General features: G+C 41.0%; 1 protein-coding gene, 2 long non-coding RNA genes and 1 pseudogene across 7 annotated transcripts; 2 read left to right on the top strand and 2 right to left on the bottom strand.

The window, feature by feature from the left end:
- The first annotated feature begins 2,169 nt into the window (after positions 1 to 2,169).
- atf7ip (activating transcription factor 7 interacting protein) lies at positions 2,170 to 36,634 on the top strand. 5 transcript variants are annotated; one of them, XM_034081951.1, is made up of 15 exons: positions 2,170 to 2,665; positions 21,264 to 21,317; positions 22,235 to 22,744; positions 22,893 to 23,430; positions 23,789 to 23,967; positions 24,093 to 24,230; positions 24,348 to 24,419; positions 25,214 to 25,335; positions 25,906 to 26,445; positions 27,593 to 27,654; positions 31,872 to 32,495; positions 33,200 to 33,301; positions 33,435 to 33,512; positions 33,699 to 33,763; positions 35,746 to 36,634. In XM_034081951.1, exons 3-15 carry the CDS (start codon positions 22,241 to 22,243, stop codon positions 36,202 to 36,204), a joined length of 3,483 nt encoding a protein of 1,160 aa, XP_033937842.1. In that variant the 5' UTR covers positions 2,170 to 2,665; positions 21,264 to 21,317; positions 22,235 to 22,240; the 3' UTR covers positions 36,205 to 36,634. The 5 variants fall into 5 exon arrangements, with proteins under 5 accessions (XP_033937842.1, XP_033937817.1, XP_033937860.1 ...); XM_034081926.1 differs by having other exon boundaries at positions 31,842 to 32,495; XM_034081934.2 differs by lacking the exon at positions 2,170 to 2,665 and adding an exon at positions 17,856 to 17,906 and having other exon boundaries at positions 31,842 to 32,495.
- A 1,675-nt stretch (positions 36,635 to 38,309) lies between these two features.
- LOC139434650 (uncharacterized) lies at positions 38,310 to 40,089 on the bottom strand. The gene is made up of 3 exons (XR_011643989.1): positions 39,739 to 40,089; positions 39,294 to 39,385; positions 38,310 to 38,912 (listed from the first exon to the last, which is right to left on the bottom strand). It is a non-coding gene; the product is annotated as an uncharacterized lncRNA (long non-coding RNA).
- Positions 40,090 to 48,932: 8,843 nt separating this feature from the next.
- Positions 48,933 to 50,915, top strand: LOC117455042 (putative nuclease HARBI1; annotated as a pseudogene).
- A 929-nt stretch (positions 50,916 to 51,844) lies between these two features.
- Positions 51,845 to 52,321, bottom strand: LOC117445538 (uncharacterized). The gene is made up of 3 exons (XR_004552026.2): positions 52,155 to 52,321; positions 51,959 to 52,046; positions 51,845 to 51,874 (listed from the first exon to the last, which is right to left on the bottom strand). It is a non-coding gene; the product is annotated as an uncharacterized lncRNA (long non-coding RNA).
- Positions 52,322 to 62,598: the final 10,277 nt, after the last annotated feature.

Genomic DNA, 62,598 nt, shown 5'->3' with positions numbered 1-62,598 from the left:
AGTGTTTTTGAGTAAAGACTAGTTCTATTAATTGTACAGGAGCACTAAACCTCCCTAATGTGGAGAAATCAAAACTACTGTTATACCATGGTATGCTCTTTATTAAAATGGCAAAAAAATAAATTAAATAAAAGATATAGGCTACGTACACATATGTTAGCAGGCAGAGCTAATGTCACTTTCGTTTGTTGTAATATGACTGTATAATATAACATATATTTTATTTAGGCAGTCGATGTGGAAGCTGACCCTACTTGAAATGAATCATGCGACATTCAAAGAAACATTTCTCTTAAGGGTGGGGTATGTAATTTTGGAGAAACCAGCTCGAGTGCGCTAGAATTTGAAAATACACAACCGGAAAAAATCTGCCACTTCCTTACAGAGCCCCTCCTCCAACACACACGAACGCGCACATGACCAATGAGGGCACGAGATAAGTTTGTGCACAGATGGAAGGCTGACAGGCAGGTAGGCCATCCAGTTATTTTAGCCGGGCCGGCTAAAATGATTGGTCGTGCTTTTTACAGTGCTACGGCTTCCACAGATATATATTTTTTTTAATTAATGTATTTATTGTCAAAGCATTTAATATATTCATTGTCACGGTTCATATTTTTGTCAAATGTATTTATTTTAAATATTGCGCCCTCAGCTGCCCTGATTTGGAACTTTTTGTTTTTGTTGCTTTTACTGACATTCGAGATCGAGAAAGAAAGAGAAGCCCTGTCTGTCATTCCTTACTGGTGGCTGCTTTTAGCCGATTCATCTTGTTGGGGTTATACGAAACCTAGCCTAGCAGGGTTTAAGGGCAGTCGACCTTCATTATTCACTTTTGCTTTCTTGACCAACACCAAAAAGATTGCTACTGAAAGCATAAAAGTGACATTGCTTATTCAAACCGTTGCGATGTCTGTGTTTTTTTTGTAATCATTGTTACCTGCCAAGTATACACACACATGCCGTTAGTTATGGCAGTTTCAGTCGTGATTATAGATCCTTTTATGTAATCTTGCTTTGTGTGCCGCATAATGGAGCCTGCAATATGCATACAGTGTTTCCTATAAAGAGTTGTGTCATATTGAAAAATGTAAATGAATTTCACACTACCATGACATTGTGTAGCCTAGCTGGATTTGTGCACACGTGTAGAGGACAAAAGAGAGTTGTGCAACCTTAATGCCCCTTTCTTTCAAACTACACTGGAGAACTTTTTTCTGAAGTGCAAGTGACAGCAAAGGGTTAGGCAGAACACAGCTAACATCCCCTACTCCACAACAAGGACTTTGGACAAGGGACATACAACCTGTGAGAGGACTAGCTAAGACACAGACTAAAATAGGAGTAAGGGTATATCAGTGAGGACAGGAACATCTCAACGCTTATGGTTACATCACCACGACTCACCCTCTGTTGGCCTCCTGGGGAACTACAAGTCTGATACACACAAGTGAGTCAACAAAATGGCTGACCATACTGTGAAATGTCAGAAGAGGACTAACCATATTGTTAATATAATGGATTGGACTATACAAATATACTGTATGTCATGCCTTCCTGTCTTATTGTAAGAATCAATACAATCATAGAGCAAACATTAAAGCTTTTTTATTTGAAACCCTGACTAAAAGAAGAACTGTACAATCACTAGTTGGTTTACAAATATCCATATAACATTGGGTAGGACTCTTTTCAGAATCATAATCAAAATTGGTTTTATTGATAAGTAGGTTTATACATAAAAGTAATTTGGTGTAAATGGTGCATACAAAGACACAGAAAGACGAATACGTTATTTTTTTAGAGAAAGGAGCAAAAAATAAAACTATCATAGCTATTTTAAATACAATTATTATATAGAATAATTGTAACAAATCATGATTGTCTTTTGTTCATTTTCTAACATAAAACAAAAATTACCATTGAAGCTAAACTCACTCAAGGTCACGTGTCAGGAGATATGACACATACAGTACCAAAATAAAATGCACCCATACACTTCTATAATATATAAATTACAGTGACACTTTTGTCTTTGACTTTAGTTTAAGGCAACCGACATGTTTTTTCAGACTTTTGTCTAACAGACTCCTCCTCCATTATTTAATCCCTCCCCTCTCTTTCTCTCTTTCGCGCAGAAATCACAAACCCCTCCCTCCCATGCTCTGCTCCCTGTTGTCCGACTCCCTTCTTCCCACCAACGGCTCAGTCTGTGAGCCTGTGTGAACGCCACTGCAGTTACTCCAAGCAGAGACTGAAATCACCGCCAAACAAACCCTCACATCCTGGAGCTGTTCATACCTACCTCACCGGCTTCAGCTACCGACTTCAACACCGCCGCAAATAGAGCGACTGAAAAAAAAGAAGCAAGCAACGATCACACCGCGACGGTTGGTCAAGTGCCGACCAATGGCGGATTTGTTGTACTCAATAAGAGGCGGAGTCTATTTGTAAGCGACACGGGAGAGACTCGGTTGTTGTGGCACGGATCACTAGTTGTTCCCGGTGTATGCTGAAACCGATGGATTGATAACAAAATCCTGGCTGCAAAGGGTTGTTACTTTACACAACAAGGTCCGGAAGAGTTCAGCTGCAGGAGGAGGAGTAGACCGAGTGCTACTCACTGACCAGAAAATCGCGGGAACATCGGTGACGCGAATAGTCGGTGAGTCATGGTACTGCAACTAGCATGCTACCCAAGCTACTCCCATTAGTGTTTTATATTTAACACTAAATGGATAATATGGATTTATGAATGTAAACATTAAGTCTTGAATTACATTAAATAAAGTTAACTTTTGTTTTTGAATAGCATATTGCACAGCAAGCCAGGTATCTTGGATTGTAGCATTGGTCAGTTAGCGGCCGCTAATGTATTATTTTCATTGATAATTCATTACATTAATGGCATTTTAATTACTTTTTACGTTTTTATGACAACTTCAACACATTTTTTTTTAAAGTTTAAATGTATTGTTAAAAGTCTCTTTTCAAATGACAAGATTTTTTTCTTCTTTTTGTTAAAGCCAGCCTAGCGAGTATTGCAATCGCATTAATGCTAATTTGAAATAATTTAACACTGATTAAATGCATTTCAATTATATTACATTAAGCAAACTATTTTAGTTATGTGTCCTGTTTTGTTATATCAAAAAGATAAACCATATTTTAAACATTGCTGCTCTTAACCTGTTTAGCGGGAAGTAGTGTAACACACTTGTTTGAAAAATGCTTGTATACAAATGCACACTAACATATAAACACCGTGACCTTTATTGGGTCTAGGATGTGACACCTTCACAACACTCATATTTGCCTGTGTCTGATACAAGTAATCAAAAAACGTTTTAATGTAATTCAGTTACATCTCCGATTTCCAATGGTACATTGGACTTACTTAAGAACTGTGATCTATCTGTACTAATGTCTTACACCAAGTCCAAGTTAGTCAAGGCACTGTTGCTAAAAATGAGCATCAAGCAGCATACTGCAGTGAGGACTGTATAAAGGAGCGATAAAGAAGAGATATTTTTGATGTGATTATGCCTGCACTTAGATAATGAATATTTTGTGGGTGTTTGAAAAATAAAAACTTTGCCTTTTTAACTATTCCCTTTTGTAGAGCTTTAACAACACATGTGTGGCCCCTTTAAACAAAAGCTCCTATCATTTAATGCAAATTATGATATACTTTCCGCTGATTGAATATCAACACTTAATGGAGGTCTTACTAGCACATCATTGAAAAATTGCCTAAAGTGAAGAAGAAACTGCTGCATTGCCAACAGTGTGCAGTTAAATCCCCCTCTTGGTCTAAAGTGGTACAGTCCAGTAATTTTCCATGCGCCACACTGTCCCACTGTGGGTGTGGCTTAATGTCTGGTAATACAAGACTTTAGCAGTTTTCCTTCTTGCCCTGTTCTATGGGTGATCAAAAGAGAGAAAAAAATATCCACAACTGAATTTTTGCTCCTTGACCCTGAAACCATAAGTCAGCCAGAGTTTGGGGAATTTAGCTGTTTTTTTCTTTTTGTGTTTTTTTTGTCCATACAAATTGACCTGTTTCAGGTTTTCTACACCTTTTGAGAAAATGGTCGATCCCTGTCTTTAGTTTTACCTCCCCCAGTACACCCAGTGGCAGTGCTCACATGGTGCACTTTCATTACACAGTGCTTTTTGTGCTGAAGAGGAAGCCACCTCTGAAGACTCCTCCTACATTTTTCAAACGCTTTACTCTGGATGTTAGAAGGCTACATTTGTTTACCAACCACTCTGATTAGATCTTACTATTCATCGCACAATTACAACAATTTGCAGGGCTAGCTACATTCAAATGTATACTTAATGATAAATGTAAGAAAAACACGAGGTTCTGCTTGGCTTTAGTTTTGAATTGCAAACTCCAAATGTCCTTCATGTGGAGAAAAAGAGAAGGTGATGTGGCTTGCAGTGACTCCTTTTTGAGTCCTGGTTTAAATACAGGTTTGTGGCCAAAAGTGTGCCAGTGTTGTGAAGCTGTTGGCTCATGAGCTATCAAAAGTCCACAGAAACCCTGGCCATATGAGTGTTTTACCTCTGAATAATCTACATGTATTTAATGTCAAACAATTCAACTCAATCCTTATTTTATAAATGTGTGCATTTTAGCTAAATGTACAATAAGAATGTATTATTTTGCATTTAATGTTAAAACAGACTGCACTCTTTGTTTCCCATCTAAAATAAACGTAAAAAGAATACGTTTATTTTTGAATTTCAGCAAAAAAAAATGTAATATGAAACATGTTTTTCAATTTGGGAGTGATATCCCAATCATGAGTTTTTACTAACATTATTCTTTTATTTTTTTATTAAACCTAAACAAGTCTAAACCAGTTTCAACCAGTTCCTGCTGGTTTCTTTGCTTCAGGGTGTAAAGATGAGAGTGATATACAGTCATGGTCACCATATATATCTTGCTATGCTGATACTTTTAACTAGTATTTTTCATTTCACATATAGGCTTAATGCCTACAAGTTTGCATTAGTCATCACTACAAACGTGTGTCTATTTTAGCAGTGACTTATTACAAATGCTATCCTTGTATGTGAGTTTAATTTAAAGGGCCCATGTCATGACCATTTCTACTGATCATATTTCCATTGTTGAGGTCTACAAGAATTTAAATTGTGCAATTTTTTGTTGTTGTAAAGAGCAGTGTACGAAATGTTGTGTAGCGTCTCTTTATTTCCAGTTACACGTTTCCATCAGATAACGTTTATCCTCCCAGATTTGACCAGGGCCTGATAATAAAGCTACTACCAGGTGGCACCTGCACAGATAAAAAAGTGTCAAAGTCGCATAAACTATTCAACATATACATATTAATACTCGATTAGTCATGAAAAAAAGCGAACCCTTGAGTTTCCTATTTTTTTTTATCAGGTAGCAAAATAGTCGTAGCATGACATGTAAGGTTGGTGATTGTATCAATAGTTTGGCTTTCACGATTGTCTGAACACTTTGCAAGGCAATTTTTGTTATTTTTCCCTTCAGTTTAATGGTTTGTTTCCTTGCTCCGCCTTCGTTGGTCAGGTCTGATCACCCTTCAGTTGGTAGACAAGCAAATACAATTATCAGACTTGATATATACGCTGCAGCAGGTATTCAGTGTTGTAACGGCTAAGTGCATTGGTGTGCGAAAACCTGGTGATGGTTAAATCCAGATGGGTCATAGCAATCTGTATTGCTTCCATGTGGTAGCTCAGGTGCCAGAAGCGGCAGCATAAAGAGGGAGCTGCAGTCCTCCCGGCAGGGTTCCAAAAGCCCTTGCATGAAGACCTGACCCACATCAGTAGTAAAGAGGATATTGAATAGTGGATTCTCCTGATGTTGGAAAGGAGGAATTACCGGATGTTTTAAATCCCAATGCTTGTCTTGACAAAACCCACCCCTGTGTGGCTTTTTAAACACCTGGACTAGCCAAGTTGCCATCCCTTCATGAGGTACCAGTAATTTGTTCAGGACCTTTGCCCTGACCAATGGGGCTATCCTGACCTTCATCGCTTAATTAAAAAGAATACGAGGCCATACACATGCGCTTCAACACGTGTATTTCGGTTTATTCAAGGCATTCATTTTGTTATTCTACAATATTGTTGTTTTATAGTTATTTGTTAATGTATATAACTAGGGATGTCCCGATCACCTTTTTTTGCTTCCGATCATTTGATTTTGACAATCGGCTGATACCGATTTTTCCCGATCCGATCTTTATGCAATGCATTAACAGAAAAAAAAGGTAACAGATAACGGCTGGTCATCCAACGCGATGAATTCAGCTATCTTGGCTGTTATTTTTTTGGCCTTTTCACTGTTCTGGGGCAGTTTCTCTTTCCTTTTAAAAGTCTCTGAAAGTGTCGGTTGTTTCAGTGCCGTTACCTGAGTGGCTGCTGTGTACTCGTCGTGTTGTTGTTGGTGTTTGTTTCTCAGGTAGCGTATTAGATTGGTCGTGTTGAACGTAGCTCTGTTCTTTCCACCACGCGGAACCTCTGCCTTGCAAACATTGCATCTGGCTGTTACACTGCCTTCGCTTTCAATTTTATAATACTTCCAAACTCCTGACATTTTCTCTGTCCCAACTCCCGAGTCACCAGCTGAACGTAGCCTCTCGTTAGCTTACTGCTACTATTAGACACTGCGCCCTGCCCACTCTGTTGCCAGATTTAAGAGAAATAAGCAACCAGGTCTATGAAAACAAGCCAAAAGAAAGCAACACATACATGATGTTGTGTAATTTTAAACCAAAACTAAGTCCTCAGGATGACTTTAAGACGTGAACATGGTCATTTTTGTTTTGTAACATTAAATAAAATAAAAAAAAATTATTAAAAAAAAATTCCCGATCCCCGATTTTTTTCTCCCGATTCCGATCTTTTGAAAATCACGTGATCGGATCGGGACATCTCTATATATATAACCCAATTTTGTGTTCTTTGAAATTGAAAAGGATATTGTGTTTGTTACTTACGTTGCAGTTGTATATGTCTTAAGTGTAATTTGGCTTGGCTTCCTATTTTGTATGGACATGCTTTTATTTTGAAGGAGAGTTAGCGCTGTTGACAGGAAGTTGTTGTTCCTATGGAAACAATGTGACGGACAAAAGGAGCGGAGATTAATGGAGAAAAGTAATATCTACATATAAAGACGGAGAAAGTAAATGATAAAGTTTATGGTTACGTGTTAGCACCCCCCGAAGAAGCACAAGCTCTTACGTTGATATTGGAGATTTCAATAAATTCAATTAAAAAAAAACAAAAAGAATATCCGAATAACGAAATTGAAAACCGAATAGTGGGCCAACGACCGAATGTTCGGATATTCGGGTACAGCCCTAGTGTTTCCCCCCCACCGGAAAAACTCTGAAATGTTTTGTAGAGCCGCCATTTTATTATCCTCGCATTAGCATTATTAGCATTAGCATTCGCCCAGCGCGCAAACGTAGAGAGAGACTGAGGCCCAATCCCAAACCACTCCCTCGACCCTACCCCTCCGTGATGGAGTGAACCCCGTCTGTATCCACACTCGCAGCTCAACGAGGCTCCCTCCTGTCAGGTGGAGGGAGTAAATACAGCAGCAAGCTTTGGGACGGCCTCCCCTCTCTCCGGCAGAAACAGGAAATGCCGTAACTGTATGTAACAAGTAACAACGGTTTCAAATCAGCATCTCTTAGACAAAAAGTTTAAATGAATAACTAAAAAAAAACTCCAAACATCTTTCATTGTGTTTCAAAGCTCTTTTAGTTTTAAACCTGATGTTTATAAGCTTCTTAGTTTTTGCAACGGTCTGTAAATATACACAACTTTATAATAAAATGCACACATTTACCTTTTTCTAGACTAAACACAGGTATGATCCTAAGTTAAAAACATATGAGGTTATCATGAGGTTGTTAACATCGCAGTTTATCAGTGGATGTTTGCTGGAACTACTTGTAAACAGCTTGTTTCCTGACGGACACACACAGCGTGACTCCGGTCAGGTAGAGACCGGTCTCAAGTCAGCACCGCTGCAGACTCACTGTTTGAGGGCTTGATAGCCCACTCCCCCTCCACACTCGTTGCTTTGGAACAGCCCTCAATATGGCGGACCTTACGCGTGAACGCGCAAACGGAGGGGTAGGGTGTAGGGGGCGGTTTGGGAATGGGCCTGACTTATGGCAACACAAAAGAAAACATGGGAGCGGTGGAGATGAGGTGTCGGCATTCTGGCGATTTACTCGGAAGGCTTGATGATCGTGTTGCTTTTATCATACGAAGCCAGATTAAATTAAATAACTACTTCTCAACCCTTATACTTTTCTCCAAAGTGCCGTGGTTCATTGTTAATGAATGTGTTTCAGCAGCATTTACCACTGCAGTGCTGCCCGCTGTTTGGCATCACAACGCCGTTATGAAAGTTTCTCTGGTATAAAATGGGTGATGTTAGCATAGCGACCAAAGCTAAACTGACTATCTTGACTACTTGTTGCTATCCTATTGTGGCATAAGCCGTTTTCTACAGGCACATTTTACCGGCATATTTTTCATTATGATTCTTCTTGTGATAGTCGGACATGGCAACCTGTGCAGCCCATGTATTGATTTAATCCTGCTATAATACAAAACGTCTGCCTGCTCTCCACAATGATCAATGACAGCGAACGGATGGTCAAAGTAAGGTACAAATAAACAGAATCAAACTAAGCTTGGTGTTGCCTGACTTTATAAAGTTTTTTTTTTTTTACATAAGTGTGGTTGCGTTCTAGTCACTTTGGTCAGCGCTACTGCTTGTTACAACTTTCATTTGCCGTACTCGCCATAAACTGTTATTGCTCAGGTTGATCCCGCCCCTGCCCCCTCCGACGTAAGCGTGATGTATGCAGTTTTCGGTGCTTAGAGCCGGCTCCGCTGCGGTGTGAACAGGAAAAACCGGTGCTTATCAAGCTCTAGCTCCGAACCGGCCCTGGAACCGCGTTGGTGTGAAAGGGGCATGAGAGCTGTAATTCCAATTTAAAATCTGTGCGTGAAGAGTGTGATTCAGATGCTATTCGACAAATTTGTTGTAAAACCTACTGACGCGGACGCCTGCCGACAGGTGACATTTGGTGCTTCAATGCGAACTCCTAGGACAGAGGAGGTGCCCCCGCGGTCGACCGGTCGACCGCGGGGGCAATGCTGGTAGATCGCGAGTCATTCATAAAAAAAAAAAAATCCAGCTCTGTTAAAATAGACAAAACAGGTTTTGATCCCTCCTCCCTTGGCCTCCCTGCCACTTAATTCAGGAGTTTACTTGATAGTAGCGAGTTGAGAAAGGTCATGTATTATTGCTACACAAACATTATCTCGTTGTCTTAGTGTCGCCAACTCGTTTCTAACATGCAAAAAGACAAACAAATGCGTCTATCGATGGTCGGTGTATTTTCGATCTTTCCAATCGAGACGAGATATCTCTCTCCCCCGTCTGTGTGCGAGGGGGCGGGGCAGTTTACACTAGGGCTGTGCGATTATGGCAAAAATCATAATCACGATTATTTGGGTCAATAATTGATATCACAATTATTTGGACGATTATTCATTGACCATTTATTGAACTTTAAAACAAATAATATTTTACCAATAAACAAGATCAACAACTATGTTGGAGCGCACTTCCAAAACCATACTAAACATATATTATTAATATGATTAATAAAAATAAATTAGACCAAAATAAATTAAATCAAATATGATGCAGTGCACTGTCAAAACCTACTGAAAACTCCTTAACATATAGCCAACATTTTGGTAAAACATATTCAACATATTCCACTCAGTTAAACGTTGAAGGCTGGCCAACCGTCATGGTCCAGAAGTAACAGGAAATAAATGTTGAACTCCAATTTAAGACCAAATACACATTTTTAGGCCACCATGGCAAATGCTGGTAGGGCTGCTCATGTCATCTCTTAAAGATTTTTTGCAAGAAACACCAGCCTGTTTACATGGTCTGGTTTCAGAGATGAGCGCAGACAGGTGACAAGCCACCTGTACTGAAGACCCTCAGCCACGCCCCGACACATGGGGTGACGCCGGCCAATCACAAAGCTTTGATGCGTTCAAGTGCATTATTCTGGCACAGGAAGATTATGTTACAGGACATTAACGATAAAACAGAATATCGTTGTTCTATTTTTAGACACATCTCGCGATCGACTGGTTGGGCACCCCAGGGCTAGACCATAGGTCTGTTGTGGTAGAAAAGTAGTCAGCTGACGCCACATCTCTCTCAACTTCCCCACGGCATTTGTCATATTGTGCAGGCAGCGCAGACCTGCTAAAATAATACCGAGATGGCATCGCGTAACGCTTGTCCAACGTGTTGACAAGTTGCTTAAAGCCCTGGTTGCTAACAGTGCTAACTGGGCACATATCTTTAGCGATGTGAAATGTAATGGCAAAGTACTTGCAAATAGTTTTACCCTTCTTTTTAACGAGTTGCTGCTCTTGTTCTGACATGTTCGCTCGCGCTGAACACTGACAACACATGTCACTCCCACGTGGCCGAGTGGGCTTTTAGGGAGGGGCGAAAGCGCACCCAGCTAAATAATCGTATTTTGTCAATTATGCTGTTTTCATAATCGTCGCAAGCCATAATCGTAATCGCGATTAAAATACGATTAATTGCACAGCCCTAGTTTACACACACGCAGCTGCTACATGCATGCTACACACGGCGGGGATGTCGGAGAGAAGCGCTCCAAGGGCAAGGTGTGGTTAAATGTTACCCGTCTCGATGTGGACAATGCTCCTTGCCAATAGTGTTTAGCATGTAAGGGCGGTAACACGAGCAATTTATCTAAACATTTAGCAAAAGTGCACCACATTCAGACGGAGAAATGCACCGGGTTGGACTGTCTTTCTAGTAACTCTGTAGCCCCATCCACGAGTAACTTTTCCACGTCAGGTGTTATGTATGCTAGCAGCAACACACGGAGTTAACACAATTATACAAGCATGGGTTAATGATTAGAGGTAACAGAGTTACTCTTTATTTTGTTAAAGTTTCAGCTATGCTGTTAACAGTTCTGTCATCAGATTATTTAATACGATTTGTTAAAACATTGTTGTTTCTTTTGATGTGAAATATTATTGATTTAATTCATAAAAAGCAATGTTAATTTTGATCGCAATTTTTGTTTAGTTAATTTAATAATACATGTATTTTTGAATCAAGTATTCATCTTTATTTTCTTCATTGTTAGTTTCCACATGCCTAAAACAACCTCAAGCTAAATCTAAAAGTTGATGGCTAAATATGAGCGCTTGAGAAATTGTGCAAGGCATAATAGTCCGAATAATCGATTAATCGTTTCATTAATCGATAGATTAATCGATTATCAAATTAGTCGTTTGTTGCAGCCTAGTTGTCCCATGTATAAATAAAACGTGTTATTCAGCAACCCTTGCAATTTGGGATTTTATTTTTGGTTGGTAGACCTCGGTGAGCTGGTCATTTCAAAAGTAGCTCACCAGCCAAAAAAGTGTGGGCACCCCTGTCCTAGGGCATGAACCAGAGCACTTACAGCTGAGCGCTGAACCGCCACCTTTACTAGACAATGCCGTATTTCATCCCAGCGTGGTATGCTACCTGCAACAGGACAGACCAGATAGACCAGACCTGATTTTGGAGCATTGTCTCCTACACTTTACCATCCTTTACCCAATTCACCCTGCCCGCCACCTCTTCAAACCTCTCCCCTGTGACAGGCCTGACAGGAAGTGCACACACCATAAGCCTGAGGAGCAGCTTTCTCCCTGAAGAAGACATACTGTTGAACGTGGCCTGACACAATGAATAGCACATTGAGTACTGCCTATATTTTGACTTTTTTATATATTGCTTTTGTTTTGCTTTGTATTGTTGTGTTGTACAGTAGTATACTGAAAATAAGGTGTCATATTTATTAAAAGTATTGTCCAGTGTTCAATGAAGCTCGATGCTTCTAGACACTTTAATTTTTATATAATTGTATTTTATATATTTTTATATATTTTATATATTGCTATTTATAGCAATAAGTCAATATTACACAGATGTTTAAAATGACAATGGAATTGTATTGTTAAACAAGATGTTTCCCGTTTCAGATAAAAAAAAAATTAAAAAAAAAAAAAATTCAACATAACAGTGTTTAACATTTCTTTTTTTTACTAAATGGAGCAACACAGTACAGCTTTAAGCAGTCAAAGTCAGCCGTTGTTGTGGTAAAAGGGATTATTTTAGCTGTAACTGCGTAAAGCAGCAGCAGCCATTTTGTGCTGTAGCTTTCACTGCAAGCAATCTATCAAAGGGGAAGGGGTGGGGGATGGGAAAGTGTTGAGTAGTTAGCTTGTTGACCAATTCAAATCATTAAGCTCAGGAAATGTATCTGTTTGTAATGCCAGTTTTTCACTGAAAATGTACAAAACCTTTTTTTTCTCATAAATTCTTTCTATAATGACCAGATGTGGGTTTTGGCAGAGAGAAAAAAGAAGCTTATAACATTTGGCTTGGCCTTTCACAAAAACATCACCATTTTTGCCTATATTTTCATGTAAAAAAACGTCTGAGAAATGTGCCATGGTTAGGCTTAAAAGATGAGTGGTTGCTACAAAGACAGAAATACATTTTGATCGAGTGTTTCCCAGAGAATGCGCTGCTCTTATAGGGCCAGGGATTTCTACCCATTTAGGAGACTAGAGTTCACCGAGAGTGTTTTCCTGTTCCATATTTGCTAAATTGGTTTTCAAGATATAACCAGTGTCCAAATCATTTAAGTTGTTTTTTGTATTTGTCATTTACCTCTATAGCTCCTCCCTTGTTGGTGAGAACCCCCTTCTACTGAAATGGTTTAGTCCATGCTTGGCTGTAGAACTCCAGACAAGCAGACTGCTGGTGTGGGGGAGGGGAATTAGCGCTCGGTGTAAGGCTGTGGACTTCAGCTCTGATTTATTGGTGCTAGCTTTAGCTTATGCAATATGATTTAAACTGTACTTACTCTAAATGTCTTCTTTAGGTTATAAGAGTTTTTACCAGAAAATGTCGTGCATTTAAGTTCTGAAATTACCTAAAATATTACAATTACTTCTGGTAACCTAGGCTACTTTTATTCCATGACTGGTGTTTTATGTTTATACTTTGGTAACATGTATTGTTTTTTGTTGCTTTGATAGTGACATCCCTGGTCTGCGCATGTCTAAAGTAAAATCACTATGTGCTTGCTTGATTCACATAGAAGATTCTGGTTCTGCCTACCCACACCCCCTCCCTATATACCCCTCCGTCCCTCTGCTCAGCTTCTGCTAATATCCATTTGCTCAAAAGCAAAGAAAAAATCTCAGTAGAAATCACGCGTTCAAGTTTAGGCAATGGTAAGCTAAGAAGCAGTGCTTTTGAACGATTGATGAACAGGTTAACTATGTTTCCTTTTAATAGTAATATTTGGTGAGTTTAAATTGTTAACCCTCATGTTTATTTTTGTCATTTCTATACTTAAAACACTGTTAGATTTCACAGATTCGTACAGTGGCCTTAATACAACAGAGGAACTAATTTAGCTTCTAAAATGGATTAAGTGTCTTACATTGAAATCAAAATTCGAAATCACATGTAGAAAGTAATATCTAAGACTAGTCTGGGTTTAGGAAAAAGGTGTGGGGGGGGAAATACCCACCATGAATGTACAAAAGACAGGGATATATATAAGCACGAAACAATGTCACTGGAAGATCAATAATCAACTGCAGCTTGGAATAACTCAAAAGTCTTCATCTTGTTTCCTGCTTTACAAATAGCTGCAAACATGAAGCCGTCTGATGGTATAGGAAGCAAAAGGTGATAGTTTACAGGATTGTGTTCAGAGTTCTTAACACCATAAGTGAGGATAAAATGCAATGGGAGCAAATTACTTTTCCTGACAGTTCACTTAGCTTGTGTGTTTATACATATATTTATGATCGAGCTAATTCCTCATACAGCCTGCATTGGCACCACTTGCTTTATTCTTCCTACCTTGGAGACTGAAGCCTCTCCTTGTATGCATTGAGTGAAAGGCAGGGTATCCCCTTGGTTGTCAGTCCGTTACAGAGCTAACATCTAGACAGCCAACATTTCCACACTCACTACCCTACCCCTGGGCACTGTTTTCAACTGACCTACATGATTATTAACTGTGATCAGAATCTACCCAAAAAAAACATACTGATTACTGAAATCACCGCTTGTAAGTTTGAGGTGCAATCAGTAATAATAATAATGCATTTTATTTATATAGCGCTTTTCACAACTCAAAGATGCTTAATAGTAGTAACGGAGTGAATATAAATATGGACTAGTCTGACCATTATTATACTTTGAGCATGTCTCGGGAGAACGGTCGACCAAGTAATGTTCGAATCAAATCAATAAAATAATAATATGAATTCCTTTTTTAAAATAGGAAAACAAAACCAAATGTTTACAGCCAGCGCATGTATTTAGCCCTGATTGGTGGAACAGCTTCGTAAGCAGGCAACGTGCAACATTTGAACGCAAAATTAGCTTTTTCATTAACCCTAAACCTCCAATTCAATGTCCAGGTGAGAACTACACCTGGACCTGCACATAGGAATAACTCGTAGGTTGCTGCCACACCATGTCCCTTTGTTGTTCTAGCTATGGCAAGCTCTATTGGCTGTGTGTCGCTGTGCAGAGTGGACCAGGTGGCCATTTTGAGATTCAGTGAATCCAGATGCAGTCAGTGAGTGTGGGGGAGGGGAGGACTGCGCACTGTGCGCAGAAATTTTGGAATGCATGATCTGCTCTTACGGTCTGACAGTTTCTTTCCACTCAGTATTTAGCCTGCATACAAAAATGTCTAATATTATACAACTGTTAAAGTTTTTTTTAATCTTAGGACCACCAGCATCCATATTACTTTATGTTGGAAAACAGCAAAAGTATAAGGTTTACTGTTTGGCATTTGTGTTGAAGCAGTAACTGCAGCCTGAAAGAAAGAAAACAAGTATTTTATTACCAGGTTATCTACATGTAGGTTCATAAAACATTAAGCAGTTCTGAATGCATGTGAGGTAAAAAAAAAAAAAGTATTTAGTTTAGTTTACTCTTCAGTCATAGCTTAGAAAACAGTGAAGCTAAACAAGGATTTAGAGCAAAATGACCAAGATAAACATTATCTCTTTTAGGTGTCAGATATAGATCCATATACCTATCCAGTATGCAGATACTCTCCTTTTTTCTTAGGAGGCGGGGTTTGTTACTGGATCTGCTCAGCCTGTGCTCAGCATGCTGCTCGAAGCAGCGCTGGTGGCCATTTTGTGTTTCTGCAGTAACAGAAATGAGGGCAGTTCAAAGAATGCACTGCATGTTTTTTTTTATTTACTTCCACAACAGGGCTTTTAATAATAGCAGATGAAAGTTGCAAACAAGTTGATTGTAGTAACGCATTACATGTCCAGTCTAATATAATCGTTTCTGTTTTAAATCCCAAAGTCAAATCAGGAAATTACTTAAAATAAACAATTTTCTAAAGAAATACACTGGAAAAAACGTATATAAGAAAAAGTTATAATTCACAAAATACGTTTTTAGGTGGGTTTATTGTTCCCCTTGAGAAAGCAACCACCCCCGTTTGGAATGGTTCAGTCTGCTTTACAGCAATCCTTCCTGCTGTGGGAGAGACAGGGCGGGAGAGGCTGCTAACTGTGTCAACCAGGGCTCTAATTTCATGCTGTGCGTAGCTAGCACAGGGCTGGGTGCCTAAAACCAAAATGTATTGCAAGTAAATAAAAAAACGTGGTATATCTTTTACTGAGACAATCTTTAAATCTCCAATGTGGTCATTAAGTCAAGAATGACAGGTGGTTACATTTGTTATATGAAATGAAAATTGGATTTTTACAAAAGAAAATCATAAACAAAAATCACAGTAAACAAAAACTAGTGATTAAGCACATTTTCAAATGAAGTTTGACTATCGATTACTTGAACCATTGTTCCTTGTATCTAGTTTGTTTTTAACGCCCCTCCCCCACCCACCCACCCACCCCTCCCTCCCTCGATCACCCCTCCCCCACCCACCCCTCCCCCTACCAGAATGGTTGAGTCCATGTTTGACTTCAAGAGGTTGTGAGAGGAAGAGAGAGGGTGTGTGTGTATGTATGTGTGTGAGAGAGAGAGAGACAGAGAGATGGGGGAGGGTGGGTGCAGCTGCCTCTTGAGTGTGCTGTGTGAGTGCAGTTTAGCGCTGGCTGCGTGCTGCTAGCTAGGCCCTGACTTTAGTGCACGTTGTTCTGCTTTGTCATGTTAAACTGACTTCATTTGTTTTACATGTTATACCTGCTTAAGTTTGATGGCACATGTAATAAGTTGTTATCTTTTTATTTTGTTTCTCATTGTCCCCCTCCAAATTGTCATAGCAACAGCATAAACATATACGGGATTGTGTATAAATAAATATCTCCAAAGCCTGTGTTTTTATCGAATCAGTATTCACATATCATTTATAGAGCAAGAGACATTCTTAAAGGTGGATAGACTGTATAGCGGGATTTTTTTCTGGGGATTAAAGGAGGACTTGGTTTTGAGCTACTTCAACTTTAAACATTAAAGATGACTTTAAAACCCTCAATGCCAGTGTATTAGCAATTTCCATCAAGAACTGAGGAAACCTGCTGTGGATTACCTCACCGTTGGAAATAAAAAGGGATCCCAGCCAGAGGGATCCTTGGGTTTTTCTTTTTTCTTCCTGCAGCTTAACAGCAACTGTTAGCATAAGCACAATATACACGAGGGTAGATATGCAATATCATATGACATTGTCAGTAAGCTTTGGTCCAAAGTCGTGAAGTAATTTAGGGGATAGTTGACTGATGCGACGTGGTGAGCAGCGGCACGTGTGCCCGGTTTAATAATAATACATTGGATTTTATTGCGCTTTTCCTTATGCTCAAAGACGCTTTACATAAAACAAGTTGGTGCATTTAGTGCACAGCCCCTCCAGGGACTATGTTATATGTTTTCGGTTCAGACAAATTATCTCTAAGTTTCAGAGGACAGGGGAGGCAAAATACATTTGAATGGAAAGAGTTTATTTACAGCAGTGTCAGGGTTTCTTATTTTGACTTTAGTTTAACTGTTGAGAAGAATGTTATAGCACAAGCAGACGACTTGCAACAATGCTATGTAAATGGATCTTTGAAAAATAGTTTTATATTTTAACCTAATGGGTGGGGAAAATAATAAACATTAAGGTCAAGTGCTGCAGTATTCCTGTTTTGTAGTGTTGTCCTTGATCTTTTTCTTTATCATTAACCTTTACTTGCCTATGGTGTTTTTTTAGATAGGAAAGTTCCCCCTTCCTCTTACCCGAATGGTTTAGTCCGTGCTGGCTGTAGATTTCCATACTGTGGACTAGTTTGTGCTAGAGTTGGGGGATGGGTGTTGCCAAGCAACAATCATTGCAGTGTACTTCCCCTCAGTCTGTGCGCTGCTAGCTAGGGCTGCTGTTGAAATCACCACGCTGTAGTTAAAAAATGTTTTACCCACAAGATTTGTATAAAGATGTGACCTTCAAATATATTATGCAGTTGATATAGGAAAGAAAACGTTTTATATAATGCTCTGTCAGGAGTTAGGAACAGACTTTTCTTTTTATAGGTTAAATTGTTTTCTATTCTAGGCTCATGTAGGCAACACATCCTTAATAGCACAAACCCCCCATCCCCCCCTCCCCCCTCCCCCCATTAACAAGATGGACTAGTCCTAAATGAGCCCCTCCTCATTTCTTTTGTGTTCCTTCTGGCCTCCCAGCCTGCTTCCACAACCAACAAATACATGGAAGGCCTCAATCCCACACATACTGCTAAAGGTTGATTTTTTTTTTCTCTGTTTTAAAGCATGTTTAACATTTCTGTCTGTCATTTGAAAGTAACTCAATGTTTGTCATTGCATCCTCACTCTTGTTCTGAATTAGATTGTGATACTTACTCAGTGCTATGCTAGTCATAGTACATTGAGCTTTGGCTTGTTGTTAATGTTTATTGTGAGTTGTTTTTTTAACACGAAACATAACTTTCAGTCTTTCTTTGTGTTTCTAGGAGTTTACTGTAAATGAATTCCAATGTAGCTGACAATGGAAAATACATGTTAGCCACAGTGCTGTGCGCGATAGCAGTGTTGCGCATGCTATTCAAACATTGTTTGAACCTGGTTGCACTTGAATCTTTAGGCTCAGGATCAGGATCTGAAGATGTTAATTTTAGTCATGCCTGTTCTGTGTACAACATGTGAAGTATGTATTTATAGCAGTGTCAACATATTTGTAGTTGTGTGATATTTCTGTTTGTATGATAATCTCATAAATGTCACACATGTTTAAAGCGTATTCAGTGCTAACAATCGTTTGGTCGGCCAGTCTGGCAACACATAAACTCATTATGGTCCGAAGCTTTTGTCAGCTTTTTGCCAAGATCAGGGCATCTATTAATCATCACAAACATATTGTAGATTTATACGGGTCAAAGAAGCCACTACACGTAAGAGTCGATAGGAACCATCAAAATGGTGCTCCAATTCTTTTTTTGCCTGAAGTGGGCTTAATTGCTCTGCTGGTTGACACACAGGGCCAGTGTAGATATGTTTATTAAACTTGCCTGTTGCTGTGTATTTATTCATGCACCACTTTGTTTCACTCGCATTTAGTTTTATATTTTGGTGATAAATTCCCTTTATCGATTGTAGCATAATGCATTTCCAAACAAAAGTTTAAAAATGGATTGGTGTCACGTACTAATCAAATGTAAAAGTACCTAGGAATAACTGGTATCAGGGACGCTGCCTCATTAAAAACATAACACCACCTGGATGCTGTTATTGGAAGGCCTACAAGTTTTGGCAAGTTGCACATGTACCGCACAATAAGTGACTTTTACTTTTGGGTTTGTGTTCTATTTTCATATTGTCTTCTGAGAAGCTTTGAATCTGGATGAGGGGTTTCATCTCCATGAACCCATTTTCAACCATTAATGTGATATGTTTTTCCCCAAAGAGAAAGTTTTCATCTTCCTCTTCACCTTGTGGTAGGAATGCCAAGTTTGTTTTTAGCTTGGCATTACGGAGGCTTAACTTTACTGTGTTCCTGCTGCAGGGCTGACTCCCTGGTCCCCCAGTTCTCCAATTGTTTTAATTTTGAGAGACCTGCAACTTTGTGACATACGATTAGCAACTACATGGCTAGTCACTTGGTGTTGAAATAGTGTGTTGCAGAGGCAAACTTCTCATACAATAACAAGCACCGATGTTGCATCGTGAAGGAAAGTAGTTGTTATAACCCAGAGAGACAATGGACATCTCTCATTGTCACCTGATTCCTCCAGCGTCACATGACGGCACATGAAAAAAAATCTTCTCACGTATGGTATCACATATTCAGACATAACATTTGACACATTAGTGAACAAAAAGGTTATCTGGGCTAGGAATACAATTTGGAAATGAATATTCCTATGTGCTTATCATGCTGTCTGGAGTGTTAAAGTACGAGTGGGGATCTGTGTGCATCTATGCTGTTTAGGTTAATTGAGTAGGCATTTTAATTTTGAAGACTTTTAGATATAACTTGAGTTGCGCAGTTAATGCCACACCCAGCCTGTGCATACTGATCCCATCGCATAATGGTTGTCTTCTGCATTACTCAAGAGTCTCCGAGGTTCAGCAGTGCACTCACTTACATAGCTACAGAAAGCTTTCTATAAGCTTGACATAAAAATGCGTGCTATTGCTTGGAATGCTGCTTTTGTAGATACTGTACATATAATCTATACCATTAAACAGGACTCAAACATAACTGCCTATATATAAGAAAGGTCGCGAAGTGCAACTAAAAAGTCTGAGGATTAGCTATAGCATTTTTCTACAGAGCTGAATAAAGAGATACATATCACTCTCTAATAATGTTTAACTTAGATATAAAATCCAATTTGTTTAATCAAATATAATTTATACTACATTTTGTTTGCATTGTCAACATTCTTAAGCATCTGGCTTTATAGAACATTTTATTAATCAGGGTTGTGCTGCAACCTGATGACTGACAGAGAATACAGTTCAGCTAGCTTCTGAGAGCTCAGTCTGGCAGCAAACAGCAGAGCTGACGGCCATTTTGAGTTACTGCACTGAAACCAGGCGCAGCAAATGAGGCCGTAGGAAGGGGGAGGGGGAACTGTGCACTGCGCAGTGTGCAATAACATGGGAATGTTATATGTACCAGTTATCGTGCTTGCAACGCTCTTTATTTATTGATTAATATCTGATAATGCTACCTTTTTGCATGCTGCTTTCCTAGGTCAAGTTTAATGCAACTTTGCAGAAATATTTTCTCACTAGTTTTTACATCAGGGATTGTTACCAATGCAGGAAGCATTGTAGCTGGTATGAAAGCAGAGAAGGAGATATGTGTATGCGCAAGCAACTTCAGAGTGCTGCTGAGTTTTACTGTGTAAAGTCAGTCCAGATCAGTCTCCTGAGTGAAGTTGTATTTTCTTTATGCACGTGACAACCTGCCAAGTTGCAAAAATAGTACGCATAGCTAATTCAAATATGTTGGAGATCGAGGCCTTCAGATGGCTCTGTTAGCAATGCGGTAACAGTAAAACGAACACACTTTACGGTGTGAAGCGGAAGCAGCTCTGACCAGATAAGATTTGAGCGGTTATGTGAAGGATAAGCGGCTTTGTGTTCTGTTCCTTGGCTTATACCAACAGACAGATTTAACTAGTATCTAGAATATGTCTGCTTTTTGTTGTTAACGCTGATTGTTGTGGACCAACTGCGGCATGGGAAAACCTCTCCTGCAGTTTGAGGCCTCGTACTGTCCGTTCTGTCTGGAATCTTTTTCTTCTTCACCTTTTTGTGTGATTGGTTAACGTGTCACGTCTTGAATTGGGATCCCTTTACCTGCTGTTTGGCTTGGAGAAATAGTTGAATCACTTTGTTTTGGCAACATTCTCAGAAAATACCTAATCGTTCGATATATACTTGTCTTTAATGTCTATGGGTTCATTCTAAATAAATAAAACAGTGAGGTTTGCTGAAATGTAAAGTAACCCTCAAATACATTCATCTCCTTTTTTGAAGTCTTTTAAGGGCTCGGTTACAGTTCCTATTTTGAATAGTTATGGTACATAAACTGTACTAAAAAAAATCTCTCCCTCTTTTTTTCTCTCAGGTTTTCGAAAGAATTTGGTGGTAAACCCAAGAGGAAGAACCTTTCGGGTTGAAGGTGAGTTACTGACAGATTATTTCAATAATTTCTGTTGCCTTTTGTTTTATATCACAGCAACTCCATTTCGCTACTCAGTGTAAATTGTGATTTTAACTTTTCACTTTCTCCCGAAGCACACATATTCATCATCATTTTGTCTGACTCTCATACAATCTAATTGTAATCATCACATTCATATGTGCATATGAGATGAATATTGAATAAACATGTATACAATCTCATAACTAGCCTCAACACTACAATGTAAGAAACATTCAAATATATGTAAGGAAAATCCTCCTGGTTTTGCATAACCTCTTAACTGCTGCCGACACAGCCTCTAAACGCCTGTTCTGATTGGCTGAAGATTGAACCAATAGGAACGTGGGGGGATGGGAGGCAGATTTGGGTTGCTGCTTTTAACTTCAATGTAATTTCTAGTCTCTGAATCAGGGGTTTAGGTAAACATGAAATCAACCGGTTAATCGAAAGAAATTAAGAAAAAATGAATTGGAGAGATCAGTTAAAGCTTTAATCACTGACATTAAAAAGCCTTTCTTGCTTAGTGAGCTGCACCTTAACTGCACCCCCCATAGAACAGATATACCAAAAGGTGTTCACACATGAAGGTTCGGTCTAAATTTGTCACATTTTAGTAAAGAAACAGACTGTCGGGAACTGACCAGTTTTGGAATCATATCTTGGTGACAGGAGAACCTTCTAGAAAAGAACAAACAATAAAGCCAAAGGGCTCAACAGAGACCTCTAGTGTTTGCTCTGAAGCTCCGCAGCCATTTCTCCCCTATGCAGTGCGTTAAGTCCAGGGCAGGTTCATAAGCGATAGACACTATGCTGCTTCCTATTGCAGCTAGCAATAGGGGTTTATAGATCTTAACCACATATTTAACATTGTAATATCTCCTTTCACTCCACAGGCAGCGATGGAACTTGTTGTGACCGAGGAGAAGAAGAAGATATTCCGTGCTAGGAAAACTATGAAGATCAGTGACCGACAGCAACTGGAGACCCTTCACAGCACTTTGTTGACAGCAGCTGCGGGGATGTCCGAAACTGCTTCGCCACCTCTAATGAATGGCACGCACAAGGAGGATGGACAAAAAGCAGGGTCCAAAGAGCCAAGCAACGCCTCAGACTCAGGCTCCCCTCAAGCTGCATCCCCTGCTTCTCCGTCTACTTTCCTTTCCCTAAATCTGTCTCCTTCACCTTCCTCTTCACAAAGTTCAAAGGCTAAGGATGAAATGTGTAGTCCTTCCACATCTCCATTCCACTCCTTGAACTTAGAACTCAAAAAGATTGAGGAGGAAAAGTCCAAGAAAGGTTCGTCTTTGTCCTCATCAAAGGAATCCGTTCCAGTATCCTCTGCAGAATCTAAGGAAAACAAGGAAAAAGAATCTGAGGTGACACCGGCCCTGGAAAAGGAAGAGGTAAATGCTTACGTTTTTTCCCCGACATTGTCTCATAGGGCTTTATTCAAGATTTTGCTCAGACAACCAACGTTAATGTTGAGGTGTGGATAGATTGAGAATCCAAAAATCAAGTAAGTAACCAATGGTTTATTTTGTTCTTCGCCAGGATGACAAAACTACAACAAAGGACCCCGCTAAGGATTTGCAAAAGGATTCGGTTGAAGGTTTGGCTCCATGTTTGCCCCCTCCAGGATCTAACTGCACAGATCCAATGGATACAGACACTACAAAGGCCAAGGACACTGAGGCGCCCACAACCAAAACGAAGGTTGAAAAGCCTTCTTGCCCCAAAACTACCACTTCTGATTCCCCAAATACTTCTCCTTCCTCATCTCAACCAGCTTCCTCTTCCAACAATATAAAACAAGACAAGGATGTCAAAAAGGATGATGGGAAAAAAGTAAAGGTTGAAAAGGAGGATGGGAAGAAAGGAAAGGTTGAAAAGGAGAATGGGAAAAACGTAAAGGGTGAAAAGGAGAATGGGAAAAACGTAAAGGGTGAAAAGGAGGCTGCTAAGAAAGGATCAATGAATGAGGAAAAGATGGATGTGGATATAGTGAAAGTAGAGACCAAAAAGGAAAAAACTGATGTTGGAAAAACCAAAAAAACATCTCGGCCATCTTCCACTCCACCATCTAATACAGGTATGAGAGAGCGAATTGCACCAATCTTCCTGATAGCTTCAAGATAATTTCTCTACATTGATATAGGGTATGAACCACAAGCAGTTATATTAGACATGTCATTTATTATTGTATAAATGCAGACCTTGTTCTTGTACCATTGTAGACTTGGAATGTAAGGCAATGGAAAGGCTTTCTGTTAAATATGTGTTGTCTACAATCCGAAGCCTGGATATATGTTTTAGAAATAAGTTTTGCATAGGGTGACTGAGACATCCTTAAAATAGATAAGTGCCAGAAAGCAAATCAATATAAAGTATTTAGGGAAATTAAAAGCTCACATCGAATAACAGATCTCTTTTTCCTTAATTTCCCAAAGTGCAAGAGGAAAAGGGCTCCACCTCCGGACTGAAGCGCACTTTATCAGAGGGATCTCAAAATGATGTAGAAGCCGTGAAACGTGAGGGGAAGAGACCCAAAGTGGAGCGTGAGGAGTTGGAGGCACAACTGGAATTTAAATTTACTACAAAGGCTGGCAGTCACGATAAACTTGAAAAGGTTTGCACCTACCCTGATACACATCATGTTTTCTCTTCAGTCAAAGTGAACTTTCCTTGGAAACCAATGGATACATCTTTACTTAATTATGCCTTTTAACCCCTTTCTCTAATATTGTTTTCCAGATTGTGCAGCATCTTGTAGAAGAGCGGTTGAAGGCCTTGGAGCAGAGCCTTTATGATAAACATTTCCAAGAGCTGAAGGAAAGAGTAGACAAGATCGAGTGTGCTACTAAACACCAAACCGCCATTAACACACTCCAAGTAAGTAGACTGTAACATTGTTAAGTAAACCTACATTTACACACACAGTAGTGTAAGATGCTATTTTGCTGGTTAGTGCTATGTAGTTAAGTGCCTTCCTCTCTACTGTTTGTTTAGGCCAAGATAAACCGTCTAACGAAAAAGTTTGGTGAGGCCAATCAGGCGTCAGAGAACAAAAGGAAACAGGAGGTAAGACATATTTTTCTTTTGTTGCATGCTAAACACTCCTACACACCAGGGTTTCCGTTAGCCGGTAATTACCGGTTTTTAGCTGGTAAAATGGATTAAAAACCGGTAAATTCAAAATGTCCGGTAATAATTAGGGATGCTCCGATCGATTGGCCGCCGACCATTATCTGGATCTGATCGATATGGACATAAGCGTGAGTGAAGTATAACCGGACGCGAGAGAGAGATAGAGATCAGCTGCTGAGTCAGACGGAGACATGGAGCTCTGCATGATCACCTGAAGCCCCGCCCTCTGTTTAGCGAGCTGCATGAGAAACTGACGGCTGTCAGGAGAGAGGAAGGGAGAGAGAGGGGAAAAGAGAGGATCCGTTTCTCCCGTGTTATTATTCAAAGTTAATGTAAACTTTTGAATAATGTACTTCATCTACTACAAGTAGTTTGTTTGAATGTAATAATTATGTTGTTTGTGGAATCATTTATTGAAGAATGAATCTGAATTTTTCGATCTGTTACGATTATAAACTGAAGCAATATAAAAAAGAGCCCCATTAACTGAGTTTTAAACATCAGCATATCCGGTCATAGTCCAGTAATTACCTGCTAATGGAAACTCTGCTACACAATTCTTATTATTATTTTTGAAACATGACTGGTAAGTTTCAAATTTGTCCGGTAAAATAACATTTTTACGGACATTTGACCGGCAAGAAAAAATCCTAGCGGAAACCCTGCTACACACCTAGTATTCCAGTGTTTGTTTCTGATATATATCTGACACTGTCTGATTTCCACAGGCGCTAGCTGCTGTATCTGCTGCCGCATCTGCTGCTGCCGCTTCTGCTGCTGCCGCTTCTGCTGCTGCCGCTGCTGCTGCTGCCAAGACTGTGACTGTTGTGAACAGCTCTCAAATTCAACGGTAAGTGTCTGCATGACCTCCAAGTCCTTGTCTGGGATTTATTTGGTATTGCCAGACCATTTCATCCTCTGACTAAACATTTCAAATCAAAACATTTATCAACATTCTCAACATAAATGCATTACACATGTTATATTTGAATCATACAGCACTACTTGCTGTTTGGTTTTTGTGAGTGAATATCATTTGGTCTTTGTATGAACGTGACAATACCGGACTGAAGCCAGTACTACACATGGAGACGTTCACAGCGTGTATAGATGACATTGTCCTGGGTTGCTATCTGTAATCACAGATACAGAATAAAGATATCTTCCAAATACCATTTTGGAAACCAAGATTCCATGCCCCTTGTTCGGTTTGTCTGGATCAGCTTTATAAAACTCTTCCAAATAGTTCTTAAGACTTGTTTTGGAATAAACAAACACACATGACAGTCTGTGTGTTGCACCTGCACAGTAACCCACCTGGGTCCAGGTCCTGAGTCTTGTGACGTTCTACAATGTGAAGCCTAAGCGTTTCCTCAGGCCGTGCAGAGTGTAGTTAAAACTGCACCTCTCCTCCCAACAGCGTGCTCCGGCAGAAAGTAGAGCTGCAGCCTGAGGGGCCCAGAGAGGAAGTGGCGCCCTCTGGTGGAGAGCTTCCTGTTCTGTCTATCAAGAAGGAGAAAGAAGAACAGGAAACAGAGGAGAAACATGACAATAAAGATACATCAAATAATGTCGATATGGCAAATGAACTGGCCGAATTAAGTGAAGGAAAATGCACGGCAGACATTGAACTCCGCTCAATCACGCCCCACATGGAGTCTGTGCTGTACCACTACTGCCAGAGAAGCTCAGGGAAACCCAGACATGACCGCTACGCATCCTATATTTTCCGCTATCTAGTCACATATGAAATCTACTGTGACTGGCTCTTGAAGGTCAATTATATAGGTTCAAATGGCAAGGACGCATTGCCTGTGAATCTAAGGAGGGCGATGAGGATGTACGTCGACCGTCGGTTCCCCATACTGACTTATTACCAGTGGCGAGACATTCAAAACGTTATCAATGAAGTTCTGCGAGTTAAGAAAACAGCGGATTTTTTTCGAGTATATGTTGCAAGGTAATTCGTTCATTCTGTCAGCGTTCTTTAATAATGTATTTCACTGAGGGATGTGAATCTGTGAAATTTTCTTAAAGGTCCCATGTCATGGCCATTTCTACTGATCATAATTCCATTGTTGAGGTATACTAAAATAGATTTATACTGTGCAATTTTCCAAACTCACATTGGTTTCTCATACAGCATCTCTGTAAAGTATGTGTATTCACCGGTATTCACTCTCTGTCCTAAACGGCTTGTTGGAGCTCGCCCCCCCCCCCCCCCCGTGAGCCCAGTGCGCTCTGATTGGTCAAGCAACAAGCAGTGAGGAGCTGCTATGAGGAGCAGACAGGGCTTCCGTGTCGGCGAAACAAATACAGCAAGAACAAGCGAAACTCATCCTGAGCACACACACACTCACAGCCGAAGTAAAGAAAAAGGTTTATAACGCTGTGAGAATGGGTCTGCGCCTGCGGAGAGCATTTCTCCGCGATCCCAACTTAGCAGCCCGAAAAACGTTTACCCATTTAAACAGTCGTGGTAGATACCTTGTTTGTTTTAAACATCATAAATACACAAACAACAATAAATACTTGCAGGGTCTGTACCCGAATCTCCCGCTGGTCCAAACAAAGTAGGAACAGCAGCGTTCTTCAGTGCCCTACGCTGTACATATCCGGCATGAATCGCTGAAAGGTTTGGGAAGCTTTGTTTCGTGAAAGGCTGGCAGAGGGTGCGGCCATAGCTCTGGGCGTGGCTACTGGGTATCTCTACGTAGCGATACCCAGGAAGGAAACATTGGAAAATGAGAAATCTCCAACGAGGCGTTTTGGGGAGGTATTTTCTGTGTTAGTTGTACTCGCTACAGGGTGTACTTTGAGGTCTGCAGACCGTTTACATGCATAAAAACCTTCATAACACACAAGGGGACGGGTAATAACCGGAAAAGCATGACATGGCACCTTTAACAGTTAGTCAGGAAATTGGCCCCACATTTGAAATGGTTCAACTACTGTATACGTGCATATTGATAAATGCTTTGGTGAGAACTCTTAATTCAATTATGATATATATTGTGTATGTAATAAAAATACATGTCAGCACAATGCCACATTCAGTCATTGTCCTTTTGTAAATAGCTCTAAGCATGAGTGATCTTTCTAAACAGGCCAGTTCGTACCTCCATGGAGCTCAAGCAGATCCAAACAACTACTTCGCCCTCAACAGGTGGTGAGTAGCAGATCTTTTTTATACTTGATGTTGTATTGCCTTTGTAGCCAAACACAGTGCACATGTGCCTTCATCAACATTAACACGGTCGCTGAATCAATTTGACCTACGCTGCCCTTCTGCTTTAAAAATGTACTAGCAAATTCATTCAAAGTTGGTGTGAAAACGTCGTACGGAGCTGAGTGCCACATACAGGCTTAGAAAGTGAGAAGAAAGTGAGAAAGAATTGAGGGACAAACTCATTGTTGGTTTTGGTCTGGGATTTATTGACAATAATAGTAATGGAACATTTACAGACTCATCCTTTAAGTGTCCTGTCAGCTTGTAATTTGAATTTGACGGCAGTGGATGCGTACCTGTCTTTTGTCCATGACATGCCAGGATAGGTCTTCACTTCAATGCGTGCTGCTCACAATAAAAAATGTATGGATATCTTGATAACTGATCCGTTTCTGGTTACTGCACCCTTAAGTTGACTCTTAAAGAGCCTGTGACAGGAGTTTCCCCCATCATCCAAACCCATCAATTTGAGTAAATATTGTCCCCTTGAAAACCGTTACTGAACTGATTTTGGATATTTGTACTTTGATAACCATTAATCTGCCCTTCAATGTTGACAATTTTCTGGATCTTCTCGGGGATTCTTCAAGTCCCGCCAAATGATATGTGACGTCATTGCGGGCACAGCGCTCCAGCTGCACCGTCCAGGATCCCAGCATCTGCATGTAAACGCACGATGGTGCACACAGCAGCAAGCTCAGACAGCGATGACAGTTTAATGTTGAACGTGTCTGAGAGCTCATATGAGGCTGAAGGATCGGTTTATGTTGTATCTGTTAGAAGTTTAGGAATGAGGTGCGTCAATATGGGCGATCATATGGTCATGTAGCCAGTGGTGGAATGGGACTAAAAATCATCCCGGGACTCTCGACCGGCCCACTTCGGTACCGCTAGTAAATTGTCAACGGGGGGAGTGGGGGATGTCAGGGGCGGCGGGTGCTATAGATAGTAAATGTAAATATGTAAATATTTGTGTCACAGCATCCTGGTAAAATACAAATATAATGTATAATGTCTGTGTCTTTGACATTAGTGCTGCTAGCCACCTGTGCCCTGTACTACGAAGCCAGTTCAACAGACCCTGGATATGTTTGAGTAACAAACTAACTAACAATTAAACAACAAACTAACAAACGAGATCTCGCTAAGCGGTCCTACGACGCTGGTTATCAACTCGGTAAATCAAGCCAGGGTTTCTCTCTCCAGCTGAGAGCGCGTTCACGTCTAAGACACGAGTGGATCTGACTTTAATTACATTTGTCTCGAGTGTTTCGTCAACATAATGTGTTGCTTAAAATAATACTTCTGCATACAGTATGTGACACTGTGAGTGTTGCACGGCCAGATGAGGCTGGAGAAGCTGACTCGGATAAGAAAATATATTATATATTATGATATTATATGATCGATGATCTGATTGATGATGTAATATGAATGATAAGTGCGACACGTCGGCGTCTTCTCTGCATACGGCAGTTTAAACTGTATTTCCTTTATCCTGTAATATGACTTGAGAGATTTAAACTCCGCACACTGAGTTGATCTCTTTTCTATAGACGCCGGAGGCGGGCAGCGTCAGGTAAAAGAAGTTATTTAGCCTTCTCAAACCTGAGCCTCACGCGCCGCCTATGGGGGATGTGCTGGTGACTTATCCGACCGGCCCACTTCTGTACCGGCCCATCGGGATTCGTCCCGATGGCCAGTCCGCCACTGCACCCAGCCCACGTAAACTGTCAACGGGGGGAGCCTCGCTGCGGGGAAACGGTGGACCTAGTGTCCCGATCGGAGTGGGAATAATAATAATAATAATCCGTGCATTTTATCCATTAATTTCCCCAACATTGTGGTAAAAAAACCACACGTTTAATCCATGTTGGTGTACTACAACTACAAAAAGCATCGGTTTGTTTTCTCATCAGGAAATGCAGACCGGCACAAACAAACGATTTTTAATCATCATCCTCACGATCATTTAATGTATCATATGTTCGCCGAATTGACATGAAAGCACTAATAAATGTAGTTTCATCCACTTGAGTTTACAACTACAAAAATAATCGATTTGTTTTTATATCAAATCCGACGGGAGGAAATTCAGTAGCTCTCACTACCGATTTTTAAACCTAATGTAATCATCATCTTCACCACGATCATTTATGTTTATGTTCGCCAAATTGACATGAAAGCACTGACAAATATGAATATACTGTAGTCAACTTCATTAAAACGTTATTAACGTGCCTAATCTCAGTAATTCACCATTTCTACGCATGACAACACACTTTGTCCGTGTTTGGCTCTCTCGCCGCACAGTGAAGCGTTCCCGCATTGACGTCACTTCCGGCTTCCCCCAAAACTTCAAAATGAGTCGAAGGAATTTCCCCGCGATGTTCGAAATTATTGATATTTAACGGAACGGTATCGCTTTTTCTTTTTTAAACTGACGGTTCGAGATTACTAGTAGCCCAATATTTCATTGCACAACAGTTGTTGGGATGCTGTCACAGGCTCTTTAAGCCCCGGCCACACGAGGACGATAACGGTCGTATCTGCTACAGTTCACTATCAGATAGACGGTTCGGCCACACAAGGCCGACATGGAAACGCAGAAAAAGATAACGATAACGGGTCCCAATGTGGGTAGATCTGCAAACGAACCGCTCTGGGGGGGCAAACGGCTCTGTGTTTACGCCTATACAATCATTTCCTGCTGCGTGTGGACGGAAGACTTTTTTGATAACGATTGCGGTCCGTTTGCGTTATCGTCCTCGTGTGGACTTTAGTAAAAAGGAGCAGGCCTGTCACAATAACTTAAAAAGAATGAAGAAAAATATATTTTCCTAATATTTTGACAATGTCACTGGTATACATGGCATAATAATGCACGTACACCTTAAAGACCAATGACATTTCTTAAGAATATTTGGATGTATATTTTTCTCTTATAAATCTTGTTTTTATGTAAAATGGAATGCATTTAAACTAGGGCTGTCAAGTTAATAACGCGTTAACGCAAAACAAAATGAACGCCACTAATTATTTTAACGCGATTAACGCATGTGTATTTTTTTCCTCGGCCGCCCCGTAGTTTCAGAGCGCATCTAGTTTAAAATACCATCTACAAGCTGATGCTGACAGCCCCGCTCCTGCTGCCTGCTTGCAGCAGACCACACTTCCACGCTCACCGGCACGCACCGACTGGCCATCGGGAGGACCGGGAGGGTGTGTGTATGTGTGGCTCGAGCGAGAGAGAGACCTTACGTGTATTGTTGTTGTTAGCATCTGGTGCTAGCTAGCTGCGCTAACGGATATAAGGAGCTGGTTAAATGAAAACAGAGGAGCGACATTTCGCCGACAACTGCGCCGAGCACTTGACTTTATGCAGGAAGCCAGACAGTGGGACATTGTACGAAAAGTCAGCACGGATAGTGCGCGTAACATGATTGCAGCGTCCAGGCAGCTCCCGTTCGAGCATATGCCTTGAGTTGCACATAGCTCCAACACACACACACACACACACACACACACACACACACACACACACACACACACACACACACACACACACACACACACACACACACACACACACACACACACACACACACACACACACACACACACACACACACACACACACACACACACACACACACACACACACACACACACACACTGTATTGTATTATTGAATGAGAGAGGTTCCAGGTTGAATTGAGGCGAATATTTGTAATGTTCAGAGGTTGTTGTGTTTAATATTCATCAGAATATTTGTCATTGTTCAAATGATAATAAACATTTGCATAGAGAATATTTGTCCACTCATATGTTGATAAGAGTATTAAAAACTTGAAAAATATTCCTCTAAGGTACATTTAGAACAGATAAAAAATGTGCGATTAATTTGCGATTAACTATGGACAATCATGCGATTAAATATTTTAATCGACTGACAGCCCTAATTTAAACACAACGAGTAATATCAAGGTCAGCAAACATATTCAAGGTCGTGTCCATATATCGTAAGATTTCTTTACAGCCTATAAGCACAAAATGCAGTTCATTTGAAATCCTCAGTTTCACTTCATTTGACTTTCCAAAAAACTTTTACTTTTTCCTATTTACAGCAAATCCATTCCTGCTTGCTTCCACCACAGGTCTGATCCATACGCCCACCTCCACTGCCATGGTTTCACAGGCTCCCATCCTCCAGCTGATCACCACCACCTCTAATGCTGGCTCCACCCTGACCGGTGGCATCACCACCCAGAGTTCCACCGGCACGCTGCTGAAGACGCCCAGCGGGAGCAGCATGATGGCAGCGGGCCAGCCGCTCCTCATCCAGCTGCCTTTATCGATGACTAACGGCCAGGGAGGAATGCTGGTCAACATCCCTGTCTCCTCTCTGTCTGCAGCCACGTCCCATAGCAAGGCCAAAACCACGACTACCACCACCACTTTTATACTCAAGCCTGCTTCCGCTATTACCACTTCCTCAGCCTCTGGTCCCACTGTCGCCACCGTCCCCTCGTTCCAGGCCTCCACTGGCATGGTGTCCCCCACCCAGATCTCTATCGCCCGGGCTCTGTTCCAGGGTGGTGCTGGGGGAATAACTACACCCAATGCAGGGGTATCTGTGACCACAGCCAGGGCCCCGGCTCAGTCTGTGTCTGTAGCGGGAGCCATGTCTTCAGCCTCTTCACCGGCAACCTCTGGGCCCGCTGCTACAGGATCCACCGCTCCAGGACCGCCACAAGGGACATCTCTCACATCAAAGACAGGTAGGGCGGCACTTTGATTAAAAAGGCTATTGTCTTTCAAAAGTGTATATTGTGTCTCTGTGGCAATCTGCAACTTGTAAAACTCAGGCTGTCAAGCCATTAGGCCAGTCCCAAAAACGAGAAATGTAAAGATGTGACACACTGGTTGAAATAACCATCATAAATTAGTTTAAATGTATTTACTGTTAACAAAGAATGAAATAATAATTAACAATGTTTAAAAAATGTATATTAATTAACCCAGATGCAACTTGACATTAGCCATCGAAGCGATGTCTCTATAATATTTACAATTATTAACCATTAATAAAGTGTAACAAATATCTGGTCCAAATATCTGTGTACAGTTTTAAGATGTTTTACAAGTGATTTCTCAAAGGTTTACAAATATTTTCATTACTAACAAATACTTAATATAGTTTATATAATGTTTGTAACAGTAAATCATAGTCCTAATAATTAGTAATATTACCATTTGACCTATTACTGTTATTCAAAGTTTGATTGACTAGCAATAAACCCTTTGGTTATTCTAAAGGTTTACCAGACATGCATGTGTATTGTTACATTGTCATCTTAACAGTAACTTGTGTTGCCTGATCCATTGTCTTTATCTTGGCAAAGTATCAGTAAAGTATTTAGTATTAGTAAAGTTGTTTGTGGATTTTTGGGTCTCAACATTTATCCCTTTTCTTTTATTTCAGACAACCAGGCTACCGTTTCTACTCCGTCCAAAGCAGCTGCTCCAGGTTCGCGACCAAAAGGCTCTGTCATCGACCTCACTGAGGACGATGATGATGTACAAGGTCAGTCACCTCTTAACCCCCATACACAAAATAGATTTTTATTTTAGGATGGGTATACCTTAACACGCACTGTTCCGAAAAGCAGGCTTTAGTTATTAATGTAATTAATTACGTTGTTCTCCTTGTTGTCCAGTGACCGGAGTGAAGAATGCCACAGCTGCAGCTCCCTCACCCACCCAGCGTCCGAATCCTGTCCTCAGCACCCCTTCCAGTAAGACCCCATTATTATATCATATAATCAAGTCTTGAGAGGATCACTTTGTACATGCATGTGATACCATAAACCAGTGCTTCCTCCTCTCTATGGGGCACCATTATGATTTTTAAGAAATATAATTAAATGTATTTACACACATAAATATTATGCGTTTTACATCTGTAAACTCTGTGTCCTCAGGTGCAGGTGCGAGATCGTCCCCGCAGAGCAATCCTCAGCTGACGGTCCACCATCGCCCCCCACTGGTGAGGATCTAGATCTGCACATTACACATTTTGCACAAATGAGTTTTGTAGCTTATATGTTTTGTTCTGTATATTGTTAATTGCATATAAATGAAAACGTATTGATACATCTGTGGATCCTATCCTTAAAGGCTGCCCAGTAAGGCTACTTGATCTTGCAGTATAAAAGCTTTGTTGCCAGCTGTGAAGTAGTTGAAAAATGATTTTTCTCAGCTGAAACCTCAGATCACGTCTATCTGGGTCAGATTGATCCCTATAAACCAGGGGTGCCCAACCTTTTTTGAACCGAGAGCTACTTTTAAAGTTGTCAGTCTGCCGAGATCTACTAGTCCAAATAGAGAGGCGTAGCAATTACTGACAGCCTACTACCAGGTAAATACACACTTTTACTTGTATAAAATTGACCTTCGTACGATTAATATCTTACCTCTTTCTAATCTACACCATACAAGTATTTAACTGAAGTTACACAACAGTGTTGTTGATACAGTTTATTCACACGTCACTACAGTGGGTAATGTTTTCAAGAAACATTGAACAGTGCTGCTACATGTGAGACAGGAACAAAAGAAAAGACTCTGAACCCTTTCTTTGCCATTATATAAAAACAGTGTTGCTACAAAAGTATAAATTAGGCTTACTAATAAGACGACTCAGATCTGAAGCTACACAGGAATCTGCTGCCAAAGTGCAATAAAAAAGACAAAATAGAATCAAACCCTTTTTTTTGTTGCATTTTAGTAGAGTATAAAAATAAATGCCTTTAAAATAGGATGCAAGCAACACTAGTTTCTTAACCTGAATTGATAATAGACTATAATCAATTTAAACAGAACAGATCTTAATGTTTGCATTCTTATACCATTTTGTACAATAATTATAATGTATAAGTTCAAACAAACTAAAACTTACAGCTCATTAATAACGGTATCTAACTTGAGTTTTTATTGTATCAAAAACCTGTTGAAATGCTACTGTTATTTTTACTGTCCCTCAAAAGCGCGTCGGCAGCCTCCATGAATGCTTCTTTCACAACTTTGCCGTCTTTGAAAGACTTCATGTGTTTCTCAAGAACGTGACTGACACGATAAGATGCTTTGGTAGCAGCCTTGCTCTTGTTGTTGGGCCTGGTGAAAATGGACTGCTGTGCATTTAGCTGTCCTTTCAGGCCCCTCCCCTTTTGGAGCGTAGGGCAGAATTAGGAGGGAATTCCGTCTCGTAGCGTTTGTGCACTGTTTTGAAATGCCGTTCCTAAATTACCCTTCTTCGGTAAAGCCACGCTCGCATTGCAGATGAGACAGATGGACTTTGAATTGGAATAGATACAAAAATAATCATCCTCCCACTCGGAGTGAAAATGATATATTTTGGGCTTTTTTGCTTCTGCCATTAAGGTCTTGTGTGTGCGCGGACTGTCACTCCTGTAGACACGGACAACGTCAGCAAAATAGTGCCCACTAGCCACACCCCGACACATGGGGTCACGCCGGCCAATCACAAAGCTTTGATGCGTTCAAGTGCATTATTCTGGCACAGGAAGATTATGTTATAGGACATTAACGATACAACTGAATATTGTTGTTCTATTTTTAGACACATCTCGCGATCGACTGGGAATCTCCCCGAGATCGACCGGTCGATCGCGATCGACTGGTTGGGCACCCCTGCTATAAACGGATGATTTATTAAAACCATTTATGTTTCTCATGCAGATAACAATTTGATTGACTTTGGTTATTTATTACATGAATATAAAGTAATGAAACCGCCAGATTGTGTCAATGTATGTATCTCATGTAATATGTACAAATTAAACTATAGTACAGTCGAATTAAACATAAATGTAGTTTAGTGCAATTATAAGCTGTTGCCTGAAACCATATTGCACTCTCCATTGTATTGTTACATTTTTAGCCGACATTATCATATTTAGCCCATTTTGCTCAAGGAACAACTCATGACACTAGTTTTGTCTTTTTTAGGACTCTCCTCTGAAATCCCGCGCTGTAACCACTACTACGCCGACACGGGGCTCTATTGCGGTGCTGCCCCCGCTCCCCGCTGCACCCGCACTGGCACGCTTACCCCCCGAGGCGGAGCGCTCCTCTCCTCCGCAGCAGCCTCAGCTGAAGCTGGTGCCCAGCCAGACCGGCATAGTGCTCTCCTGGTGTGTGTCGGAAACGGATCGGACCTGTGCGGCTGTGGACAGCTATCACCTCTATGCCTTCCATCAAGACAACTCCAACAGCGGTGCAGCGCAGCAGCACTGGAAGAAGATCGGGGAGGTGAAGGCCCTCCCGCTGCCCATGGCCTGTACGCTGACCCAGTTCCAGTCCGGCTCCACGTATCATTTCGCTGTTCGAGCCAAAGACATCTGCGGGCGCTTCGGCTCCTTCTGTGAACCTCAGTGCACAAATGTCATCAATTCCAACTCTAGCTGAACAGTGAAGGAATGGAAACATTTTTCTTCATGACTTCCTTAACGTCATTTTGTGTTAAGAACTCAAGTAATGTGCGTGGAACTCTTACAGTATCTGTAAATACTTCTCTACATAACAATGGGACTTCTGACTGAGTTTGAGGATTGAAGCGGCAAACTGTTGGTTTTGTTTGGTTCATGTATGTATTGTATCTTATGTGACTGTTGTATATAATTGAATTACTTTACCTCTCCACCGGGTCAGATATTTATGTTGTTATCCCCTGTTACTCTGATCCGGATGTCTTCTGCTTGAGTTGAGAAGAGGTGAAAGGATTATCCTTGTAAATTGCACAGAACTGTATACATGTGTGGTAGAAACTGAATGATCATTTTTGTAAGTTTTGTCTGGCAACCAGACTTTGAAAAACACAATAAAAGGTTTTATTAAAGTCTTGGCTTACTAATTTAATGACGAATTTCATTATCTGTTTTGAGGTTCATAGCTCTATCGCCAATAACAATACCAATCTACCACATTGGCACTCTGGTAACAGGATACAGATATGTTGGTGAACAAAAATAATTTGTTTACATTTACATATCCAAATGGTTACAAGTATTTTTATTCCCAATGCATTGTGATCCAGATAATTGGGCTGATTCTAAGCCATCTCACGGCTGCTCAGTGGAAACATTTATTATATGTTGGCTAGTTTGTAAAGTCTCAGATCTGCTGTATCAAAAGACTCAGTAAGAAAACTGACTACTAATGGTTTCTGACTCAAAGGTGTTCATAAAAGGGCTTTCTCATCAATACTGTGATCTTCTTTCCCATTAGTATCTTCATTTTTAATGTCTGTACATATATCCTTTGTATCTCAAAGGATCACATAAGTTCTCATAAGATAAGTTGTCACATTTTCTGGGGAAGACAACAGTATTCAGGAGCTGTGTCTACATCCTGCATTTCCTCCACAGCGGCCTGTTTCCACATTACCTCAATTTTAGTATTTAAGCATTTTATTAGCCAACACATGCAACCTACTATAATTCTGATCTACTACTACTGGTACTACTGATCTTATAAATGTGCCTTTCAGTTGTTTTATTCTAGATCTAATTATTTAGCAGGTTCAAATAAAAATACAAAATAATATTTTATTAATAATATGTTTAATGTTTTGTAATTATATTAAATTGGTAGGCTATAATAACAATACTTTTAAGATAAAAATTACATTGAATTATAAACTGACCAATTAAATCTCATGATGGCTGTGAGCTTAAAGCTATCGTATGCTAAGCTTGTATCTCTGATAACTATCGCAAAAATGTGGCTTAAAACTGGAGCTTCTGGTAACCAACCACAAAACTGACAAATAAACGAAGTAGAAATGTCACATCTTACTTCTACCTTAATTCTAAAAGATAAGTTTGTTATTTTTGGAAATAAAAGTTTCATATTCTGAAAGCCAAGACTTTGTTTATTTAAATGTTTTTTAAAAACATCCGAAATAAAAAACTTTTTTTTTTTTACTTTTTTATTGGCTCATGATAGGCCCCTGATCTCCGTAGGCCCCTGGGCTTCAGCCCAGGTCAGCCCGTGCATTAAGGCGGCCCTGGGGGCAAGCCTACCTGAATGCGCGCGCAGGCCCACAGTATATAATGGGGCTACGCCCTCCATAGATATATAAACACTAGATGACTCACCCGCGCTGCTGGCCAATGGAGACCGACGTTGCCACTTGGCCGCCATCTTGCTACAGGGAGTTCTCTCATTCATAACATTATGGTTTACTATTTAAATAACCATAGCATGCTCAATTTTCAACCAATTTTCAAACGGTTTGGTTTTTTATAAACATCAAAGATGTAGTTATGATACTGCATACTTATAATCATGGACTTTCATATGAAAATAACATTAATCAGATAAAGCAATAGCTATACACACACACACACAAGGTATTTATATTTAAAATATTTGCCGGTGTATATATTTCCATTTATTTTATTATATTGTTAATATTTAAAATAAATTATAAAATTAAAATACATTTATATTTTATATATAAAAATCGGTCTCATGTTACCACTCTGTAAGCCAAGAGTTGTTAATTTAGCAATGCCTTAGCTTTAAGAACAGGGACACAACTAATGACAATAGCATATGTTGGTATATTATTTAGATATTCACACCTTTATCAGAAGAACCAAACCAACATAAAATGTGCTCACAGACAGGCCAGTTCTGTCTAATTTATCACAATTATTTTTTGAGATCTTCATATCATCCTAGTTTTGTAAACAAATCCAGAACCTTTCAAATGTAATTGAAAAAAGACCAAGAATAATATAAACTGTACCATGTGTCCTTTTGTGTCCTTCTGTAGTTCATTTGTGGTTTGTCTTGTTTCACCCCGGCTGATATATCACAAAATCCACTGTTTAAATTGTTCCCTATATTGCCCCTATCCAATATATGCACCAACAATCAATCATCGTCCAGCCTCATCTTTGGTATTCTTTCACAACCATGTTATGGGTTTATTAGACTGAGCAAACATAAACATATGTGGGGAACATAGTGCTGCGTCTCCTGTCCGGTCAAATTCCTCACTCCTGAAGTGCTCACTGCAGAGCAGTGTCCTGTCACAGCAGGAAACAAAACCGTCCCTTCTTAGGCCGAGTTCCCACTGCCTCCTCCTCTCTTTGGTTTTGGGAAACCTTAAAAACATGAGAAAGGTAGCCAGATATATAAATTATTGTCAACATGTTCCTCCCTTCTTTCCTTTAACATTAAGGGTAGGACAAAAACACACACCGAAATTATCATATTTTTGGTATGTATGCATGTATGTATAGCCTACTTTAAGAATAAGACAACCACACTAAGAGTAATAAAAAATGTGTCCAATAGAAACATTAAATAATTGTGTAAAGAAATGGTAACAACATATTCTAAAGAGGCTGGGTCAACAACAATCTTGCAATACTATTATCTCACATAGCCCCACTGATCCTGTGTAGCAGGACTTGTAATGTACATACATCCACTAAGTAATTAACGATTATCCTGATTTTAGTCATAATATTGTCATATCTTACACGTGAAAGGTGATCCCACGGGTTCTTGTTTCCAGACTGCGGTGATTGGAGCATCCGTAGGCTGCACAAAAGTCCGGCATAGTCAGGTACTTCTGTAAACACAAAGCCAGCACATTCCTGTATCATAATGCAAGATGTTTTTAACAAGCCAAATCACGTGGAAGAAATCATGTGTAACTTAAGTTGTGTTGAAAGAAAGAGCAGTTCTGCCTCTCCCACTGGTGGAAAGTTGCTGGGTCAACTTTGTAATACTAGGTCTCACTGACAGCCTCTTGTTATTAGCCAGCTAATAAATACAACCACATACACAAAGAAAAGCTGCAATTTCAACATGTCCAAGCATCCTGTATCACAGCCATGCTAATCATGTTTATAATAAACCAAACCGTTTGTAAATCAGTCAAGATTTCAGTGAGTTAAGAGTATTTTTGTGCAGATCACTCACCTAACAGCTACCATAACGCGAATCAGAGTAACTGTTGACTGTAGCAAGATGGCGGCCGGTCAGCTACGCTGGGAAATCTCCCATGAGCCATCTAGTGTTTATATATATCTATGACGCCCTCCGCCCGCCATGATCCTACACCCTGGCCCTTTCTCATTTAATCAAATCTCCCTCCTCAGAGGCTTCTCAATACTCAAATGTCCCCTCCTCGACTCCCCTCCTCGACTCCCCTCCTCGAGACTTAGTCCCGCCCACAGGAGATGCGAGCGGAGGACCGAGGAGGGGAACCGAGGAGAGAGGAGGGGAAGCAGCAGACGTTTAAAGAAATGAGAACTCCTCTCCTCTGAGCGGTCATATTAAAGCGACGTCCGTTCATTATTACGTGGCAACAGCTGCATCAGCTGTCGAGTGTTTTGTCATATTTTATAATCTCTGTTAGATCAGCTGAACATTGTTCCCCCACATATTTACCTTGAATTAATTGAGAGTGCGGTATAATGAGACAATAACAGGCTACAGATGCGGACACACACACACAAATATATTTATATAAATATATGCAATTTAAAGTATGAGAGCACTCTCATAATAACGTAACACAATCAGAGACTGGATATATCCCCCCCCTCTCTCTGGTCGCTGAAATGGGGAATTGAAATTACGGGCCAAAAGTTGTATTTGCAAGTATTAAAAGTAAGCAGAGGACACCAAACCAACTAAGACCTGTCTGTCCGCCGCATCTGCGCACACACTGTACCACACACACACCTACACACTGTACAGGACACACCTACACACTGTACCACACACACACACACACACACACACACACACACACACACACACACACACACACACACACACACACACACACACACACACACACACACACACACACACACACACACACACACACACACACACACACACACACACACACACACACACACACACACACACACACACACACACACACACACACACACACACACCTACAGCTCCTAAAGCATAATCAGGCTACAGCCGTTGTGTATTTTATTATGTGAAGCACTAAATGGTTTTAGAAAAATATCGACTCTTTGTTTGTATATATCTACTAAACTAAAGCAAATAAAGAGAGTAGGTCTGTTATACTGAGTGATATTTATTTTACACACTGCTCTGCTTTCTGCAGGGCCTCACAGCTGTTCTCACTGTAAACATCGCGTTGCGATGAGAGCAGTTTCTAAAATAATATCCAGGGGATGCATGCAGAGCTGTCATTGGCTGAGATAAGTCCGGCCGTGCGTCACGCCTCCACCGTTCCCGGAAATGCATCCGCGGAGGAGCCGTGGAGGAACCATCAGTGTATCCTCGGTTATAGCTCCTCCAGAGAGCCTCCTCGACGCTCGATCCTCGGTGTGCATTTAGAGAAATGAGACGTCCTTCAAAATGGCGCGCTGAAATTCATTTCCGGGTCACTACCGGAGGACCGAGGAGTCGAGGAGGGGAAATTTGAGTATTGAGAAGCCTCTCTCGACTCCTCTGTCCTCCGGTAGTGACCCGGAAATGAATTTTAGCGCGCCATGTTGAAGGACATCCCATTTCTCTAAATGCACGTCGAGGACCGAGCATCGAGCATCGAGGAGGCTCTCTGGAGGAGCTCTAACCGAGGATACACTGATGGGTCCTCCATGGTCCTCCACGGCTCGCGGATGCATTTCCGGGAACAGAGATGTTTCAAAGAGTCGTGACGCACGGCCGGACTTATCTCAGCCAATGACAGCTCTGCATGCATCCCCTGGATATTATTTTAGAAACTGCTTTCATCGCGACACGATGTTTACAGAGAGAACAGCTGTGAGGTCCTTGCAGAAAGCAGAGCAGTGTGTATAATATATATCGCTCAGTATAACAGGCCTACTCTCTTTATTTGCTTTAGTTTAGTAGTAGATATCTACAAACAAAGAGTCGATATTTTTCTAAAACCATTCAGTGCTTCACAATAAAATACACAACGGCTGTAGCCTGTTTTAGGAGCTGTATGTGCGTGCGTGCGTGCGTGTGTGTGGTACAGTGTGTAGGTGTGTGTGGTACAGTGTGTGCGTAGATGCAGCGGACAGACAGGTCTGTTGGTTTGGTGTCCTCTGCTTACTTTTAATACTTGTAAATACAACTTTTGGCCCGTAATTTATTTTCCTCATTGTAGCGACCAAAGGGGAGAGGGGGGGGGATATATCCAGTCTCTGATAGTGTTACGAGTTATGAGAGTGCTCTGTTTGATTCTGAAATTGTATTTATTTATATAAATATATACACATATATATGTGTGTGTGCGTGTCCGCATCTGTAGCCTGTTATTGTCTCATTATACCGCACTGTGAATGAATCAAAGTAAATATATAAGTCACCATGAACACATCTGTCCATCAGACAGAGGCTGCTGTGCCTTCGTCTCTTTAAAATGACCGCTCAGAGGAGAGGAGTTCTCATTTCTCTAACCGCCTGCTGCTTCCCCTCCTCTCTCCTCGGTTCCCCTCCTCGGCTCCTCCGCTCGCATCTCCTGTGGGCGGGACTAAGTATCGAGGATAGGAGTCGAGTTCGAGAAATGAGAAAGGGCCCCTCTTCAGCGAGCGGCCGAGGAAAGACCAAGCCTCTAGGAAGTGCGCCGGAGTCTGATGAGAATATTCGTGCTGGTCAAATGGCGGTACTACACTTCCTTTAGGTTGCTGGGCCCAGAAACACTTTTTCCCATTGACTTACATGGGGAAAGAGTGGTCTGCAACTCGCTGGATAATGTTTTTTAAACTAAATAAACTACCCAGTATGAACGTTTGTATAGCCCTTATTAAAAACATTCGTTCCTCAAGTTGTAAAAATGTGCTAATAACGTTATTCTGAGTTATTTTCCTCGGCATTATGAACGCGCATCTAACCCACGGGACCGCGCTGCCCGGCACGTTCATGTTACGTGTTCAGCACTATAGGCCCAATCCCAAACCACTCCCTCGACCCTCCCCCTCCGTGACGGAGTGAACTCCGTCTGTAGGCACACTCACAGCTGAATGAAGTTCCCTCCATTAAGGGTTCAATCAATCAATCAATCAATCAATGTTTATTTATATAGCCCAATATCACAAATGTTACATTTGTCTCAGTGGTCTTCACAGTGTGTACAGAATATCAGTATGACAATACGACACCCTCTGTCCTTAGACCCTCACATCGTACAAGGAAAAACTTCCAAAGAAAACCCAGTTTAAAGGGAAAAATGGGAGAAACCTCAGGGAGAGCAACAGAGGAGGGATCCCTCTCCCAGGACGGACAGACGTGCAATAGATGCCGTGTGTAAATTGAAAAGATAATACATTTGCAACATAGGTAGTCCAAATGTTTGGAAATGCATGTGTGTATAATAGGAAGATGAATCCACGAGGATATCCATCCAGGACCTATGATCCAGGACCACAGCCACGACTCAAGATCCAGCGCTCGCGATCCAGGACCGCAGGATCATCCATGACTCCGGATCCCAGCGTATATAGACACCAAAAAGAAAGACATTTGGGGAAGCTGGGTTAATCGGAACATGAGTGTACACGGGTATAGACAGAGAGAAGGAAGAAGTAAGATGTCCCCCGACAAACTAAGCCTATATCAGCAAAACTAGGGGCTGAATCTAATCAGCCCTAACTATAAGCTTTATCAAAAAGGAAGGTCTTAAGCGCACTCTTAAAAACGGATAGGGTGTCTGCCGCCCGAACACAAACTGGAAGCTGATTCCACAAATGTGGAGCTTGATAAGAAAAGGCTCTGGCTCCCATTGTACTTTTAAAGATTCTAGGAACACCAACAACCCTGCATTCTTGGAACGCAATGCCCTAGTAGGACAGTAGGGTATAATGAGTTCTTTAAGGTAAGATGGCGCCTGCCCATTAAGGGCTTTGTAGGCGAGAAGAAGAATTTTAAATTCTATCCTGTGTTCTATAGGGAGCCAGTGTAAGGCAGCCAGAACAGGAGTAATGTGGTCCCTTTTCCTAACTCTGGTTAGTACACGAGCCGCAGCATTTTGAATCAGCTGAAGCGACTTGATTGACTTCTTAGTACTCCCTGATAATAGAGAGTTACAATAATCCAGCCTAGAAGTAACAAATGCATGGACTAGTTTCTCTGCATCGTTTTGAGGCAAGATATGCCTGATTTTTGCAATGTTACGTAGATGGAAGTAGGCGGTCCTTGAAATTGATTTTATGTGGGCGTTAAAGGATAAATCCTGATCAAATATAACACCAAGATTCCTTACAGTCTCACTGGAGGCCAAATTAATGCCATCCATAGTTAGTATGTCTTTAGATAATTTGTTTCGTAGATTCTTCGAGCCAAGTACAATAACTTCAGTTTTGGTCGTGTTTAACATCAAAAAGTTTAAGGTCATCCACGTTTTTAAGTCCTTAAGGCAGTCTTGAATTTTATTTAGATGATTAATTTCATCAGGCTTGGTTGATAAATATAGTTGAGTATCATCCGCATAACAATGAAAGTTTACAGAATGATTCCTTATAATATTGCCTAACGGAAGCATATATAATGTGAACAAAATAGGTCCGAGCACTGAGCCCTGTGGCACTCCATGGCTAACTTTGGTTTGCGTGGAAGATTCATCGTTAACACGTACAAACTGAGAGCGTTCAGATAGATAGGACCTAAACCAGCCTAAAGCAGTTCCCTGTATGCCAACTAAGTGCTCTAGTCTTTGCAATAGGATATCATGGTCGATAGTATCAAATGCAGCACTAAGATCGAGCAAAACAAGTCCCTTGTCTGAGGCTATTAGAATATCATTTGTGACTTTAACCAGAGCTGTCTCTGTGCTATGATGTGTTCTAAAGCCAGACTGAAAATCTTCAAATAAATCATTGTTTTTTAAGTAATCACACAACTGTTTTGCGACCGCTTTCTCAAGAATTTTTGAGAGGAACGGAAGATTAGAAATAGGTCTATAGTTGGCTAAAACCTCTGGATCGAGGTTGTGCTTTTTAAGAAGCGGTTGTATCACTGCTACTTTGAATGATTGTGGAACATAGCCTGATAATAAAGACATATTCATAATATTTAATAAAGAAGTGCTAATTAATGGAAAAACTTCCTTCAACAGCTTAGTTGGAATTGGGTCTAACATGCACGTGGATGGTTTAGAAGAGAGAATCATTGAATGTAATTGTTCAAGGTTAATGGCTGAAAAGCATTCTAGTTTACTATCTAGTGTAATATTAGAACTTACGATTCCGGGAGCTGTTGATAACACTATACAGGTCGAAGGCAAGAGGTCATTAATTTTGTTTCTAAGAGTAACAATTTTATCGTTAAAAAAGCACATAAAATCATTACTACTGAGTGCTATGGGAATAGAAGGCTCAATCGAGCTGTGGCTCTCTGTCAGCCTGGCTACAGTGCTGAAAAGAAATCTTGCATTATTCTTATTCTCATCTATTAATGAAGAGTAGTAGGCTGCTCTCGCTTTACGCAGTGCTTTCTTATATTCATTGAGAGTAATAGCCAAATTAAACGAGATTCTTCAAGTTTAGTGGAACGCCATATCCTTTCAAGTTGTCTAGACTTTTGCTTTATTTTGCGGGTTTCGGCATTATGCCATGGAGCTAATCTATGTTGTTTTATTTTCTTCTTTTTCAAAGGAGCAACAGAGTCTAATTTTATTCGCAGCGCATCTATAGCACTATCAACAACATGATCAATTTGGGGTGGTGTACATTTTGTATAAGTTTCCTCCCCTACATGCAGACATGCTATCGAGTTAAGTATTGGTTGAATCTCTTCCTTAAATGTGGCTATAGCACTAACAGATAGGTTTCTGCTGCAAGAGCTTTTGACTAATGCTTTGTAGTCTAGTAACAGTACTTCAAAAGTTACTAAGAAATGGTCGGATAAAGCAGGATTATGCGGTTCGACTAATAGTTGCTCAATTTCAATACCATAAGTCAGAACAAGGTCGAGAGTGTGATTATAACAGTGGGTTGGTTTATTTACACTCTGACAGAAACCAACAGAATCTAATATAGAGTTAAATGCAACAGTAAGGCTATTTTTATCATCGTCAACATGAATATTAAAGTCACCTACGATAATTACTTTGTCTGTTTTAAGAACCAAAGTTGATAAAAACTCAGAGAATTCTGATAAGAATTCTGAATAAGGACCTGGTGCACGATACACTGTAACAAATAAGATTGGCTGCAAAGTTTTCCAGGTCGGATGCGTAAGACTAAAAACGAGGCTTTCAAAAGAGGTATAATTACATTTTGGTTTAGTATTGATAAGTAAACTTGAGTCAAAGATTGCTGCAACTCCACCTCCTCGGCCCGTGCCTCGAGCAATATGAGTGTTGACATGGCTGGGTGGAGTGGCCTCATTTATGCTGACATATTCTTCATGTCTCAACCAAGTTTCAGTGAGACAGCATATATCAATATTATAATCTGATATTAAATCATTTACCAATATTGCTTTAGATGCTAGAGATCTTATGTTTAAGAGACCACATTTAATCTTCCTGTTTTGTTGCACTGTAGTAGTTGTTACATTTACTTTTATTAGGTTATTATGTATGACACCTCTATTAGGTTTTACCTTAAATTGTCCTTGGGCAGACACACACACCGCTAATATTGGGTATTTTATTGGGTTCGGGATTCCTATGGGTGACTGCCTAGGAGAGAGCGCAGAGAAGCGTGTAAGACTGCGACTCTGCCTCCTGGTCTCAACTCCAGTTTGTCATGGATTACGTCCACAAAGCCCTGAAATGTTTGCCGAAATGAGATCTGCACCTTTCAAAGTAGGGTGAATGCCGTCTCTCTTAATCAGACCAGGTTTTCCCCAGAAGGCTGTCCAATTATTTACGAAGCCCACATTGTTTGCTGGGCACCACCAAGACAACCAGCGCTGAAATGATGACATGCGGCTATACATGTCATCATTGATCAGATTGGGGAGGGGACCAGAGAAGATTACGGTGTCCGACATTGTTTTAGCATAACTACACACCGACTCCACATTAAGTTTTGTGCATTCTGATTGGCGTAAACGAACATCATTACCACCGACGTGAATAACAATCCTACTGTATTTACGTTTATCTTTAGCCAGCAGTTTAAGATGCGCCTCAACGTCGCCCGCTCTGGCCCCCGGAATGCATGTGACTGTGGAGGCTTCGGTCTCTAAATTCACGTGTCTCATAATAGAGCTACCAATAACCAGAGTTGGCTTCTCAGCGGGTGTCTCGCTGAGTGGGGAATATCTGTTAGATACGTGAACGGGTTGGTGGGGACCTGCGGGTTTCGCGTTATGCCCCTTCTGAACAGTCACCCAGCCTCCCTGCTGCTCGGGAGTTGCCGGGGGACGGCTAAGAGGAGCTACATTTTGCCGGTCCGCACATGCTAACATGGGCTTTACTTTAGCTGAGTTACTTTCTAAGATGCGGAGCCGGGCTTCTATGGCTATGATTCCCGCCTCCAACCTAACAACTATACTACATTTAACACATGTATCCTTACCAGTAAGGGAGGCCGGGAAGTAACCAAACATGAGACAGGAAGAGCAGGAAATAGCACCAGAAGGTGGGGAAAGAGCCATGGCTAGCTATCAAGCTAAAGTAGCTACCGTTAGCAAACCCGAAAAGAGTGTAGGCAACTGTGGAGTTACAGTCGCTAAGAGAAGGAGAGTTGTGAGTGCTTAAGCTGTAGTAACGTGTGATTACAACGTCAGGCAGTTGCCGTGATCAAGAGTTTTAAAACGATCGATTAAGTTTAAGTTAATAAGCTATCAGCAACAGAACAGGCACACGGGATACCCGGAGATGACAACAACAACCGGAAGTTGCAACGTGCTCACCGCAATAGGTTCCTCCTTCCGCTCAGTCTCTAGAGGCTTCTCAATACTCAAATTTCCTCTCCTCAACTCCTCGACTCCTCGGTCCTCCGGTAGTGACCCGGAAATGAATTTCAGCGTGCCATTTTGAAGGACGTCTCATTTCTCTAAATGCACACCGAGGACCGAGGATCGAGCGTCGAGGAGGCTCTCTGGAGGAGCTATAACCGAGGATACACTGATGGTTCCTCCACGGGTCCTCCGCGGATGCATTTCCGGGAACGGTGGCGGCGTGACGCACGGCCGGACTTATCTCAGCCAATGACAGCTCTGCATGCATCCCCTGGATATTATTTTAGAAACTGCTCTCATTGCAACGCGATGTTTACAGAGAGAACAGCTGTGAGGCCCGTGCAGAAAGCAGAGCAGTGTGTAAAATATATATCACTCAGTATAACAGACCTACTCTCTTTGCTTTAGTTTAGTAGATATCTACAAAGAGTCCATATTTTTCTAAGAACATTTAGTGCTTCACAATAAAATACACAACGGCTGTTGCCTGATTATGCTTTAGGAGCTGTAGGTGTTTTCATTTCATTTCAAACCTTTATTTAACCAGATTGGTCCCATTGAGATCATAGATCTCTTTTTCAAGGGAGACCTGCAGCATATAGGTCCCACATGAAACATGAAACAATAAGGACATTATACATTATATTTACAGGATACATAGTTATAGACATTTACAAGTGCCCATTGTATCAGCAAGCATTTCATTTAGCCTAGCTTTAAAAACATGCAGAGGAATGAGATTGCTCAGTTTCAATTCTTGCTGAAGATTGTTCCAAGCATGTGTGTGGTAGGCCTATAGTGTCGGTGCGTGTGGTACAGTGTGTAGGTGCGTGTGGGTACAGTGTGTAGGTGTGTGTTGTACAGTGCGCAGATGCGGCGGACAGACGGGTCTCAGTTGGTTTGATGTCCTTACTTTTAATACTTGCAAATACAACTTTTGGCCCGTAATTTCAATTCCCCATTTCAGCGACTAGAGAGAGGGGGGGGGTCTCTGATTGTGTTACGTTATTATGAGAGTGCTCTCATACTTTAAATTGCTTATATTTATATAAATATATGTGTGTCTGTGTGTGCATCTGTAGCCTGGTATTGTCTCATTATACCGCACTCTCAATGAACTCAAAGTAAATATGTGGGGGAACAATGTTCAGCTGATCTAACAGAGATTATAAAATATGACGAAACACTCGACAGCTGATGCAGCTGTTGTCACGTAATAATGAACGGACGTCGCTTTAATATGACCGCTCAGAGGAGAGGAGTTCTCATTTCTTTAAACGTCTGCTGCTTCCCCTCCTCTCTCCTCGGTTCCCCTCCTCGGTCCTCCGCTCGCATCTCCTGTGGGCGGGTCTAAGTATCGAGGAGGGGAGTCGAGGAGGGGAGTCGAGGAGGGGAAATTTGAGTATTGAGAAGCCTCTTCTGTGTGTTTACTCCCTTAATTTAGGCAGTCAAGGGTTAAGGGTATAAATACAGCGGCAAGTTTTGGGACGGCCTCCCCTCTCTCCGCAGGAAACGGACGTCATGGTGTCCAACCCACATCTGTCGGCTGCATTGACCTGCGTTGCTATCCGTCGCCTGTTAGCGGGTGCAATGGCAAGATCCAACAGAAGGCGCAGAAGGTTGAGGCGCATTTTAGCGATGTGCCAGTGGCAGGTAAACATTTCAATATTGCCAATACAACAATTATCTTCACTTTATTTCTTATATAGTAGCCTATGAACTTTGTATGTGTAATACAAATAGATATTTAGATATATTGTGATATACATTCATTTAGTCTTTCTTTATAAGCTATATGTGTATAGTGTCTGTAGAATTCCAACACAGAGAAATGTTGTCAGTAGTTTATAGAATAAAAAAGGAAAGGTTAATTTGACTTGCTCTCAGAATTGTTTACAGAGCTGTGTGTGGTGTGTGTGTGTGTGTGTGTGTGTGTGTGTGTGTGTGTGTGTGTGTGTGTGTGTGTGTGTGTGTGTGTGTGTGTACAATACTGTGTCCTGTGTTTGTCTTTTACAGGGGGGCAAAGGTCTTTACATGCAGCTCAATGCTACTGCCCCAATTCTCACCGTGTATGCCAACCCTGAAGCCTGTCTAAAGAAGGAGTTTAGAGTTAAGCGATCTAGTGTGGTGTATTTGGTGCAGATGCTTTCCTCCCCAAAGGACCACGGATGGGGACAAGACATCGAGGTGCTTGTTCTCCTCTGTGGTGGGTTCAGCATTCGGGATTCCCAAATCGACGGTCCACAGGATCATCAAACACGTCACCGGGAAGATAAAGGCCAACCTGAAGACCCTCATTTCCCTGCCAACCGCAGATGAGCTGCCAGAGATTGCAGATGGCTTCTGTCAGCTTGCAAAGAGTCCTGCATTTCACCGTGCTGCTGGTGCGATTGATGGATGCCATATTCGCATCAAACCTCCAGGAAACGAGTACCACAAGGAGTACATCAATTACAAGCGGTTTCCTTCCATCCAGATGCAGGCCATCTGTGACTCAACTGGGAGATTCCTGGATGTCTTCATCGGCTATCCAGGCTCCGTTCATGATGCCACAGTACTGCGAAACAGCCCCATCTTCTGCCAGGCACTTCCCCCAGCTGGTTGGTTCCTCCTTGGGGACGGTGGTTATCCCTGCCTGGAAAAACCAGTGGGATTACTCACACCCTACAAGGTCCCTCGCGGCCAGGTGCAGGCCAGATTCAACAGGCATCATGCCAGGGCTCGGTCTGTGGTGGAAAGAGCATTTGGAAGGATGAAGGCTCGCTGGAGGGCCACCCTTTTCAAAGCGCTGGAGGTCAGTCCAAGCTTTTCCCCTGACATCATTGCATGTTGTGCATTTCTGCCCAATCTGTGCATAGACATGAACGATGTCCTTGAGGATGCTGAAGCCTTCCCCCCTGAAGATGGGGACCAGAGTCCTCCCTCTGCCGCAGCATGTGGACAGGAAAGTCCTGGACACCACCTAAGGAACAGGATTGCTGCACAACTCTCTGCTCCTGTCCAAATGGCACCACACCTGAGAGAGCACGATTACATCTAATGAACTTTGTTTTTTTGTGTTTTTTTTTGGCAAAACGTGGTTGTCTGTTAACTTGTGTTTTTGAAATGATGTGCACACATACCTGATTTAATTTTGTTTGTTTTAGTGAGCTCCACTTCTCACTTTAGAGAAAAGAGGTGAAATAAAATAAACCTGTGCACCGTTGATTTCAAACTTGGTTTTCCTGAATTGTCTTTCTGCATAATCCCAAATTGGAGACAAATGTCCTTACCTCTTGGATCATTCAATCACGAGCACAGAGCAAAGGTTCAGAAAATGAACACAGGTCTTCTAATACAATCACTTTTGTTTTTGAGTGAAACTCTGCAAATGGTTTGACATGAGCAATTAAGACCGTAAATGGCATGTATATTTTAATGCCTTATACCTATGAAGCGCACAGACATATCTTTATTTAAAATGCTGATGTTCAGGGTTAATCTTCAGACTTTGGAAAAAACACTTTAGTTCCGTGCACACCATTACTTTGTGCACAACTTTTCCTTCTACATTATGAAACCCACACAGAACAATGTAGCCATCTAACAATCAAGCAAACGCAATGTCACCTTCATCACCCGTCTACCTGTATTTACTATATCCCATACAATATTGAAGACATGAAGGACAGTACGTTAAATTAGGTTTATTGTCTTCCAAATAAATAATACAAGCGAACAAAAACAAGTCTTTAAAGTAACCTCAATAATCAACATAGAAATGGCCAATGGTGGGGGGGGAGAAATAAATCACATTTTGTCGACCATTTTTTCGAACAGGGTTAGAAATGTATCTGAGTGCTGCATTATTTCTCTGTGGCGTTCGTCCTCTTTTTCTGCCTCGCGTTCTAGGCACTCCAGCACTCCCATAGCACCTTTTCTTTTTTTTGGGGGGGGCTGCTGGGTGGTTCCAGCCTCAGACAGTGATGAGGGTGGTGAGGGGTCTGGATCATCAGCCACATTTGGGGGGGGGAGGAAGAGGAGCAGGAAGCAGCCTCCGGATCAAAGAGGATTGTGGGGTTTGCCAAGGCTGAGGCAACAAGGACAGAAGGACTAATTGAAGGCCTTGCACCTATGGCCTCATCCATGGCCATGAAGAAGGGCCATGTTGCAGGGGTTTCTTCCCCTGATCAGTCCCTGTTCCAGTCCTTGGCCTTTTAAGTTCCTATTGCAAACAAATGCATGTTAGAAATATTTGTTCAGCTTTTTCAAAAACAAACATGTTTTACAATAACAATACACCATTTACCTTGTATTTCTTTTTTAGGTTCTCTCATTTCTTGGAGGCCTGTTTGTGAGACACATGTTGCCCAAGGTCCAGTTCCTTAATGATTGACCTGTTATCATAGAATATTTAAACAATATATATTGGTGTTAAGGCAATGACCCACAGTGCACATTCATTACTTTCATTGCACAAAATATGAATTGAGTATATAACTCACTCCCATGCTTCTTTTGCAGCATTGCGTTTTTTGCAGAACAGGTCATCCTTTTACATTCTTAAAGCAATAAGTGCCTTGGTTTTTACCACAGTCCCTGAAATTACAAATCACACTTAAGTTTAAACCGATTTCGTAAGTGAATGGATACATGAATTGACACATGTGTTGTTAGTTTGATTCCGATTTAGATTTGTACATCTTCAAAATTAAAATCTAATGTAATCTTGGCAAATCAAATTAACACGTGTAGATTTATAAATACATGTTTTAGTTAAAGCAACGTATTATTTATCCTTTAAAAAAATAACCACATGGAACTCACATTTGTATGACGTTGTTTCCTCCATGCCCGAAAAACGGTTGCACACCTGTGGAGTGAGATTATCAAGCCTGCATCCATGCAAACTCGCTGTCGGAGGCTTTTATAACCCACTACGCCTCCGCCCTGATTGCTTTGGACCAGCCCTTAATATGGCGGACCCTCCGCGTGAACGCGCAAACGGAGGGGTAGGGTGTAGGGGTAGGGTGTAGGGGTAGGGTGTAGGGGGCGGTTTGGGAATGGGCCTATGAGTTTCTCTTTACCCATGGATGCACAATAAGAACGGACCCAGATCGCCTTACTGCCAGCCCACGGAGCTGTAATAATGGATATATTGCACATGTTTGCTGTAATTCATCATTTGTAAAATATTATACTACATGGGCTGTATGATGTAAATCTTGTACCGTAAATGTTGTATTAAATAAAGTTAATATTACTGACGTAGATTAACGTTCCTGTAGCTTCTTATTGCACTTGCAATTGTTTTAGTTACTTGTGGGCTACTTAACATGAATAATCACAGTTACTATCTTTTTACTCCCTCACATTTCAAAAAGAAATAGGCTATTGTTATTTTAATTCCACCACAGTAATCCATCATCAGCTTTACTTTTTAGATAAAGTTTTAACTCACAATTGATCATAACAGGCTTCAACATATACATTTGTATATATTACCAAGTGGTTTCATGTACAACCCACACAAGTATCATGCTAAATGAAGCTCTGTTGCTTGGATATCACTAGATCCTGATGTCAGCGTAATATAAAAGTACATAACGATTGATGTGTAATTTAGCATAATTACTAGCTGGACGCTAGCTGCTAACTGCCGCCTCGTTAATATAAATCCAGTACCATGCTGTCATGAACGCGCGGTGCTGTTACGTGTACGCAAATTCATGTGCTTAATGTGAACGAGCCTTTTGGGCGGCGTGGTAAAAGTTGCGCATGCTCTATGAGTGCACATACGGGTACTTCTCAGGCATGCCGGGTAATCTGTGACGTTTCGCTCTCTCAAAAGTTGGGCCATTTTGTCATCATGCGCTAATGAGCAACTCTCATAGGAATGAATGAGGCCCCGCCTCCCACGCTGTATGCAGTTCTTATTATACATCCATGGGAAAGACACGGCCCCCAGGTAGAGGGCTCCATAGATATATATAAACACTAGATGGCTCATGGGAGATTTTCCAGCGTAGCTGACCGGCCGCCATCTTGCTACAGACAACAGTTACTCTGATTCGCGTTATGGTAGCTGTTGTAAGGTGAGTGATCTGCACAAAAATACTCTTAACTCGCTGAAATCTTGACTGATTTACAAACGGTTTGGTTTATTATAAACATTATTAGCATGGCTATGATACAGGGTGCTTGGACATGTTGAAATTGCAGCTTTTCTTTGTGTATGTGGTTGTATTTATTAGCTGGCTAATAACAAGAGGCTGTGAGTGAGACCTAGTATTACAAAGTTCACCCAGCAACTTTCCACCAGTGGGAGAGGCAGAACTGCTCTTTCTTTTCAACATAACTTAAGTTACACATGATTTCTTCCAAGTGGTTTGGCTTGTTAAAAACATCTTGCATTATGATACAGGAATTTGCTGGCTTTGTGTTTACAGAAGTACCTGACTATGCCAGACTTTTGTGCAGCCTACGGATGCTCCAATCGCCACTGTCTGCAAACAAGAACCCGTGGGATCACCACATATGTTTATGTTTGCTCAGTCTAATAAACCCATAATATGGTTGTGAAAGAATACCAAAGCTGAGGCTGGACGATGATTGATTGTTGGTGTGCCATGTGTCACCGTGTGTCTTATTGGTTTTGTGTTATACTGTATTTTATTGTGTGCAGCTGGTCCTTATCTCCAAGACACATTTAAAACACCTGCTCCTGCTTCCTACATCCCCTCCACACCACACCAAGTTGTTCTTCTTAATAATAATAATAATAATACATTTATGTTGCGGGGCCGCCTTTCATAACACCCAAGGACACCTTTCAGGGGCATAGGGGAAATAGAGGGAACAATTTAAACAATGGATTTTGTGATATATCAGCCGGGGTGAGACAAGACAAACCACAAATGGACTACAGAAGGACACAAAAGGACACATGGTACAGTTTATATTATTCTTGGTCTTTTTTCAATAACATATTTCAAAGGTTCTGGATTTGTTTACAAATCTAGAAAGTAAATACAAAACTAGGATGATATGAAGATCTCATGTCAAAAATAATTGTGATAAATTAGACAGAACTGGCCTGTGAGCACATTTTATGTTGGTTTGGTTCTTCTGATACAGGTGTGAATATCTAAATAATATACCAACATATGCTATTGTCATTAGTTGTGTCCCTGTTCTTCAAGCTAAGGCATTTCTAAATTAACAACTCTTGGCTTACAGAGTGGTAACATGAGACCGATTTTTATATATAAAATATAAATGTATTTTAATTTGATAATTTATTTATAATTTATTTTAAATAGTAACAATATAATAAAATAAATGGAAATATATACACCGGCAAATATTTAATATAAATACCTTGTGTGTGTGTGTGTATAGCTATTGCTTTATCTGATTAATGTTATTTTCATATGAAAGTCCATGATTATAAGTATGCAGTATCATAACTACATCTTTGATGTTTATAAAAAACCAAACCGTTTGAAAATTGAGCAAGCTATGGTTATTTAAATAGTAAACCATAATGTTATGAATGAGAGCACTGCCTGTAGCGAGATGGCGGCTAAGTGGCAACGTCGGTCTCCATTGGCCAGCAGCGCGGGTGAGTCATTTAGTGTTTATATATCTATGGAGGGCTCCGCCTGTGCTTATATAACTAGGGTTACAGTATGTAACACCCCGTTATATTTCACACAGGCTCCGCCCTCTACTGGACTCTAAACGCCCTGTCGTCCAACAACATCGACCCACCACACCGTCCCTGACCGGCTTTTGGCTAATATCCACTGCATCCCCACCTCCTCCCATCCGGTTGTAACCGTGGAAAAGTCGGGGCTGCAACTTGGATAAGGCACACTCACGCTTACCTCGTGTAGAGTGTGCATGGAAAAGAATAGTGCGGAGACTCCGCCTGGAGCCTACCGCGCACCATGTTCCCCAGGTCCCTCAGGAGCATGGGAAAACACAAGTGCACCACGTCCCCCGCACTCACACACGCTAGTGTTAATTTCGTCAGCTATATTTTTATTTAGTTTTAGTCTTAGTCCTGTGTTAAATGTCCTTTTTAATTTTAGTCATATTTAGTCACCTTCATCCTGTTTTTGTTTAGTCAAGTTTTAGTCGACTAAAAGTCTGAGTATTTTAGTCTTATTTTAGTCAAAGAAAACAGTAACTATTTTAGTCAAGATTTAGTCGACTAAAAGTCTGAGCATTTTAGTCTTATTTTAGTCAAAGAAAACTGTTGAATCTTTTTTAGTCATCAGATTATATAGAACATTTCAGTCTAGTATAGCCAAAACCAATAATTTGTCATTTTAGTCACACTTATTTCACAATAAGATTATATCTTGTCCTTATTTGATGAAAAATACAGGTTGAATGATTAAGAATGCTGAGTATCTGGTCAGGTTTGTGGTGTTTTTACCAGCTGTGTTATGGCCACATTGCTTCCCTTCTGATAAAACAATGCATTCGCTTTTTTTCTCCGCCTCCTTGTAGGAGTAGCATGAAGCTGCGGCGTCTCAGACTGCAGTTTCTGGACCCTTCTTCTCTTTCGCAAACAGCTTTTAGTTACACTGCCACCTAGCGAGCAGGAGACAAATAATAGTGAAGTCACGTTGTAATAACAATAACTCATCCCTCTCGACTTTTCTTTTTGTGCTTTGCCAAAAGCCACTGTGTCAAGTGTCCTACTTGGGTTGCCGTCCGGAGTTGTCCAATATGGCGGACCATCTCGCACATGCGCAGTACCGATCGGGCAGGGGGACGGATCACTACCATGATCACTGTCACTAATCACTATCCCATGGGTCACGACCAGGGTTGGGTTGTAACGGAATACATGTAACGGCGTTACGTAATCAGAATACAAAAATCAAGTAACTGTATTCAGCTCGCGTTACATTTGAAAAACGAGTAATCTGATTACAGTTACTTTCGTAAACCTGAAGTGAATACATTTTGGATTACTTATTGGAATTATTGGTGGAAAGTAGGGATCGACCGATATGGCTTTTTCAAGGCCGATACCGATACCGATTATTAGTAATCAAGGATACCGATAACCGATATTTGGAACCGATATACATTTGCAGTAAAATCAGAAAATCTTGGTATCAAAATGTAGAATAACACAAACTCCAACACAACTCAACACAACTTCTTTGAAATGCATTTAAGCATAGCCTATATTATGTTTAATGAACTTTTAAACATCTTACAACTGGTTTCCTCTCTGTGCCCTTTTCTTTAGTGCAGCCATCTGCTATGAGTTAGAGAGAGACAAGAAGTGGGGCAGCAGGCTGACATGCTTAACTAACAATAATGCTTAATTTATTATATCAAACCAATGCCTGTCTGTCTAGCATAAAATCCCAATAAGCTGCTAGCAACTGCAAAACACTAGTGCTAGCTAATGTTTTGCAAACTATTAAAAGTGAGGCTATTACAGTAGACCTAATGTTAGACTAGTAGCCTCACTTCTAATATTTTGCTAAACATTTGCTAAATACATTAGCTAATGAGCTTCACATATCAACCTGAAAAACTGCGAGGCTTCACTCGCAGCCCCCCCTCCGCACCACAGTTCCGCTGCGAGACGCTGCACGCTGACTGACTTCCCGCGTCCCTGTGTAACTGGGAAGCTGATAGAATTGGATCAATAGATCGTGTTGTTTTTGCAACTTCAGCATAGGGGATTGGGATGTTTATTGAACTTCGGCTTTCAACTGATTTACCTTCGAAACACATGTATGGCTCTGCCGCTCAGCGCTGCTGCTTGCCTCTGTCTGTGTCTGCGTTCTTCGCACCTGCATGTAATCTGGGAAGGTCCCGCCTCTCTGGCTGGCTCCCGCCCGGAAAATCTTCAGTGTTGATTGACACTTCAGTAATAGCCTATCAGATAGCGCTGTGGGCGGGACATTGCTCGTGCACAGAGAGTGGTGACTGCAGACAGAGAAACGGCCGCATCAGAGCCAAAGTGTTATCGGCAATTTTATAAAAAAAAAGACCGATACCGATACCCAGCAACTTTCCACCAGTGGGAGAGGCAGAACTGCTCTTTCTTTTCAACATAACTTAAGTTACACATGATTTCTTCCAAGTGGTTTGGCTTGTTAAAAACATCTTGCATTATGATACAGGAATTTGCTGGCTTTGTGTTTACAGAAGTACCTGACTATGCCAGACTTTTGTGCAGCCTACGGATGCTCCAATCGCCACTGTCTGCAAACAAGAACCCGTGGGATCACCACATATGTTTATGTTTGCTCAGTCTAATAAACCCATAATATGGTTGTGAAAGAATACCAAAGCTGAGGCTGGACGATGATTGATTGTTGGTGTGCCATGTGTCACCGTGTGTCTTATTGGTTTTGTGTTATACTGTATTTTATTGTGTGCAGCTGGTCCTTATCTCCAAGACACATTTAAAACACCTGCTCCTGCTTCCTACATCCCCTCCACACCACACCAAGTTGTTCTTCTTAATAATAATAATAATAATACATTTATGTTGCGGGGCCGCCTTTCATAACACCCAAGGACACCTTTCAGGGGCATAGGGGAAATAGAGGGAACAATTTAAACAATGGATTTTGTGATATATCAGCCGGGGTGAGACAAGACAAACCACAAATGGACTACAGAAGGACACAAAAGGACACATGGTACAGTTTATATTATTCTTGGTCTTTTTTCAATAACATATTTCAAAGGTTCTGGATTTGTTTACAAATCTAGAAAGTAAATACAAAACTAGGATGATATGAAGATCTCATGTCAAAAATAATTGTGATAAATTAGACAGAACTGGCCTGTGAGCACATTTTATGTTGGTTTGGTTCTTCTGATACAGGTGTGAATATCTAAATAATATACCAACATATGCTATTGTCATTAGTTGTGTCCCTGTTCTTCAAGCTAAGGCATTTCTAAATTAACAACTCTTGGCTTACAGAGTGGTAACATGAGACCGATTTTTATATATAAAATATAAATGTATTTTAATTTGATAATTTATTTATAATTTATTTTAAATAGTAACAATATAATAAAATAAATGGAAATATATACACCGGCAAATATTTAATATAAATACTTGTGTGTGTGTGTGTATAGCTATTGCTTTATCTGATTAATGTTATTTTCATATGAAAGTCCATGATTATAAGTATGCAGTATCATAACTACATCTTTGATGTTTATAAAAAACCAAACCGTTTGAAAATTGAGCAAGCTATGGTTATTTAAATAGTAAACCATAATGTTATGAATGAGAGCACTGCCTGTAGCGAGATGGCGGCTAAGTGGCAACGTCGGTCTCCATTGGCCAGCAGCGCGGGTGAGTCATTTAGTGTTTATATATCTATGGAGGGCTCCGCCTGTGCTTATATAACTAGGGTTACAGTATGTAACACCCCGTTATATTTCACACAGGCTCCGCCCTCTACTGGACTCTAAACGCCCTGTCGTCCAACAACATCGACCCACCACACCGTCCCTGACCGGCTTTTGGCTAATATCCACTGCATCCCCACCTCCTCCCATCCGGTTGTAACCGTGGAAAAGTCGGGGCTGCAACTTGGATAAGGCACACTCACGCTTACCTCGTGTAGAGTGTGCATGGAAAAGAATAGTGCGGAGACTCCGCCTGGAGCCTACCGCGCACCATGTTCCCCAGGTCCCTCAGGAGCATGGGAAAACACAAGTGCACCACGTCCCCCGCACTCACACACGCTAGTGTTAATTTCGTCAGCTATATTTTTATTTAGTTTTAGTCTTAGTCCTGTGTTAAATGTCCTTTTTAATTTTAGTCATATTTAGTCACCTTCATCCTGTTTTTGTTTAGTCAAGTTTTAGTCGACTAAAAGTCTGAGTATTTTAGTCTTATTTTAGTCAAAGAAAACAGTAACTATTTTAGTCAAGATTTAGTCGACTAAAAGTCTGAGCATTTTAGTCTTATTTTAGTCAAAGAAAACTGTTGAATCTTTTTTAGTCATCAGATTATATAGAACATTTCAGTCTAGTATAGCCAAAACCAATAATTTGTCATTTTAGTCACACTTATTTCACAATAAGATTATATCTTGTCCTTATTTGATGAAAAATACAGGTTGAATGATTAAGAATGCTGAGTATCTGGTCAGGTTTGTGGTGTTTTTACCAGCTGTGTTATGGCCACATTGCTTCCCTTCTGATAAAACAATGCATTCGCTTTTTTTCTCCGCCTCCTTGTAGGAGTAGCATGAAGCTGCGGCGTCTCAGACTGCAGTTTCTGGACCCTTCTTCTCTTTCGCAAACAGCTTTTAGTTACACTGCCACCTAGCGAGCAGGAGACAAATAATAGTGAAGTCACGTTGTAATAACAATAACTCATCCCTCTCGACTTTTCTTTTTGTGCTTTGCCAAAAGCCACTGTGTCAAGTGTCCTACTTGGGTTGCCGTCCGGAGTTGTCCAATATGGCGGACCATCTCGCACATGCGCAGTACCGATCGGGCAGGGGGACGGATCACTACCATGATCACTGTCACTAATCACTATCCCATGGGTCACGACCAGGGTTGGGTTGTAACGGAATACATGTAACGGCGTTACGTAATCAGAATACAAAAATCAAGTAACTGTATTCAGCTCGCGTTACATTTGAAAAACGAGTAATCTGATTACAGTTACTTTCGTAAACCTGAAGTGAATACATTTTGGATTACTTATTGGAATTATTGGTGGAAAGTAGAGATCGACCGATATGGCTTTTTCAAGGCCGATACCGATACCGATTATTAGTAATCAAGGATACCGATAACCGATATTTGGAACCGATATACATTTGCAGTAAAATCAGAAAATCTTGGTATCAAAATGTAGAATAACACAAACTCCAACACAACTCAACACAACTTCTTTGAAATGCATTTAAGCATAGCCTATATTATGTTTAATGAACTTTTAAACATCTTACAACTGGTTTCCTCTCTGTGCCCTTTTCTTTAGTGCAGCCATCTGCTATGAGTTAGAGAGAGACAAGAAGTGGGGCAGCAGGCTGACATGCTTAACTAACAATAATGCTTAATTTATTATATCAAACCAATGCCTGTCTGTCTAGCATAAAATCCCAATAAGCTGCTAGCAACTGCAAAACACTAGTGCTAGCTAATGTTTTGCAAACTATTAAAAGTGAGGCTATTACAGTAGACCTAACGTTAGACTAGTAGCCTCACTTCTAATATTTTGCTAAACATTTGCTAAATACATTAGCTAATGAGCTTCATATATCAACCTGAAAAACTGCGAGGCTTCACTCGCAGCCCCCCCTCCGCACCACAGTTCCGCTGCGAGACGCTGCACGCTGACTGACTTCCCGCGTCCCTGTGTAACTGGGAAGCTGATAGAATTGGATCAATAGATCGTGTTGTTTTTGCAACTTCAGCATAGGGGATTGGGATGTTTATTGAACTTCGGCTTTCAACTGATTTACCTTCGAAACACATGTATGGCTCTGCCGCTCAGCGCTGCTGCTTGCCTCTGTCTGTGTCTGCGTTCTTCGCACCTGCATGTAATCTGGGAAGGTCCCGCCTCTCTGGCTGGCTCCCGCCCGGAAAATCTTCAGTGTTGATTGACACTTCAGTAATAGCCTATCAGATAGCGCTGTGGGCGGGACATTGCTCGTGCACAGAGAGTGGTGACTGCAGACAGAGAAACGGCCGCATCAGAGCCAAAGTGTTATCGGCAATTTTATAAAAAAAAAGACCGATACCGATAATCGGTCAAATGATGAATATCGGCCCCGATAATCGGCCTGGCCGATAATCGGTCGACCCCTAGTGGAAAGATTTCCTCACAACATTTAATATTCATTACTAAAGGTACAGACGAATCATCACAGCGCACAAAACCTATTGCCGCCGCAGATGGACCAAAAAAGCGTTTGAAAAAAAATCGCGGGTCCGCTCGCTCAGTGAAACAATAACAACGAAACATGGAGGAACACAAGTCTGTGTTTAAATCGCGTGTGTGGTTAAAACACATCAGCCTGCGGTCGCTCTTTAGCCTTACTAATGATTATTTCTGAAGGTAAACACAGTGAAGGCGGTGCGTGAAAGACGGTGCGTGAAAGGCGGTGCGAGCTCGTCTTCTCAGAGGCTGAGTTAACCCTCCCGCTGCCTCCTGGTGCTGCAGAGATTTCATGAAGTGAAGGAGGTTTTCCTTCTATAAAACAGCTGTGGGCAGCAAATACTGTGAGTGTCACGGACATGAATTCATAGATCAAGGCAGACTGGTGCACACACTCTCCTGTTTTGCCAATCCGGTGCTTAAACAAATATAGCTTTAAACCCCTGGCCAAAATGTCCTTAAAATGAAGTCCGAGTTCGACATTTTAATTAATGTCCTGCCAACACTGGCAGGACAGAAGGCGACACGCCCGTTCTAAGCCGTGTCCCTCACTCCTCACATCCCAAGCTGCATCCCCAAAAAGTGTATTATGTTGTTACATCGTTTCAGATGTGATGTTTCAGTTGTGCTCTTGATAAGCCATTAAAACAGTAAAACACGTTCAGTTTCCTTTTGCTTTTTGTGTCTCCTGTTCACCAAAACATACCCATCTGTGATGGAAAAAGAAAGTAATCCAAAAGTAATCTAAAAGTAATCTGATTACTTTTTTAAGACACGTAACTGTAACTGTATTCGGATTACTTTCAGAGCCATGTAATCAGTAATCAGTAACTGATTACATTTACAAAGTAACCCTCCCAACCCTGGTCACGACCAAGCGGCAAACTCTGGGGAAGAGCCGGGACGCCAATACGGAAGTGCCACACACTGCAGTTCATATATTGGCCGATAGGCGATGGCTGCAGAAAGGAGCAATTTCCATAGACCCCCATGTTAAAATGCCCAATTTTACAGCAGAAAAAAACATGTTTCTACCC

The sequence above is a fragment of the Pseudochaenichthys georgianus genome, chromosome 1 (genome assembly GCF_902827115.2).
Source record: "Pseudochaenichthys georgianus chromosome 1, fPseGeo1.2, whole genome shotgun sequence".
In the NCBI taxonomy this organism is placed as follows: domain Eukaryota; kingdom Metazoa; phylum Chordata; class Actinopteri; order Perciformes; family Channichthyidae; genus Pseudochaenichthys; species Pseudochaenichthys georgianus.
This window is presented reverse-complemented; position numbering and strand designations above follow the sequence as displayed.

Excerpts from the sequence above, each read along its gene's own strand:
- atf7ip (XM_034081926.1), top strand. The coding sequence starts at position 22,241 with ATGGAACTTGTTGTGACCGAGGAGAAGAAGAAGATATTCCGTGCTAGG. Across the intron at positions 24,420-25,213 it reads AGAACAAAAGGAAACAGGAG|GCGCTAGCTGCTGTATCTGC; the intron begins GTAAGACATATT and ends TGATTTCCACAG. Across the intron at positions 33,302-33,434 it reads GGACGATGATGATGTACAAG|TGACCGGAGTGAAGAATGCC; the intron begins GTCAGTCACCTC and ends CTTGTTGTCCAG.